Source organism: Akebia trifoliata, chromosome 9 (genome assembly GCF_017979445.1).
Source record: "Akebia trifoliata isolate Shusen 1 chromosome 9, ASM1797944v1, whole genome shotgun sequence".
Taxonomy (NCBI): domain Eukaryota; kingdom Viridiplantae; phylum Streptophyta; class Magnoliopsida; order Ranunculales; family Lardizabalaceae; genus Akebia; species Akebia trifoliata.
Genome location: NC_141383.1, coordinates 9,729,939 through 9,802,027, shown reverse-complemented (window position 1 = coordinate 9,802,027; position 72,089 = coordinate 9,729,939). Strand labels below are relative to the sequence as shown.

Genomic DNA, 72,089 nt, shown 5'->3' with positions numbered 1-72,089 from the left:
AATTAACAATTAAATGATACATTCATTTCACTTGGTCTTTTAGTTTTAAGTGTGACAAATTGAGTCGTGAAATTTTTTTCTTTATTGAACTATGAAAGCTTCAATCACTCTGGTTATCTCACAGATTCCGTCTTCTTGGTGGCCAGTCTTGGAGGATCCTTCAACCCCGCAGATTTTTTTTGATTACTATGCAATCACCAAGCCCCCTCTTTCAAAGGAGGTTAGATTATAGTAGTCTTAACTCTCAGTCTGTTTTTTGTGCTTATTCTTCTTTCAAACTTCTTTTCTCATCTATCTCAGTCTATTAAATGTCTTAACTCTCAATGTGTTTTATTTCTAGTTTTGATTAGTTTTGGTACTTGCTTAGGAGCTAGTACAGTTAATTGATGCACTATTTTGTTTATATTTCTTGCTTAGTAGGTTCTATGTGAATTGAATTACACATACTTTACAATAACTAAGTACTTTTTTTTTTGTGCAGATTTATGGTGGGGTGTTCGTGAACAATATTCTTGGTTTATCTATTCTTCTGTCACTGATTTATGTTCAAGGCTTGCAATGGGATTTCTCAACCGAAGTGTTGATTGTTCTTAATATTTGTGCTATAATGGGTCTTCTTACTTGCCTCCGCTCCAGATTCCCACTTTGAACATGTTTCATAGCCTACCTTTTGTACCCATTATCTTTGGTGTTGATTTATGTTCTCAACTATGTTTTCAACTGGTCTTAGGAGTTACAGAAGGTGAACATTTGATGGAAGAGACAATGGCTAAGCGATGGATAATGGGCCAGCCTTCTTTTTCTTTTTCGTTTTTTTCTTGAATATGTAAATTAAGGAGCATTCCCTTTTGCATTTGTATTTTTAATGAACACATCCAAAGTCTGCACTTGAGTCTCAAGCAATCCACTATGGGAAAAGATGATGCAAAGAGAAAACAATCATTGTAGATAAATTTCTGAGCTTTTGACTTTAATGTCTTGTAAAGGAACACAGTTGATATTCCTCTTGAAGCTTGATGCATTTTCTAAATATCCAATGTCATTGAGAAACTCAAATGAATGCAGTTTTAACCACTTTCACGCTTACAAATCACCTTTACACCTCAAGATGTCAACATATGAGGGTAACTAAAGCAAAGTTTGGACTTTAAGAGGAAGAGATTAAAAAGAAATGTATATTCACAAAATATTTTTTCTTGATTTACAAATTACTAGTTTAGCCTGAGAAACCACACCAGGAATTGGTAACTACTGTTTTACAAAACATACACCTGGTATGATATAAACATACATTGTAAGCCAATGACGAGCTACAACACATAAACTTTCAAGACAATTTAGAAATGGGATTAAGACTATCGGTGCACATCAAAGCAAGTGCCCGGGCATTCTTGCTCATAACATTCAATACTTCCTATAATTTCAATTTTCTCTATATGAATTATTTTTTCTATTCAAACTTCCAATCAATTCAACCAATGGTTGACCTTCATGTAGCTTCACAAGGTGCCTTCTATAGGGTATAAGTATATTCCTGAGACCTGTGATCCACATTAACAAAATCATTCAAGTATACAATAAAAAAACAGATCAATCGAATAAAAAAAATCACTCAAAAGGTTGGGCAAACAGCATTTTTCTAAAGTCTATATCAAAAAAGAGTGCCTTGGTGCTATTAGTACCTGTAATGCACATCGTTCTATAAAGATGACCAATGTGAGCATTTCCCTTTGTACTCATCCGAGGTCGCTCCAAGCACTCAAGAAATGCTAGATCTGCCTTTAAAAGCTTAGCCTGATCATGAGAGTCATAACCAATATCGTGGCAATAACAGCAAAAATCCAACCAGTCAATCGGTCGCATGTCCCAAAGAAGAGAACCATCATCTTTCCCACTCACCAATTGGGTCCACAATAATGCCCATATCGCGGGAATAACTGCAAAAGGAAGCCTCTTGGACCTTTATGCCAAGGGACCTTAACAACATACGGTCTAAAAAGCGAGACAGAACAACCAACACTAGGTTCTAGAGTTTTACGGGATTCCCTTTGGTGTTGTTGCAATCTTGTGTTCATAGTAGAGGGTATTCGAAATTTATCTCTGGCATAAAGAACCCATGGAACGAAGGATAAGAGGGACCAACCCCAAAGCTTGATATCGAAAAAAAGCTGTTGTTTAGGAGTTTCTGTGATGGTGGCTATAGGGTTGGGTGAGCGTTTCAAATTCACATTTGAGAGGAACCCTATTAGAGGGAGATTGTTAAGGAAGTTGAAGTTCACGGCGAAAGCAACTGAGAGATAAAAAACAACCCTATATAAACAGTAGAAGTTGGATATTTTTCACATTAAAGAGAAGATAGGCTCATAAAACATATAGAAATACACACACAAAAAATCATATCGCGTCTTGTCCACTACTAGAGAGTGAGGTCTTCTACAAATTAAAACTTGAGATAGTTTCCTAAATCACAAAGCAAAAGCCATAGAATTCATGCCTGATGCACCATAAATAAGGTAAACAGAAAACAAGCTATAAAAGGTACGCATTCTTTTTCCATAATTGATCCAGTACATAGAAAAGTGGCATTCTTTTTCCATAATTGATTAGCTACCCAAATCAAATATCAGAATTTTTTTACATAAGTATCCAGATTTAAAACAAATGCATCACAATAAATAAAATCGAAAAAAAAACCCTTAAAAAAATAAAATCATAACATCATGATCAGATAGAAAATAAATAACCCAAAAAAATTAAATAAAAAAAAAACCCCTAAATAATTCCTGATTTATTGTCTTCAAAAAATCGGAAACTAAAATCACAATAAATAAAATCGAAAATCAAATCACAATAATTTTGGATTTTTTTGACTTCACGAATGAATGAATAAATTAGTCATGTTCATAGAATAATACCATACAGTGTCTGAGAAATTTCCAAAAAAGAAAAAATTGAAAAAAAAACTTACAGTTCTGTCAAATAGGGTGAGAGATTGGCAGCCGTTTGTGTTCATGAGATGGATTTGCAGGGAGGAATAGGGTCCCGTTCGTGTTCGTGTTCATATGAGAGAGAATGAGAGCGAAAGTCGTTCGTGCGAGGGTTTCAGCGATGAATAGGGCAAGAGAGAGAGAGAGAGAGTGAGAGAGGGAGGCAGCGAGAGTGAGAGAGAGAGCGAAAGAGGGAGGCAGTGAGTGAGCCGTTCGTGCGAGGGCTTCAACGAGGAGTAGGGCGAGAGAGAGAAAGTGTGTGTGAGAGAATGATCGTGTGAGAGCAGCGAGTTCGAAGAGAGAGCCAGAGAGAGTTCTCTTCGAAGAGAAAGAGAACTCTCTGTTCTGTTCGCTCTGGTTTAAAGAGGAGAGGGAGGAAGCACGAAATAACGATAAATTAAGGGACGGCGCAATAAATAACCTTTAACTTTATAACTTAAATAGTTCGTGTGAGATTAAATCTTGTCCGTTCGATATCGTAGATCCAACAAATCATTTCCGTTTGCCAATCCGTTAGCCAGCGATCGGGACCCTATATATATATATATACTGTTCACAAATATGTCTGAGTCTAATACAAAAATGTCTACATATGTTGCAAGGTACAATAAAATCAGACAGAGGGGGGAGCATCGTCCCGAACTCTCTGAGTCTCCGGAACTGCTCCAGAAGAGGATTCAACCACAGCACCAGAACCCGACACCCCGGAAGAAGGTAGACCATGCATCCACAGTCGTCCCTCCGAATACGTGAAGAAGAGCTCTGCATCCAGGGCAACATCTTGCTCTGTAATCCCCGCAAGATCAGGGCCAGGGACGGAGGGTCTAGTGGAGAAAAAGGCCTAAAAATAAAGAAACAGAGCAGATTAAAACACATGCAGTGATATATACAGCATATGTAAGGAAATAAACAACTGAAATGCATATACTTACCCTAGGAGGTGTCGGAGGACGCGCAGAGGTGCTCGCTCCATCTCGACGTCGATAATAATCCTGAGAAGGTCATGAGAAAATCTATCAGAACAGATAAAAAAAATACTATGGTCTACATAGGAATAATGAAAAAGAAACAAATGATGACATACCATATCAGCCTGGAAACGAGACTCCCGCAAGGCTGCCTCCAACTCTAGCTCCTAGATGCGAGCTGCCTGGGCCTCAAGTCGAGCCTCCTGCTCCTCAATACCGGTAGCCTGCTCCTCCACCTCCGCCCTATAGGCCCTCCATATGTTCTCCATCTCTACGGCTCTCGCCGCCTGAGCCTCGATCATATCGTAGCCCTCTCGAAGACGATGAAGATCATCGGCCTGAGAACAAAAACATCGATCAAGTGAGATAGGGATATAATGAAACGTAGAAAGTCATAAAGAAGAGAGACGGTGACAGAATACGTACCGTGACAGCATGCTTCTGAAGAAGGACCGCTTCGATCTCTGTAATCCCGGCTCTGGCAGTGACTGCAGGCATGATGCATCTAATGGACGTCTTTCGGAACCATGCTTGGTAGTCTCCACCCCTCACTACTCAAGCAGCATCAACACCCCTCGACTGGATGAGATACTCATCTACCGTCATAGCCTACGAGATGGGCTCAAGTGGAACGATGGGGATGCGAAGGCTCCCGTCGTGCTGGAAAAACAAGCGCTCCCCTAGATAAAATGTATATCTCTGCTCGTCAATGAAATAGGGGTAACGTTTTCGTCTAGTGTTATGTCTATAAGCGTTCCTCACCTCTTGCCTCCCGTTGACAGTGCGGGGAAGATCGCGCAGAGTGACAGAAAAGATCTGCAAAAGAGATAATCAGATAACAGGCACAGATAATTGCAATAATAGAATAACTGAACAAGGGCTAGAACACTCACGTCTCGAAGACAACATCGGTCAATGTGGGCCCGGGCACTCCTAGGGCTGCTCTGGATGGCCCGAAAGGCTCCCAAGGGATAACCCTCGTCAAGATGACGACGAGTGGGTAGATAGAATGGAAAGTATACATGGACAAAAATCTGAAGAAAGGAAAAAAGTGTTAGACGATGAATGAGATATAGAGAAAGATACAAGCTGAAGAATAAAGTCAAGATATAAACTGCCAAAAGAAGCGTGTGGAGATCCCAGCTCCACGGGGTGCAGTAATCCCTTCCACTACTCGATCCAAACCCGCCAAGATGGTGTTGTAGATCAAACTCCCCCAATCAAAATCTCCAATGTGATCGATATCGCGCATAACCGAAAGAAAGGTGGTAGAAATTGACGAATCATACTCCAAAAAGAAGCAGCTACTGATAAGGAGAAGGAAGCAAATGCGGAAGATAATATCAAAATCTCTGTCTCCAAATCTGGCCGACCTCTCTCTATAGGTATGAGGGGCCCCATCCTCTTCCTCTATCAACAGCAGGCCCATCAATACCTCTGTGCTGATACGCCCCTACTTCCCCACCATGGAGGCGAGGACTCTGGTGATGCCCAACAGCTCACCCACCTCCTAGACAGATAGCATGGCCAGAGGCAAGGCTCTCCATCCATGGCGATACTATTAATCGCCACAAAGTCAGAAGGCCTAATGCCTATCTCCACCTCCGGAATATGAAATGAATGAGTCACCGGGAACCATCTCTTCACCATAGCCAAAAATAGAGGGCGATCAGCTCTAAGCACAGGGATCTGAAGGAAGGCTCCGAAGCCAACAATAGAGAATTGGGTCTGAATACCATCCGAAAGTATCGCAGTAGTAGAAAGAAAGGCACTCCATCTCCCTCTGAAGTTGGCTGAAGGATAAGGGGTAGGAATGTCCAATCGAACAAGCATAGATACATGGCTCCCTAATCCTCGGAGAAAAGGAGTATCTGGAACCCTCTCATTCTCCTCCGTAGGGATCTCGACCCTAGGAGTCTCTCTGCCCACTCTGCCAGCACTTACGGCCCTATCTGCCCGGCCTCGACCACCACGTCGACCTCTACTACCACTGCTACCCGGTAAGTCCTCAGCTGGGCCACTCTGAGAAGTACTGGCCTCCTCTGCTCGACTACCCGAAGAAGAGCCGGCTACTGAAGTCGAATCAAGTTTTCGTGAAGGCTGCCTCGACTAGCCATACTCTGTCGCCACCCTAGACCCCAAAGCAAAGCGAGCCCAGGTCCGAGGCCTTGCCTCCTCCTCCTCATCAGAAGAGTGTACTACTTGGCTCGTCCTCTCTCTACCCATCTGCAAGGTAATAAAATGTTGAGTCGACAAAAGAAAGCGTCCTATTTGTCTATCTAAAGTCCACCTAACCAAACCAAGCCAAACCAGCTTAAACCCAGTCAACCAGGGTCCTACCTAGTCAACCTAATCCAACCTAGTGAAACCCATTCAACTCAGTCCAGCCCAATCACACCTAGCCCATCTAAGTCAAAACCCAACCTAATTCAATCAAACCCAATCCAGCTAAGTCAAACCCTAGTCAATATAAGCCAAACCCAGTCAACCCAATAGATACCAGTCAAACTCAGTCGACTCCAACTTAACTCAAGTCAACTCAGCTCAGCCCACCCACCAAGCCCAGTAAACTCAAAGCCAACTCAGTCAAATCTACCAAACCAAGTCAACCCAACCTAACCCAGTCAAACCCAGTCAATGCAAGTCAAACTTAGCCAACTCAAATCAAACCCAACCAACTCAGAGTCAAACCTACCCAACTCAATCAAACCCAATCAAATCTGAGTCAAACCAACCCAACTCAGTCAAACCTAGTTTAATCCAACTTAATTCAGTCCAGTCAACCCAATCAACTCAAGTCAAACTTAGCCAACTCAAATCAAACCCAACCAACTCAGAGTCAAACCTACCCAACTCAGTCAAACCCAATCAAATATGAGTCAAACCTACCCAACTTAGTCAAACCCAATTAAATCTAAGTCAAACCCAATCAAATCTGAGTCGAACCTACCCAACTCAGTCAAACCTATCCAATCTAAGTCAAACCTATCCAACCCCTTTAACCCAGTCAACTCGATCAAAACCCAGTCAGCTCAGTCAAAACCCAGTTAACCTAGCCAAAGCCCAGTTAACCCAATCAAACCCAGTTTGACTCATCTAGCCCGGCCAACCCAAGTCAATTCAACCAGCCTAGTCCACCCAAGCCAGACTTAGGCCAACCTAGGAAGACCTAGTTCAAACCTATGCAAACCCTCTCCTATCTAATCAAGCCTATGTCTGGGTCTAGCCAATCAATCATTACAATGTGATAAGGTGTTAAGTGTGGGTGTTCGATACCAGTCATAATGGTCAAGCGAAAATGAGCGAAAAGAAGTACGATAAGCATGAAAAAACAAATCGTTCTAAATCAAAAGCATGTTAAGATGGGCAAAAGAAAAGAAGGGAAAAATCGATTCGCCTAAACTCCCATCTCAATCTCATTAACAATCCAAATCCTCACCCAAACAATTCATAAACAAACCTCATCCAACCCCAAATTCCCAGCCAAAATAACCCATAAACCACCCTAAATTCTCGCTCGAAGAAATTCCCCACAACTCCACAAACCACTCCAAACAACACCCAAACGACCTTACTTTTTACCCAAAATCTTAACTTAATCCCATCCATAGCAGTCCAACCTCTCACTCCAAACCATCCCCAAAATAACCCTTAAATTCTTCTTTTGAAAAACAACCTCAAAACCACCTATCACCCTCTCACTGAACCATTCGCTTGCACCACCAACCACCAAATAATCATCCACTCCATCATCAATCAATCCACCCATTTTATCACCCGCAATCTTAACCTTGCAAATCAGTCCCCGTGCTACCAAAGTCCCAAACATCCTGGGGAATTCTCATTTGAAATAACCTACATCCCCACTCCAACCTCCCCAATTCAACCCATCTACACCAGCCACATCCACCAAGAATTCAAACCAAAAATGCCAACATTCATGTCCAATAAAAGGAGAAACATTGAGAAACGAAAAACAAAAAGAAAAAAAACAATAATAATAATAATGGGACAATGTGATAAATACTTAATCATTCTCGTGACCATAGTACGTGAAGGATAAAACATATGGCCATCATTCTAACATCAATAACGTAAGAGGGAAAGGTAAGGGCAAGTGTTATCACACGTTTTCAGGGCATCATTTCAAAGAATGAAGAGATTGAAAGAGGAAAAATAAAATGAAGACTCACCTCAAACACGAGAAATCGCCCCTGCTAGAAACGCCTCAAAGCCTTAGGTCGCTTTCGCTAGAGTTCAAATGCCCGCAAATGAATCCAAACCAAGGCCGAACTCAAAGATCCAAGTCAATAGAAGGCGAGCAAATCAAAGAGAAAAGGAGAAAGATCGCCAAAAGTCGCCAGAGAGAAAGAAAAACCGAAAGAAAGTGAAGAAGAAGGAGAAAATAGAGAGGTGCGAAGGCTTTATCGTTTGAAATTCATATTGGTCTGTGCTACCAGTACGGGCAAAACGAACTTTAGCCTATCCGTATCACAAACACGGATGAAGAAAATTTGGTATGAACTGTGCTTCAAACATGGATGAAAGAAGCAAAATGCTATCCGTGTTCTAAACACGGGTAAAATCGAGCCTAGTGCTATCCGTGCTTTAGGCACGAATCAGTCAATAAATAAAATCAAAATCAAAATCAAATCAAAAAAATCAAGAATCAAGTAAAAATAAAAAATATATATATATATATAAATATATAAATAATAAAAATATAAAAATATAAAATAAAATAAAAAAATTTCAAAAAATCCTTTCGAGTTACACTCAATTTCGATTTGTTAAAACACGACCGAGAAGTACCCAAATTTTAAAAAATCATCAAATCTTCATCAAATACGAGCTCCACGCCATCGAGATCAAGGAATCAATAAGGTAACTCTGTCAGATCCCGTGCTTGAGTAACCACTTTTTACAAAAGTCATCAATTCAGCCGGCAATTCGAAGTTGTGTTTTACAAAATTTCGTCGGGCCCGTACAAATAGGGGTTTAGTCTATTCTTTACAGTTCTTTGCACGCAATTCCTACAAAGAAGGGCAGCTGTAGACACCTCAATTTGAATGGGCCCTCACTCGAAAGGGCCTAAAAATAGTAATTTTTTAATAAATTTGGCCAACGGGCCTCGATGGCCCGGATCATCGAAATATGGCATTTTCGTCAAAATCAAAGCCTCTAACACCTCTCAATGGGTTAGTAAGCCCACTAAAAGATTCGACAAGCTCCCTTCTACCCCGCTCCACTAACATCGATTTTTCGACAAAATAGGCCAACGGGCCTCAAAAGCCCAAAATGCTAAAAAATAGCAACTTGATTGAACCGAGGCCCCTAAGACCACCCAATGGTCCAAGGGACCCACCAAAGGGACCGTACTCATCGTATGATGTCCCAACCTTCACCTCTCCAAGCTTGCATCCAAGCGCTCGATGAAATTATCCAACAGGCCTAAAAAGCCCGATTTGCCAACATGTGGCATTTTAATCAATGTAATAATTTCTAAAAGTCATAAAAAAGATTTAAACAATGGAAAAATGTGAGACTTGGGACGCTTATCCTTCATCTACCCTCCACCGCTCCGCCTCGAAATTCGCAAACACCTTAAATACTTCAAAGCCCATAAACCCTTAATCTTTTTGTAATTAATTTCCCACTTTACACCCTAACCTAAAATGAACTCCATGTCACCTAAACCCTAAAACCTACCTACCCTCAAAATCCAATCCAAAACTAGCCCTACCAATCCAAAATAACCTACAAACCCAAAGCCCAACACCAAAAGCTCACAAGACATCACCATATCCATATCCAATTATCCAACCCACAACCCGAATCCATCAACTACAACCCACATCAACCAATCACAATCTTCACACCAAAATATGACACATGTCATCACCACCCTTCACCTCCCTCATCTAATCACCTACCCCCATCATCATTCTCTAAACAATTCATCTAACCCACATCACCTCTCTCTAAAATCACATCAACCCATACCCTACCCTAACCTAACCTATCTCCATTCTCTAACATCATCAACCACCCACACTTCAACCCATACCCTAATCCATCACCATTCTCTAACATCATCAACCACCCACATCACTTACATATTAACCCATCACTTTCCTTTAAAACACTCCAACAAAATCACTTCAATCCATACTTCCCTCATCATCAACCAACTAACCTACACCCTTCTCTCTAATCAAACAACCCCCATCAACCAATCTCATCACCTCACCCTCTCATCATGATTGCCACATGGCATCATCTCCTTTCTCCTCTCAAAAACCAATATACCCACCTCTTACACAATCTATTCTCCTAAATCTAAACACCTCACCTCTTCAACCAACCTAACACTCATTCTCTAAACAACCCTCTTACACCTCCACTCCCCCCATCAACCATTACTGATCTCACTTATCAAACCCTCTATGCAAATGGATTTGGGTAGGATCCAAACCATTTGGGTTAAAACACTACCCATTTCCCTCATTTCACAAATACCCTCACTTACATTCAAAATTTCATACCCTCCACTTCAAATACCCATGCCATTCTCTATTCTCTCAACTCTTCACCCCATTATACCCTTCAAACCATCTTCTAAACACTATAAATACCCCTCCCCTCCTTCCAAAAATGGTTACCAAGTGTTACCAAGTCTTGCTAAAAAAAATAACAAGAAATCTATCTTCTCTCCTCATCTATTCTCTAATCTCATACTAATCCTCTACAAAAAAATATATATATTCTCTCATACTCCACTAGGACTCAAGAAGACTCAAAGAAGAAGAAGAAAAGAATATTGAAGATACAAAGTGGGTGTAACAAAAAATAACCCCCCCTCTCTATCGTCTCCGTCTCCTTCTTCTTCTCTTTGATTTTTTTTTTACTTTAAATAAGTAGCCACTAAGGCAAATAATTCATTAGGATCATCTCTTTCAATGAGATGATCCTATGATCGAGCCGAAAGTGAATCCCTATCTAGGGTACAAACGCACTCACGTGGCACTTTTTTTTATTACTATTTTAAAACAAAATGACCGAGTTGCGTAAGGTTACCGCCACTTGGCTAGGAGAAAAGGGTGCCTAACACCTTCCCTTTTCTCCAATCGAGCTGCTTACCCGAATTTCAAAGTTTGATCACCCCTTTATCCATCGTGAGTCACTAAAATGCTAAAAATGTCATTTTTGGAAAATGTACATCGGATGACCATTCATACCCACTTATAATATGAATGGTGACGACTCCAAATCATCGTAGATGTGATCGTTGTAATGACAAAATCGACGTATCTACACACACCAATGTATGAAATGATGTCAGTTTCAATGTTACTCGAGCACCACTCTTGTCAGTATCCTAGGTTTTGCATAATATGTAAAAAGACTTTGGAGGTCTTCTTTTTTGTTTTCTTTAGAATTTTCTTTTTAAATGAGACTTGGATCGTAAAAACCATGTTTAACCTTCTTTTTTTTTCTCTCTTCAAGTGGTCAACGTACTTATACCCATTTTTTTTTGCGGGGTAAGAAAGAAAGCTTTTGTTTAAATAATAAAATAAGTCTGGGAGGTGAATTTAATGCATCTCAATGTGAGGCCTTAGGGCACACATTAACAAGACCCATAAATTAACAAAGAGAGAGAGAGAGAGAGAGAAAGAGAAAGAGAAAGCTTTAAAGATGAGCTCATATCATAAGGGAATTCATGGTACTTAAGTTGATCACATTTCATAGATTGACTGTATAGAGAGCTGAAAATGCACTAGCAATCCAAATAGGTGAAAGTCAATTGAGATTGTTTGAAAACACAATAAAAAAGATTGGAAGGAACATACAAGAAGTTGAATGCGCTAAAAGAGGGAAAGGAAATCTCTAACATAAAAGAAATGAATAAATTTGAATTCACAAAGATACAACAACTTACCATAGAAGAAGGTAATAACACCAATTACAAGGAACATGTGCGTTGATTTGTTATGAAAGAGAGGAAGCCTTAAGTGTTGTTTGTTAAACTGAAAAAAATAAGTGCTGAATAACATTAAGCACTGAAACTTATAAGTGTTGAATTTAAGTGCTGAAAAAGTCGTTTGTTTAGATACTGAACCATGTTTGTTACACATTGTTGAAGCTGGTAAATTGTCTTTGTTACCCTTACAATTATACATTGTTTGCATGTTTCAAATGCCTATTTCTTATCAAACATAATAAAATATATTATTTTTTATAAAATTAAAATACAATTCATTTCTTAATAATAAATAATACTCAAATCTTCAATTTATAAATAATAATTTCTATTTATAAAAACTCACAAAATTTTAAATTAAAAATAATAATGTCATACAAGTCACCAAAATTTAAAATCAACATTAAAAGAACTTAATTTTGGATCAATAATTTTCGATGGAAATGAAGGATGTGTCATTATAAAAGCACCCTATAAATTAATAAGGGCAACCCACACTATAGCCAATTTTTTTGTTTTATATAGGTTAAAGTTTTTGGAATAAGTAAATTTTTAGTGAGAAGTGTCCATATGGTCTAGAAATCATCCTCACAAAAAATCAATCCATTTAAAACTTCTAACTCGTCAAAAATAGCTATAAAAAAAAAGGGGGACGATTTATAGTTCTTAAACTTGTTTTGGTAGGGTTAAAGTTTCATGATAGGTTGATTTTTGGTGAGGATGATCTCCTCATTGTATAGATCATCCTCATCAAAAATCAACTTATTCCAAAACCTTTAATCTATATAAGACAAAATAATTTAGCCATGATGTAGGTTTATTAATTTGTGGGGTGCTTATACATACTAATAAGGAGATCATCCTCACCAAAAATCAACTCATTCCAAAACTTTTAACCAATATAAGATAAAATAATTTAGCCATGGTGTGGGTTTATTAATTTGTAAGGGTACTTATATACTTATCCATGTGATATAAGAAGTAATATCCTTTTTAAGAATAAAGGCATACTTGTCCGTACTCAAAAAAATGAAAAGCATACTTATTCGTGTTGAAAAAAACAAAATGCTTACCGCTTCAGCACTTTTTTTCAGCATCAAAATAATGCTAAATTTTTTTTACTTATTTTCAGCAATAAGTGCTAAAAATATAGAGTAACAAACGCGTTATTTTAACAAAAAGTGCTGAATTTAATTTTTTTCAACAATAAGCACTGAAAAATAGTGCAAACAAACACTACCTTAGTGAGATCAAATATGATTGAACTAACAAACTTACAGCTCTACAACAGGACAAAAATTAGGAGTGTGTAAATTGATTGTTTTAGAAGAGCATGAGAAAGACCAAAATGGACAAGGATTAGTAGTGAATTAATGACTTCAAACATAATTGATGTTTCAATGAAGTCAGTCATTTGCCAACCAAACCATCCCAACATCCAAATCAGATTAATGCATTTATATCTAATCGATAATTGATAATATATACAAGCGATTGATGATTGTCATCTCATGCAGATAATTTCTGGATCAATGTGATCCCCTCTGCTCTCAAAATGGATATAAAATCTTTCAATTACTTCCCACTTTTGGTGTCTCTATTATCATTAATGTTTCGTCGTCACCCTGGGCCCCACCTGTGAAGAGTAATCTCTAATAGCCCATGCCGCTCATCCAGAAAATTTTACAGGTTGGTAAATGGAAGGATGGTATTGATCACATCATAACACCTCCAAAAACTGACATTGAGTTCGAGGTGAAAAATGAGGATAGAATAATAGTTCTACCAAAGATTCATTATGCCCTTCGGAGGTGTTGTTTCTTCCTGCTCTGCTTCAGCAACATCGACATATGGTCAATGTCTTGAGGGGCAGCTTGCATTGCACCCAACAGCCACTGCAGAGCCTCAGCTGCTGCATCTTTCTCAGCAAGTTTCTTGTTGGGGCAAGGCTGCCCAACGAATTGCATTCCATTGAACTCCACCGTGCCTTGGAATTGGTTGTTGTTCTTCAGTTGCTTTGTCTTGTAAATTGGGGCCTCATGTCCTGCCCTTGTTACCAAAGTTTGTAGTTGGCTCTTGGAATTATCGCCCCCGGGCCCAGTCCCATTCCTTGAAATCATACCTGGAGGTAGTGGTGGTGGAGGTGCTGCAACTGTTTTCGAGGATTTTAAGACCTGTCGGCCGAAAACAAACCTACCATCACATTTGTCCTCTGAGATCAGCAACAACACAGCTGATAGGAGCTCTTGGTGAGCGTGGATATCCATCTTTGGATTCAAAAGCTGCCCATCCAAAAGGTGAATGTAAAATTAAATCAGTTAAATGGTTAAACATCAATATCATCTTTGAGGTTTAGGGAGTGAGGAAAATCAATATAGGTTGTTTTTGGAAAAAGGGGTAGCAGAGAAAAGACAACAGAGTTAAGGTTACTCTTGGGAAGGGGAAGAAAAGAACAGACAATGGAGGAGAGACAACCGTCCTCGACATTGTTTATGGGGTATAACTCTTAAGACAAAGCAAGAGATCAACCAGGACCAAGTCATCTGCTATATGTTATATGCCATGTCAGCAAGACACACCACTTTTAGGAATTTCACCTTGTCAGAGACATTGACATAGTCATGCATCCTGACATGTAAACAAGTAGAACCAAAGTTCTGACGATTCTCTATAACATGGCTGGGGTAATCCATCCAGAATACACTGATTTAAAGGAAGATTGCTTGAAAACATAAATCTACTTTTATTAAGTTGAGCTATCTTTTATTTTTCACATATTCTCTCTATTTGATTAGAGTTAGTAAACCCGCCTAAAATAACATTATTGTAACACTCTATGGACAAGTCAGCATTTCAACCTTCTCAAAAGCAGTTAGAGCTTGCATGTGTCTTTACAAAGCTTATATGGAGGATAAACAAACAGAAAGAGGGGTTAATTGCGGAATGGCTTCACCATAGATAGAACTAATCTGGGTTTAGAGAGATTTTATGTTTGCTTGTAGGGGTTACATATGCATATCCATCAAACAGTGCAGGTTTATGCATTTTCCTGCCTTTTAAGTGATCAGATGTAAACACGTTAATCTTATTCTCACATGAAAAGGAAGTAAACCAAACACCTTGAAAAGATAAACAGTTTGCTTTCATAACTTGGCCGCAACATTTTAGGAACACAGATATGCTGAGAACTTCATTTAATTTTGTTTGGTATGGGAACTGAAACACTTACTTTGTTTTGAATTAGCTCCTCAAGCTCTCTCTTTAGGTTTAGATAAGTTTCTGCCAAGGCCGGATTCATGAAGAACTCCAAGTACCCTCCCATCATTTTCAGATGTCCATCCTGTCAAAAATGGGAAATAATCCTACTAAGAGTCCGATATAAGAAAACTGAAGAAAATAAAAGCATGCTTTGATATTTTTGGGGAGTGCAAGAAGAGATGATCCTTAATGAAGTTGGCATAAAAGGAGCATGAAAAACGCACATGTCCTTTGGAAATGTTTCCCCCAAATAGAATAAGCACAGAATCCGATATTGCTGTTGAATCCCGCAGAAATACCGAGTTTACTTTTACTTTCTCATTGAAAACTAGCCATGGATACAAAATATTTGATTCCCGACCATTGACTGAGTTCTATAGAGACAACAAAAAAAAAAACAAAGGAACACAAAATCAGAAACACAAGGAAAGAGAGGACCAGTTTTTTTGGTTTTTTAGTAACATGGCTAAACAGAACAACACCAGCAAGATAAACTTACCGAATAAAGAATGACGTGACCATCCTCCATTGTCTTCAATGTAAATGATTTTTCCTTGTTCTGTAAAAAATATTTAGATCAGTACTAAATAGTAAATAGATTGTGCTCACCTAAAAAGGACAAATGATCCAGAAAAGTCATCAATAGTAATAAAGGAAGAACATGTGTAGGGGAAAGTTGGGCCTTGCCAAGTCTTCCACTTGTCCACAAACTGACATGATGCTTTGATTGTTTCACAGAAGGGATTCAACTCCAATCAGGCCATTCCAAAGACACAAAGCTAATGCATTAACAGCCCTAACCAAAAACTGATTTAAACACAGCAATCTGCAAACATCGGCAAAGCATCCTTTTGGATGTTTGCCATTGTTCCAACCAAAAATCTTCAAGGAGGATGATTCATCTAATCAATTGATTAAAATTGGGATGGACAGATCAGGTCCTAACACTCATATGCAAAACACATGGGACCTGTCAGATGTGTCGATACTGGCAAGTCACCACAAGGACAATGACCAGGATGAAGTTCCAAGTAACATAATTATGGCCAAGCTCATGTAAATAACATGGACTCATTTTAGGAAGTAAGTATTGAAGAAAGTAGTAAAAAACATTTTCTAAGGAGGAAAAGGGTACTCACAACAACTGAGCATATTCCAGGGTACAGACCGGCACAGATGAGTGCTCGGATGAGGTGCTCATCATGGCTCCACCTATTACAAACGGATGGGTCATCATCAACTAGGCCAGTAGTATCCTTGAGTAGAGAAAAGAATTGCACCCGAAGGGAATCTATTGCCTTGAGTGTTTGTGCAGAAAGAAAATTCTTCCAACAGTAGTTATATCCAGATTGTTCTCTTTCAGCATCTTTCCATCCTTCATAAGCTCGGATCAGCGCAAGATGGTCACTGTAATCCTTCGCAGCAAACTGAGATTTTGCTGACTCTGCAAGCTGTGCATTAAAGGAACTGGAATTTAATTCTATTTCTCTTGCTCATGTATTAAAGGTGAGAGAATCTACAAGTTTACGTTTATGTTACTAAATAGCATAACATGGATTTGAAGGATTTAATCTCAATAAATTTATCTAAACAGAATCGTACCAAGTCCATTTTGTAAGCTGTTATATAATTAAACACGATTCTATTTACCTTGATCAACTAAAAGATGACTACATGAAAAGTAATTATTACATGATTCTTGATAATTTAGATGTTTATTACACTGCTCGATACCAAAAAACTCTGGTTACACCCCACAAATGGGGGCTTCTGCTAACTTAAGATCAATGAAAAACACTTTCCTTAGTAAGATTTTAACTCTGACTAAACGTCCTTGAGCTCAAATGGATTACCACATTGGCAATCCAACACCACAGCCCTCTAGATTTCAAGATCAAAAAAAAAACAGGGAAAACAAATGTTTTTGGGCTTGATCCAAGCTTTTGAAAATAGACAGCTACTGAACCTCCATACAACTCCCAAATTTAAAATTAAGAATTCAATGGTGAAGAATAACATTTTTAAATTTTTTTTTTTTTTTCAAAGTTCAAAGAATTCTATTCTCTGCAATCCTCTGGTTGGACTCAAGATCAATTAGGTCAGGCAAACTTCGAGGTACATTGCAATGCAAGGACATGGGATCTGCTATGGGGTTTGTAATATGGGTAATTTTCTTCCTTTTCCCTAAAATTCCTTCTTTAAAAAATAAAGAAATAGAAGAGAGAGGAACCCTTGATTCCTCTTCTCTCAATTTCTAATTTTTTATTTTTTATCGATAATCAATTTCTAATTTCCAATGTCCACATTTGCATTCCTTCATTGTGGGCACACCTATGCAAATTTTCATTCTATATTGAAAAAGACAAGACTGGTTTTGCCATTGTCAGTGCTATATTTCTAACCAACACTCTTCTCAATCAACCTTTTTTTTTGCTGATTTTTTATTTATCAACCTAGAAAAAATTATTTTATTTGAACTTGTTTAGTTCAATGGGCATTTTTGTAATCATTGGGTCAAGCCTAGGGGCCTCAGTCACAAGACCATCTAATGCCAAATCAGATACATGCTCAAATCAAGACCTGCTAATCTACGTTGAACCGGGCCCAAGAACTTCTGACAAAAATCAGAACCGAAAATCTGACTTGGAAACATAGCCCAATTCATATAATGTTACCTTTATTGGGCCATATCTCAAATTTGTCTGTCAAATCCAATAAAGAACCCCTTCTTTGTTGGGCCATGCCTTATGGGAGCCTGAACCTCGTTCCAACCAATGTCCTAGATCAATTGATGCCTCAGGCCTGGCCCACACTTGCAACTGCGCCATTACCTCCTTGCACTCACACCATTACCACACCATTTACCACACTTGACAGATGCTTCTGAATTAATGCATAACCAAATTTTGGACAATTACACTGTTCAAACATCAAAAACTACAGTGGTGACTTGATAGTGTTGATAGCTATATCATTCTCGAAAACTTTTTGTTATTTAGATTATTTTACTCAATTTATGAGGTTTAAAAGAATATGGTCTTTGAGGAGGAAATTTTTTAGACAAACCATGCAATGCAACACATCTTTAGTCTTTCCTATCAACTTTTTGAACCCAAAAGATTCCATTGGTTACATACTTGTCCATCAACTCAAATTGGAGCATTGGCCTGAAAGCAGGCCCAATACCCCGAGGACCAAATCATGTGGGCAGCCCCATATCCTAAGGTTCAAACTCACATCCAAAATATTGACCACCCTGACCTAGATCAATTGTGCACATCGACATTCAGATTGTGGACCACGATTCTCTAATCAAACCCCAAGCCTGAACAAGCCCTACAATCCTACTTTTTCTTTTTCTTTTTGAACTAGCACCTTGAACCCAACACCTGAAATCAATGTTGAAAAGAACGCTTGAAGTTGAAACCAAACCAAGCAGAAAAGAACCCCAAACATTTATGAACTCACAGTCTAATCCTTCCTAATAAGTAGTAGAATTTGAGGCTGGCATGTTTAAACCAATCTCATCCGCGCCAAAGCCTACAACGGACTTGAGAAATTTCTCTAACACGCCCCAATGAAGTTAATAGTCATAATCAGTGGCAAAGACACCATGTACACTGAAAAAAAATGGTTTATCATGACTCTTGACCCAACTGATGCATCTCATGTGGCTAGGTCAGATTTGTCCAGCTAAGTAGGATAGCAAATACACCCAAAACCACTTTTCCTAGGGTCATTGACCCCTATTACATACATAGGACTATTGCTCTGTCAAAAACAAGTCTCCTTGAAGTTCAATCATTCACTTTCAAGGTGTTAGACTATCCTTTTCTTGGGGTAACCTGTGGTTATGCCTATGACTAGTCCACAGCCCCTGTTTCTCTCACTTTTTTTTTATATATAAAAAAAAATATTAATTCAAGCTTCAACTCACATGGGGGCATAAGCAACAGATGTGAAAAAACCATGCATTTGAAGATTAGACCACCACGTGACAATTGAAGCCAAAATCCGATCCAACTTATGACGGAAACATCCAGTGCACTTTGACAAAAAAAATGGTTCATCACCTTCATGACATTTGACCCAACTCATGCATCCCATATGTGCGGCTAGGTCACATTTTTCCAGTTGAGTAGGACAACAAATACACCCAAAATCACTTTTACTAGGGTTTGGGAATAATTCGACAAGAGAAAGCTTCAGAAAAAGTGGATAAAGTCAAAAAATCATTGGATAAATTAATATAATTATTTCAAATTTTAAAAAATAAAAATTACCTATTTCATCAATTAAATGATAAAATACACTTTAAAAAAATCACCATGTATTTCGAACACCCATTGAAACAGTGACAAGGATGACTGCATCTCACAATTGCGAGATTCAAGTGGAATTGAAAGGTTTATCCCTCAGATCAAGCTGGCTGAAAAACCTTAAGGGTAAAAGAATCTAGTAGGAAAGGAATTTCTCTTTTGGTTCAGCCGAAAATGAAAGGTTTATGGCTGAGTAAGGTCTTAGCGATTGTTGGTTCTTCCGACAAAGCTCTGTAGGATAAATTTTCTACAGAGGGAAGGACCTTGGTAGCTTCAGAGAATAAAAACTTGAAAGGAAAGTTTCTTAAGGTCCAACTATTCAGGGATAGGTTCAAAACCTAGGCCTTCGTTTGAAGGTGTTCTTCGTATCAGATGAGAAAATGAAAGAATTTTTGTTGTGTGGAGCTCCTTTAGTCAGATTTGACTTGTGGGTGGATGTGATCCGTAAAAAGAAGGTTGTACAAGATACGGTTTCGTCGATTTCGAAAGCTGATTTTTTACAGGTTCCTTCGACTTCAAAGGTTTCAGACTCCTTGAAGATGGAGGATATTTTTGGTGTTTGGAAGAGTGCGGTTGCATGTAAATCTTTCAGCGACTCGATTGACTGGTCTCTTCTGAAAGAGAAACTTACTCAAGTTCTAAACATCGAAGTTAAAGGGGTGGATTTCCAATCTTTAATATTTTTCTTGGGGCAATTTTGATAGAGTGATTTTGGCCGAGAATAAGTATATCATAGATACCATTATCCGCCTAGAGTTAGTAACAGTAAGTGGGGTGGAAGTGAAATTGTTCCAGTGGTTTGCTGTCAAAATGAGTTGGAAACTCCGTGGAAGGCAAATGGTTCTTGAGTGAAGATTCAGGGTTTACCTTTTAATCTGTGTGGTCTTCAAGCCTTTAATTATTTAAGAGAAAATTTTGGAGGCTTACTTGAGGTGGATCCAAATACGCTGAAGACTTGTCCTTTGCAAGACTTAATCATTTCAACCCTTAGAGGCTTCCAGGTGGCCTGAAGGTTCTCGACAAATGGTTCAATTTCAATGTGTTTGGACGAGAACCAATCAGTGAAGAGCGTAGAAGTTGTAGAAATGGCAGATCTAAAAGGTAAAACAAAGTTGGGGGATGGGTTTTATTCGGATCAAGCCTCTTCATCTAGTCTTTTGGCCTCTTCGTCTATTCTTTTGGCCTTTTCGTCTTCAAAGTTTGTAGAATTTGGTCCTCCAGTGGAAGAGACCAGAGTTTGTCAGCAAGTAGAAGGTCGATCGGAGAAGATCTTAGAGTTGTAATAAGCAAGTGGTAGAGCATAATCAATGCTGAATCTTTTTTTCAAATTAAAGGCAATTAATAAAAGGGGGAATATTACGTTGCAAATGAGTGTGGCCTGATCAAAGAATCATGTAGGCTCACAAAGTTGTTTAATGGAAAAAAAAATTTTAATTTGATGAGAATTTCGAGGCTCAAGTGGTAAACCTTCATAAGGTAAGAATAAAGCCACGCGTTAGAAGCTTTTGAAAAGTTAAATCGGGGCAGGACACGCGGGCGGTTGCTTCCTGTGAGGTGTCAAATCCAACAAGGTACTCTGGGGCCTTATGTTCTTTGGAAAGAGATGATCTTGTCGGGCCAACGACTGGGGGAGATGTAAGGGTTCCTAGGCCTATAGAAGCCCTCAGGCCTGTTTTAATTATGGGTTTTTCTGAAGCACAACCCAAGTCCCAAATTTCAGTTTCAGGTTTGAAAGTAGTCTTGGACCAGCTTGTTGGGTCCATGGAGGCTATTGGGCCTTTAGTTGATGTTACTTCGTCTTTAGTTCCTCAGTTTCAAGAAGGGGTTCAAGATCTGGTTATCTTGATAGACTCTTCCCGAGGGATGACAGTGTCGTTATCTCTTCGAGGTGTTTAAAAGGACCATCAACTTCCTTTAATTGGACGACTGAGGACTGCCTCAAACGAGTTTTTTTTATGGTTCCCCTGGTTTAGAAGTTCCTTCGTCACTAGGCCCTCAAAGCTTTCTCCTCTCACCTACGCTTGGTGTAGGGATTTTCTCAGTAGGTTCTTCCTTCAATTGTCCCTTGCTAGAAAAGGTTGGAATTTCAATTTTAATTCGCCTTCAACATGGGTAGCTTTGCAATCTCTTCGCTTGGACATTTGTGAACCCTTGGTTGATTTTGGTCCAATGAGGGGGGAACAGCTGTCAATCATAAAAAATTATGATGTCTAGAATTCAGAAAATGTTTTCATTATGAAGAACTCCATAGGAATTATCAAGTTTGGTCTGTCTCTGGAAGTGGAAGTTTTGAGGTTGGTGGCAGAATCAACGGATAATTTGGTAGAAGATTTATTGGAGGTCTATAGTCAAAGATCCCCAAAAGTTTTGGCTTTCCTGGAAGAAGATTAAGAATGCTCTCCTCCTTTCAGTTTGGCTGTAGAGGACCCTGAAAGTTTGGGGGAGTTGGGGGTTGATATAGATGCTGTAAGGAATTTAAAGTTAAGTATTTCTAGAAATATTCTTGAATTGGAAAGGCATAATTCAAAGTATTAGCTGAAGTCATCCCTTGGCAAGGGAAGAAGGAGAAGAAAATTAGTTTTTAATGACACTTAATATCTTATTTTGGAATGTTCGTGATTTGAATGAGAGAAAGAGATTGGTCATTAAATCAATGATTCAAAGTATGAAGCCTCAGTTAGGCAAAATCTAAACTTGAATTGGTTGATAAAAAGTTAGTGCATGAACTTTGGGGGTGTAAGGAGTTGGACTGATGTTTTGTTCCATCCATTGATACTTTAGGGGGAATCATAGTAATGTGGGACAAAGTTAGAATTGTAGTAGAAGATTCTTTAATTGGAGGTTTCTCAACCTCCATCCTTTGTGGTTTAGTAGATAGTGATTTTAAGTGGGTGTTTTTGAGGATCTATGATCCTAATAAAGACTAGGAAAGATCTCAATTCAGAGAGTAGCTAAGGGATGTTAATGTTTATTGGCACAAACCATGGTGTTTGAGAGGGGATTTTAGTGTTAATAGATTTTCTTTCGAAAAGTTTCAAGCTTCAAGAGTTTCTAATGAGATGAGGAGATTCGGGGAGTTTGTACAAGCTAATGATTTATTGGATTTACTGTTGTGTGGGAGGAAATTTACTTGGTCTAATAATCAGAATTCCCCAGTTCTGAATAAGCTAGACATATTCTTGGTTTCCGACCTGGGAGGAACATTTTTTAGATATTAGACAAGAATCGGTGCTAAATCCAACCACAGATCATTGTCCTTTCTTTTTGCAAGTCGGTCCTGTCGTCCATCGCCTTTCTCCTTTCAGATTCAAGAATATGTGGTTTTGCATGGCAACTTCAAAAAGTTAATTAAAAGTTGGTGGCCGAGACAATCTTTGGAAGGTAGACCGAGTGTCGTTTTCAAATTGAAGTTAAAATTTATCAAGGACAAATTGAAGGAGTAAAACAAGGAAGTTTTTGGAAGAGTGGAATTAAGAATGAAAGAGCTTTTGTTGGAGTTAGGAGAGTAGGATAGGAGGGAGGAAAAGGGATTGTTATCCCTAGGGAGTAGGACGAGAAGGCATTCTATTCATGAAGAGTTTAAACAAAGGGTTAATATGAAGGAGATTTGTTGGAGACTATAGAAGGCCAGATTAGGGTTTAGAAAAGAAAATAACAGAGAAAGTGGGAGGAGTCGAACTTGACTCGCTCACTATGAACGGTGGTATATATAAAACTAGAAAACAAATGAAATTACAAAGATGCCTTATGGCACATATATAAAATACTGATATATCTAACACTCCCCCTCAAGTTGAAGAGTATATATCATATAATCAGCAAAGTGATCTTCAAACTTGACACACATTGTGGCAATTTCACCACTCAAAAGCATCACTCGAACAAATTGCCAGTCCACCACAATATGCTTCATTTGCTCGTGAAACACTGGATTGAAAGTTATGTGCATGGCTGCTTGGTTATCACATAAAAGACTCATAGGTGGCTCTACTGTGAAACCAATCTCCTAGAGAAAATGTCTCAAACAAAGAAGTTCACAAGAAGTATGAGACATGCCTTTATATTCAACTTCTGCACTTGACCTGGCCACCATTGTTTGTTGCTTACTTTTAAATGATACAAGATTACCTCCTATGAAGGTACAATAACCTGTGATAGACCTCATGTCTGAGGGAGAACAGCCTAATTTGCATCTGTAAATCCCTCAATACGAGTATGATCATTAGGCCTGTACAACAAACCATGCCCTAGAGATCCTTTCAGGTATCTAGTATGGTGAGGTAATTCAACTTTCTAACTAACCTCTTGTATCTGCTAGGATTATCAAACATATCTCCATATTCAATTGTAAGTTTCAACTTCTGATCCGCGGGGGTACTCACTGGTTTGGACCCAAGTAACTCTATCTCTTCTAACAAATCTAGCACATATTTCTTCAAAGAGAGACTAATACCACGACCTGAACTAGCTACCTCAATACCAAGGAAATAATTCAATTTTCCCAAGTCCTTGGTATGAAATTGTTGTTGAAGATAAGATTTCAACTTTTGTATCTCATCAACATCACTACCAGTCAATACAATGCCATCAGCATAGACTATCAATAACACATACCCTATTTCCAATTTTTTGATGGAAAACTGAATGATCTATCTAACACCGCATCATCCCAAATGCAAGAACAACATCATTAAACTTATCAAAGCATGCCTGTGGAGATTGCTTCAAACTATAAAATACTTTCCGATGCTTACACACTTTCCCAGTCTCCCCCCTAAACAACGAACCCAAGTGATTGCTCCATATACACTTCCTAAGATTAAGGTTTAGAGAAAAAGAAAAGAATAGTGAAAGTGGGAGGAATCGAAAACAAATGAAATTACAAAAATGCCCTTACGACACATAAATACTGATATATCTAACAGAGAAAAAATCAAGTGGTTAAAAGAAGGGGATTGTAACACAAAAACTTCCATCGTACAACTAATGCCCACAAAGGATTCAATTTCATTTCCAAGATAAGATTGGTGGAAGATGGGTAGAAGGGTTGGAGGAGGTGAGAGATTTTTACACAGATGCGTACATAGAGAGACCAAGTTAGGCCAAAGCTCGACAAGTTCCATTTCAATTGCATTTCCGACTAGTAAAAGATTTGGTTTGAAAGACCGTTTGAAGAGGAGGAAGTTTTGGCATCCTTATCTAGTTTATGCTTGGATAAGGCGCCCGGCTCGGAAGAATTCATTATGGATTTTTTTAAGTTCTGTTGGGATACAATCAAATTGGATTTGATGACGGTGATGAAAGATTTCTATAATCATGGCATCATGGATCAAGGTTCGAATTGTACTTTTGTTGCTTTGGTTCCAAAGAAATCAGGGGTGGAAGACAAACCGATCTAATTCTATAAATACCAAAGAGGGTACCTAGATCACTTTCTCTCAAAAGATAGAAGCTCTCCTTCTAAAGAAGAAGAAGAAGCTCCCAAGTCCTCCTCCAAAGATAAAGCAAAATTCTTCAAGAGATTCAGACTCCGATTAAATAAAAGATCAAGCCTAAAACCCTTCTCCAGGAGCCAAGAAATCATTCTTAGCCGATCAAGTGCGAAGCATGGAATGAGGAAATCCACACAAACTCTACAGAAGATCAAAGACAACAAAGTCACCGTCAAAGCAACCTTCTTAGTCGATCACGCGTGAAACCCGAAGAGAAGAAAGCTACACACCATCTTTAGTTTTGTTCTTGATTGTTAATCAAAGAAAAACACTGAGATTTGTACTCTCATTTGTATTAAAATCAATATAAATCATTTGCGGTTTTGTTTCATGAATCTCGATGTAGATTTGTGAAATATGTTGTCGACATGGGTCATAACAATTTATTAGCCTCCGAACCCCGTCCTCTTTGTACCCTGCCTCCTACATTGAATGTGATTTTCCCAACTCACTTGTGACCAGTCCACGTGGACTTGACTCGATCGGCACCATCAACAAGATGCACCTAATTATCGTGAATATATTAGATACAATACTCTGACTATGAAATGGCTTTGGAACAATATAGATCCCTCTATTAGTTCAAATATGATATTTATTGATTCCTCCCAAGCCATATGGGAGACATTTCATGATATAAATTCTTTTGAAAGGAATAGCTCCCATTTCTTCAGTTGTTTTGAGAATATATCCTCTCTTAGGAAGAGGAGAAGACTTTAGGAGTGTATTATTCTAAGACAGTTGTTATGTGGGGGAGCTGAATATTCATATATCGCTTACTAAAACATTGAGAAGAAATGACAATGACGTGAAGAGTGGAAGGTGGACAAGTTGTTATTTGGTCTTTTCTCTAAATATGAGCAAGTTCGAGCACAAATTCGAAGTAACCACACTATTCCCGTAGCTATTGAAATTTATGCCTACCTCCAATGAGTTTTACTGCTGGCAATACCAACATCAACAAAATTGGTTGATATGCAATTTCTACTTCAATTGGCGATGGTGGTGGTAGTCATGATTTAAGGGGAGGTATGCTCTTTTAGAACTTAATTTCTCACTTCAAAGTTAGAACAAACTTGTATTTATATTGTTTATCTCTCCTTTAGCAGAGTGATTTCTACCTGACCCAGCTTATTAGCTGTGCAATCTAATTTCCTTGTTGGAGAACCAACCTAGTTGTTAGTAACCAACCTATCACCTACTTGGTATATATATATAAACTACTCAAACAAATGCATCATCTATTGACTACATCATACCACTTTCTTCCTTTTTTATATCTCCTTGTAATATAGAGTTTTATATCTCTTTTAGCCAAGTGATTTCTACATAACCCAGTTTACTAGGCATGTAATCTAATTTCCATGCTGGAGGAGCAACTTACTTTTTAGTACATACCTATCACCAACTTGTTACATAAATTAGTCAAAATAATTGCATCACCTATTGACTAAATCATACCAACTTTTTCTTTTTTACTGTTTTTTTTTTTTTTCAATAAACTCATTCAACTTATATCTACATAACTCAACTCCATAGCTATGTAGTCTATTTTCGTGCTTGAGAAGAAACCCACTTGTTAGTTACCAACCTGTCACCTGCTTGTTATATAAACCACTGAAAACATCCTTCTCTGTTTTGGGTCACAGGAGTTCCATTCTAAGAAGTTTTGATCTTTGTAATACATTTAAATGTTAGACTACTGCTAAGATGCATGAACGTGTGGAAAATTTGGTATGTGCTACAAATCTGTACATCCTAGCTTGTCTGTGTACATGGGAAACTCCTAGCTTCCATCTTTCTCTTTATAAATGATTTTTCTCAACAACTTGTTCTATAAATTACTCAAACAATTGCATCACCTATAGGCTAAATCATACCACCTTTTTCTTTTTCTTTTTCTTTTTCTTTTTTTTTTCCAATAAACTTATACAATTTATATCTAGCTAAGTAAACTCGCTAGCTATGTAGTCTATTTTCGTGCTTGACTAACTCACTTGTTAGTTACCAACCTGTCACCTGCTTGTTATATAGACCACTCAAAACAATTGCATCACCTACTAACTACAAGCCACCTTCTCTCTGTTTTGGGTCACGGGAGTTCTATTCTAAGAAGTTTTGGTCTTTGTACTATATATAAATGTTAGACTACTACTAAGATGCATGAATGTCTGGACATTTGGTATGTGCCACACATCTGTACATCCTACCTTGCCAGTGTACATGAGAAACTCCTAGCTTTCATCTTTCTCTTTATAAATGATTTATCTCACCTGTTATTTATTTAAAGCAATGAAACAAGGCCCAACCACAAGTGGTTTCATTATTATAAACATCCTAACATTAACTCCTGTTTAGTGTTCATCTACACTAAATTGCCAGTCCCAATTCTGGATAAAGCAGTGGGGTCACATCGGGTTGGCAACCAGTGTCGCCATCTTCTAATATAAATCTTGCTTTTACATTTTATTTTTTTTTTAAATTTCACGCTAGGGACAATAAACATCGCCCAACAACTCATGAATGCTACCTATACAAAATATTATGTAAATTGACTGATATTACCTGCATGAGCAGCACCATGAGAAAAATGTGACTTAAGCTTGGAACAACTCTAATGCAATATCATCCCCCCTAGAAAGTCTTCCGCCACATGCAAATGAATGCGTAAAAGTACTACAGTGTCATGAATGTATCATAGGTTTAGGGAACCCACCTGGGGACAGCCAAAGTACCAACAGTCCATGTACATATTAGTGTTCTTGTATGTGCCCCAAATCATTGTACCTTTCAGGTGTTGATTTTGTGTTCGTAATTATTATTATTATTTCATTTTTTATTTTGTTCTATGATTACTAGCAGGTTGCTGCACGGTTTTTCATCACAAAGAGCATGACCGTGACAACATGCCACCTACTGGCTAATTGTATACAATAAAGCATAATATGATTATTTATTGAGAGTTTATGGGCGTAGAAGCATCGAAATAAAAAGATAGATGATTTAGGACAGAAATACAAGTAACTACTACTAAGAAGTTTAACATGGAATTTCACTTACATCCTTCTTGTCATATGGCATTAAGAATGGATCCCTAACACTTAAACCAGCAACAACAGTTAATATAGGGTCCAAGCAGTTGAATATAGCCCCTAATACAAGCATCTTCCCAAGTTTTGGTTCCACTGGAAGCATTGACAAGTGACGTCCTGCCAAGTGAGTAACATAACATGAGGTACATTCTTTTCTGAATAAAATAAATGATACTGCCTTAAAGGATGTGATATTAAAACACCAACTATACCCCAAACTTCTAAGATGACTATACACCATTATAAAATCACACCATACGAGAAATTGTTATTGTTAAAGGTTGTAACCACACCACTTCAGTAATTTTGAAGAACCCCTCCAGATTTTGATGGAACTTAGAGATACACTCTTGTTTTCAAACTGGCATACCCTTTGACTTCAGTGTTCCATTAGAGATTGATGTAAAATGACTGAAATTCCCTTCGCCTTCAACCTTTGGTAAAAGCCCTTGATTTTCGTCCAAAAATCCATCATCCTCAACTTCTAAGGTAAATTGTTTTTACCCGTCTTGAACCTAAAGATTTTGTTTTCTTCAACCATCAAACCAAAAGAACAAAATATGGTTTTAGGGGAGGTTGGAAACGATATTTTTTTGGGAAGAAAAATCAAGGGTTTCTCCCAATAGATTGAACATATAGCTCAAAGACTAGCTTGAAGAGGTTCGATAGGTCTTCAAGAAAGAAAAAATTCATAGAGGTTGAAAATTGTGGATTTTTTTAAGTAAAAAAATTGTATTGACAAAGGGAGGTCAAGGTGACCATCCCGAAACAAAACAAAGATTAACAAGACGTCCTACAACACAGCAAATGTTGTCAAATGCAATCACATATGCGATTGTGCGATCGCATGTGCGAAATCCAAATAAAAAATTGCATATACCACCCTCGCATATAATGAATATGCTGCCCAGGAAAGTTTGCGATGGCATAATTTCCAACTGTTAGAAATATGACCGTTGAACCCAGAATTTTTTCTTGTTTTTTGCTTTAAACCACCCCTTTTCCTATCAATGCCCCCTCTTACCCCACATACTTCATCTACAACATACTCTCTACTCTCTACCACCTTCTTTCTGCCCAAATCTCTTTCTTTCTGCATTGCTTCATAAATCTCTCACTCACTAATCACTATCATTCACTCTCAAGTCTCAAGTCTCAAGTTCAACTCACTTACTCATTACTATCATCACTCACTCCCTCAAGACTTGAAGACAAGAATCAAGAATCAAGTTCAAGTGAAGTTATCTCATCATTCATTCAAGTTCAAGAATCAAGTGTGCAACTTTAAGCTTCAACCTTCAACTTCAAAAATCAAGAAAATTCAAGTCAAGAACTCAACTCAAGAATCAAGATTGATCAAGGGTCAAGGCATCAAGCATTCAAGAATCACTCAAATTTATCTATCATTTTAAATTCTAATTTCTATCAACCTTCAAGGCTTCAACTCACTCAAGACAAGACTTAAGAATCAAATCAACCTTCAACTATCAATCTATCATCATTCATCGTCTTCCTTCTCTTATACTAATACTACTCAAGTTGAGGTTGAGGTATTTATAATTTATATACGTTTTTACTTTAATAGTTATTAATTGTAGTTGTTTTTTATTTTACATTTTTACTTGTTAAAACTTAGAAACTTAGAAATTAGTATGTTGTCCTCGGCGGCCAACTCTTCCCTAATGCCTAAATCTAATGATCCAGGTTGGAAATACGGTCATTACCGTAGTCCAAATGAAAAAAATTTAGTAGTATGTAAGTTGTGTGAGTACAATAGTAAAGGTGGCATTGCATGCCACAAACAACATTTAGTACACATGCCGGGATCAAATGTTAGGGCATGTGAAAAAGTTACTCCAAAAATCCGAAAGGAACTAATGGAGTATATGAACAAGATTTCAAAAAAGAAACAAGATCAGGCCATAAATCTAGAAACTTATATGGAAGGTGGTGGCCGAGAGGATGCGATGATGATATCATTGCTTACGATACCCCTCCTACGTTGACGGGGCATAGTAGACCATCGGTTCCACCACCACTATCTTGAAGAGCTTCTAAAAGAACTTGAGCCCATAGTCCAAGTTGTAACAAACAATAAAGCTGCATATGTGACTGCAAATCGCCTTTCAATGGATAAACTTCCTCGTTTGTATTGGTCACCATGTGCAGCACATTGCATAGACCTAATTTTGGAGGACATGGGTAAATTGCATATCAACACCATTGCTATAGTCAGGAAGATTATTGTTTTTATGTACAAGCATGCATTGTTACTACAACAAATGAGAGCACATATAGGTGGAAACCTAATTAGGCATGCAATCATTCGATTTGCAACACCCTTCTTGACACTCCAAAGCTTACATGGGAAAAAAGACTAAACTTAGAACCTTTGCAGTGTCGGCCAAATGGAACAATGAACCTTGATCAAAAAAGAGCAGAGGAAAATTAGTTGCCCAAACTATCCTATCCCAAACTTCTTGGATAGGTGTCTTAAAGGCCCTAAATAATGTCATGCCATTAGTTTCTGTTATTCGATTAGTAGATGGTGATGAGAAGCCCCTTATGGGCTACATTTATGATGCAATGGAAAAAGCTATTGAAAAGCTTAAGTACACCAATATCGTGAAAGAAATTATAAAAGTGTTATTGATATTATTTATAAGAGATGGGGCAGCCAAATGAAATCTCCATTATATTCGGTTGCTTACATCCTTAATCCAGTCATATATTTCCAATCCGCCAATCAAGATGAGACGGATTGGATGCATATGGTTGGATATCGTGACATGTTGAAAATAATGGTCCCTAATCAGGTATAACAAGATGCAATATCGACACAATTGGATCATTACAAGAATACCGAAGGGATCTTTGAAAAAGATATGGTCACAAGGCATAGAACAAAGAAAATTCCAAGTAACAAATTTAATATTTAGATTTAGACTTTAGTAAATTTAACTTATTTAATTATTTTTCATCGTACTATCACTATTCTAATTATATTGTATACTATAGTTGATTGGTAGTCGACACATGGAGTTGATCATGTTACAAAGGATCAATGTTTGAAGAGGTTGACCATATGGATTCTTGGCCTAAAATGTTTTGTATCGTGCTACAAACACAATTGGAGCACCTTTGAACACAATTAGAGCACCTTTGCGATGGTAAAAACTAACTAACTAAGAACTAAACTAAGTAAAACATTAATATTTTGTTTCATACTTTCAATGATATAAATAAGTATCTAATATTTATAAATTGTTTTGCATTGAACATATCCACACTAACAAGAGAAACAAAATAGAACAAAAGAAGTTGAATAACTTGTTGTTCGTGCAATACAACCAAAAATTGCACGAGCGATTCAAGTTGAGGAAAGAGAATACCAGTTTCTATGATCTCATCTCTATTGATGATCTTAGCATAGATCATCCGTGGAGCACAGATGCATAGGACGAGCCTATGTTCGAAGTAGAGGATCAAACTTGGGCCCAAGTTGAGCAAGAGAAAGCTCAAGATAAAAAAGAAGAGGCACTGGTCAACGCTCGAGTCAACTAGAAGACAAAGTCGGAGATGAGGTACAAAAAGAAAATGACAATGAAGATGAAGTAGTACAAGGTCAAGGAGATGAAGAATTGATGAGATCTAAAAATGAGGAGACTGAGGACAATGTAACTCTAATGACGACGGGAATGGAAGCGATGACAATCCTACTAGAGATGTCCCACATTGGATTGTGATGCTTGTGTGTAGACTAGAGTATCAAACTAACTATTAGAGTTAGTTACTTAGACATATCTATGACTATTTCATGTATTTTATGACTATTTGGCTATTTGACTTATTGTTTTTTTGATAATTGACTATTTCTAGTCTTTTACTTGCATGTTTTGGTATATGAATTATAATATATGAATGAAAATATGGAATTTGTGCATTGCTTAATTACTAGGTATTTTTCTAAATTTTATTTTATTTTTTCCGGATCTTTTAGCATTTTTTTATTTTCTTTCTATACTTTTTCTCTTTTTTTTTTTTTTTTTTCTGAATATGTAATGGCATATGCGATATCCGAAGAGCACACATTGTTCGTTGGTCGCATATGCCATTTGGCAACATTCAACACAACCCACCCGTAGACATTTTAACATGTTACAAGAAAAATCTTTGAAAGAAAAAAACTCCCTTAAAAACATTAAACAACTTGCACCAAAAAAAATAATGCCAAATGGGAATGATTATCTCCAAAAAGTTCTCCTTTTCTTTAAAAAAAATGCAGCCATTTCTTTCCTTCCAAAGTCCCCAACAAATGGCGAAAGGCGTGTCACCATGGGAATAGACTCACCCAAAGGGTGGGATACCAATGATACGAAAAAAAAAAAAAAAAAAATGGCAAAAGGCGTAATTGATGAGAACATCAGAGATCATAGACCTTTTCCATTGAGTCATTAGTTAGATTTTATGTTTTATTTAGTTTTATGATTAGGAGGGTCTTCTTTAATGATAAGGGTTAGTATTTAGGTTTAATTTATTTTTTCTTATTCCATGGTCATAATATAGATGTTTGGAGGCAATTTGATAATATTATCATGTCTTTCTACTGAGTTTTCATAACCTGAAAAATTCAAGGGAAATAAAGTTATGGGACTAGGACATAGATGGTATTTTCTTTTTTGTTTTCTTACATTTAAATTTTATTCATGGCCATTAGATTATTTTATATTAATTGGATAGATTAGGGTTTTGAGTCTTATATAAATGGTTGTAAAAACATTATGCTAGAATATTATTATTATTATTATTATTATTATTATTATTAATGAGATATTGACTAGAACTTATGGGTTTTCCAGAGATTCGATGTGTGGTGCGAAGCCATGGCACTTCTTGGTGTGATTCCAATGTAGGATTACTTTTCTTGGTGATGTGATTCCAAGGTAACAATATTTTATCTTCGTCTTCTCCCTTTACTTGATCTTCTTTTCTATTCTTTCTTCTTCTTCTTTTTCTTTTTACTTTTTTTCAATTTAACTTGCTGCCCAAAAATTTACAGCGACCACTCTCTTGGTCAAACCCCTTTTTAAACCCTAATTTCATCATCAAGGGACCCCTACCCACCGTCTTACCTTCCAACCCCACCAAATATAATCACATATCGACTCTTTAACCATAGAAAACATATACGTAATTGCAAAACTTTGCACTTAAACTTTTTTAACATATAGCCATTGAGATTGTGGAAACCTCCATAATAACCAATAAAACCCTTTGTGCCTAAAAGATTTTCTTGAATTTATGAATTGTATTGGTCTTGGTAATTATTATTGATCTCAAAAACATCTTAGGTTAAGTTTGCATCGTCCTACATTAGCAAAAGTCCAAAGGGTATGCTTGGCCATATAGAAGGAGAAACCCCAACCAACCAAGACTCGAATATAAACCGCACAGAGCGTGAAAAACAGCCCGCCTAGCCGAACAAAAAAAGAAAGTGAATCCAAATCTATTGGGAAATGAACAAGTCTACCAATTCTTCGTCTCCCATCCACATGCAACAAAAGTTGGGCGCTTGGAGACCTCTCATAATGATCTGATCCAAAGTACCTAACCTTCCCAAAGTTGCAGCGCAAATGAACGCCAACACCTTGGAAGGCACCTTCATCCACAAATAATTGAAGCTTAGGAAAAAGAAAATCAAAGATTTTTTTCAAAATGTTGAAAATGAGGGAATTATGGTAATTTTATGTTGGTCTCTCATGAAACACTGAAATCAAGGGTAGGTAATTTGAAAACACAAGGAGGTATTCCTAATTTTCACCAACTTTAAATGGTACCACAAAATTATCCATTAAATTTTGGATCGTTATACCAACTGTGTATTTTAGTTTTGGTTTCCCATCTTAAAAACTTTAAAAGATAAAAAATAAAAAGGAGCTTTAATAGGTGTTCAAATCATTCATTTGAAGAAATTGAAACCCTTCTTATTGGATGATCATGATGCTTCCAAAAAATCGAAATTCTTGACAATGGAAGAGCATTATCTCCATTTTTGGTAAAAGTTATGTCTTGGTCCGAGTGGGGATATCATTTTTTCTTCTACATATCCATGGAGTTTCAAAAAATCCATACATCTCGGAGATAGATATAGGGGTAGGAATTTATCGAACAAACCGCATTCCTTCACATACATCAGTATTCTATTGATAAAAAAGGGTCAGAGAAAGTTTGAACACAATTTCTACCGTGATGAATAGAAGCACAATTAAAATTCCTAGGGAGTTACAAATACAACATTTTTGTTACCAAAAAGACTAACCCAATTCATAATTATGTACCAGATGATAAAACATTTTTGCTAGTTAACCAACCATCAATAGAAGCAAATACAACAGGTACAATCAATAAGATTAATGAGAAGAATTATCTAGTCTCTTTCAGAGAGCTTGGCAAGTATTCATATTAATAAAAGAGTGAATAGACAAAAATGTACTTGCACATAAGAAAAATACAAAACTATTACTAAAAACAACTAGGCCTGAAATAACTAGATTATTTCCAATACTCCCTCTCAAGCTGGGGCAAATATATCAACTAAACCTAGCTTAACAAAATGAGAAATAATGATAGAAGGACCAACAGACTAGTAAGCATATCGACAAGCTGTTCTGAAGAAGGTACAAAGACTGTCTGAAGATCACCAGATTGAACTTTCTCCTTGAGAAAGTGAACATCAACCTCTATATGCATAGTTCTTTTGTGAAGAACTGAATCAAAAGCAAGCATGGTAGCAAACTTCTTATCACAAAACAGAGTTGACGGTCCAGAGACTAGAAGACCTAGCTCCACCAACAAAGATCTAAGCCAAATAAACTCACAAGTAAAGAAACTAGAGGTAGATCTCCTATTTATAAGAGAAATAACGTAATCAGCACCAGTAAAGCAAGACAAATGTGATTGGGCAATAGAAGAGTAGAAAAGTCCAAGCCCAGGACAAAACTTCAACTAACGAAAGATATAATAAACATCATCAAGATGAGAGGTGCACGGGACATACATAACTGACTGATCACACTAACCGCAAAGGTCAAATCCGATCTCGTATTAATCAGACAAATCAGATGGCCTACGAGTCTCCGATAAAAAGGGTCAGTTAATAGATCACTAGCTTCTACATGAAGACGATGATTATGATCCATAGGAGAAGTAGGGCGAAAACCAAGCATAACAATGCCCTGAAGAAGATCCAATGTGTATTGGCACTACGATAGCGAAATACCACGGCAAGAGCGGGCCAATTCTATCCCCAAGAAGTATTTGAGTGGACCCAAGTCCTTAACCTCAAAAGCACGACTCAAAAGCATCTTAGCATTGTCAATCCATTGTACATCATCTCTAATCATTATAATATCATCCACATAAATCAAAACAATGGTGCAACGACCATCCACTCCTCGACGAACAAAGCAAGTATGATCTGAGTGGCATTTAGAAAACTCTATAAATAAAATGGCCTTAGAAAATCGTTGAAACCAGGCTCAAGGATACTGCTTCAGACTATACAAAGATTTGAGAAAACGACACACTTTCCCAAAATACTAGCCCTGAAGACAACCCGAGAGGGGGGGCCCTTATATATAACCTCAGTCAGATCACCATTCAAAAAGGCATTATTCACATCAAATTAGTGAAGAGACCATGAATGATATGCAACTAAAGAGATAAAGAGGTGGACAGTAGAAATTTTAGCTACCGGAGCAAATGTAACACCAAAATCCTTGCCTGGAGTCTACGGAGCCATCCGCAAGATATTTGACAGTAAACACCCATTTACAACCAGCAATCCGCTTTCCAGTAGGAAGAGGAACAATCTCACAAGTGTGATTCTTCTGCAAAGCATCCATCTCAACAGTCATGGTTCCAATCCACTTAGATCTCACAAAGCCTCTAATACAAACCGACGAACTCAAATAAAATCAATAGCAGCAAGGTAAGCTTGATAAGAAGAGTATTCCTAATAAGAAACAAACTGGGCAATAAAATGATCAGTCACACACCCCCGCTTTACCCTTGCGAAGTGCAATTGGTAAGTGAGAGTCAAAATTAGATGGAATAGGAAGTGTAGAAGGGGGTTATACCCGAATCCAATGAGGAAGTTGGCAAGGTTGGAGAGAGGCATGGGTGACGAGAGTAAACCTTCAGAGGCGGCAAAGATGAAGATGGATCCGGCAAAGTTGAACATGGATCCTGCAAAGGAAAAGAATTGTGCAAAACAGATGAAGATGGAGAAAAAACAGAAAGGTTAACATTGTAGAAGAGGACTCCTCAAAAGATGAAGAAGGATCCAATGAAGGAGAAGAGTCCTATAAAGAAAATGTAACGCGAAAAAAAGGTACATTTTCAAAAAAAAGTGACATCCAAAAAATGAATTACACAATGGGAAAAGGAATTTGCCTTTGACATAGAAGAATAACCCAAAAAAGTAATAGCGATATGCCTTTGACATAGAAGAATAACCCAAAAAAAAACACAATGAATGACTTTGTCATCTAATTTCGTGCGATGAGGAATTCTATCCTAAACAAAAGAAGTACACCGAAAGACTAGGTGTAATGGAGAAGAGAGTACTATCAGGTCGAAGAACTTAAAAAGGTATTTGTCCCCCTAAAGTGCAACTCGGAATGCAATTAAGAAGAAAAGCCTTAGTGAGGACAAGTTATATTCTAATATAACTTGGGAACATGCATCCCTCGAAAAAGACAACGTACAATATTCATAAGGTGGTGATTAGTACGTTCTACCACCCCGTTCTGCTCAGGGGTGTATGGACAAGTCAACTGGTGAAGCATACCTTGCTCATAAAGGTGAGATCGAATCCTATCAGAAATACACTCCCCTCCATTATCAGACCTAAGAGATTTAACAATGACGTTGTATTAGGTCTGAATCATTTTCAAAAAATTAACAAAAATAAGGAACACCTTAGAATGAGAACGCATCAAATAAACCCAAGTACACCAAGAGTAGTCATCAGTAAATGTAATATAATATTTATGACCATTAAAAATAGTAAAAGGGGAGGGTCCCCACACATCAGAATGAACTAAATCAAATATTGTATTAAATCGATGCATGTGAGGAATATAAGAACTACATGTTCGTTTAGAAAGCTCAGATAGAGCATTGAAACTTATGTCCACTACAAGAAGTTATTAAAGAAGAAAATAAAAAATATAAGTACTAACAATTAGCATGTCCTAAGCGAGCATGCCATAAATCTGAAGTCTAAGAGGAAAACGTATGGCTCCAAGAAATAGGAAGCACAGAAACCGAAACAGCAATAAGTTGAGGTCCAAACTAGTACAGTGCTTCCTCTTTCTTGCATAGTAGGTACAATGGAAGTGAAACGGCTAAACTCACCAGTCATATGAATAAATGCACCAGAATCACTCACCCAAGTCAACAAAGCAGAGTCAGAATGAGAGACATGAAATGCAGTAGATGTACCCGGAGGTGTGGTAAACGAGACCATAGTGGAAGATGAGTGAGTATGAGCCTGGATCTGATCTCGTATAATAGTGACAATTTGGGTCTGGAGTTGTTGTAGATTAATAGTGCCAAGAGAAGCAGAGGGATCAATAGGAGGCACTGGACATGACTCCACAATAGCAGCACAAGGAACAAAATGCCCTAAAGATGAAGTGGAAGAATATCTCAACACATGAGGATAGGCTAAAAACAGAGAGTCTTTTCATGGCCAATCTTTCCACAATGGCTGCAAGTAAGGCCATTTCCTTTACCACAACCACGGCCTCCTTAACCACGACTTCCTAAAGACGAGAATCCAAATAACGCGAATTTGCTACTAGAGTCATCTGATTTGTAGCCGGAAAAGAGAGAATAACAAGGGGCCTGAGAAGGGACAACACGGCGAAGGCACTCATCACTATCAATGGTCACAAATGTCTCGAGCAGATAGGGCAAAGGGTGAGTTAAGAATGTAAGCCCGAAGTGCCTCAAACTCAAGATGTAAAACCATAAGAAACTGATATATCTGATGTCGAGAAATCCTCTTAACCAAATACCCAACTGCCTCTGCAAACAACTCTTCATAAACTGATAATGAGAGAGTTCCTCTCACCGAAACTAAAGAAAACCATAGTAATCAGCTACATTATGAGTCCCTTGGGTAGCCTAGGCTATGTCTTTATAAAGCTCATAAATCCTTGAGTCATTCCTGGCATGCGCATAAGTTTGAGTAAGTGCTGACTACAAGGATGAAACATACTCATGATACATAAACATGGTGTAGATGTGTTGCTCTATGGAATTAAATAACCACCCAAGAATAATACAATTGACGATTTCCCATTGTTCAAATTTGGGATCAATGAGAGTTAGTTTAATACTGATTCTCAAAAGCCATCCGATTTTCCCTCTACTACCCAAATAAAGACGCACAGACCGAGACCAGGATTGAAATTTTCGACCATCTAATAGGGCAGTGGTGATACACTGCGCCAAAAAAATTTGCCCCAAGAGTCATATTAGAATCCTTAGACTCTGGATTTATCATCATGGTTCGCTAGGAAAGAAGAAACTTTAAACTTTGGTTTGAAGGGAGATCTACCCCTAGTATCAACCCACAGTGGAAGAAGTTACAAATAGAAAAAAGGGGGGGCAACAGCACTATTGCAGGTTTCTAAGTAGTCCAAACAACAATCCTACTCTGTCGCAAATCTCCAGGAGGTCCAACAAAGTTATCCCAACACACAGACAACAGTCCTACTGCTGTTGGCAACCCACACAATAGTTAGAAGCAGCCCAGATAACAGGTAAACAACCCTACTAGTGTTGTACTCCTCCACAGGGTCCAATAGACCATCGCAACCCTTCACAAGCAGTAATACTTCTGTCTTGATTCTCTACAAGGTCCAAACTGCAGTCGCACTCCTTCACAAGGTCTAACAAACTATCGCAACCTTTCACAGGCAGTTCTACTGCTGTCGTGATTCTCCACAAAGTCCAACAGACTGTTAAACTCTTCAAAAAAATAGCCCTACTACTGTCGTAACACTCTCAACAACCTGCTACTACAGTCGCAAGACTTCAAACAGCCCACAATTGCTATTGCGAATCACCTAGCAGCCTGATGCTGTTGTCGCACTGCTTCAAGCAGTCTACTATTGCTATCATAAGTCTTCAAACAACGGCTATGTTGTTGCAACTCTTTACACAGCTGCTACTATTGTCGCAAGTGTCCCCAGCCTACAGAAAATTATCGCAAACAGCATGTACAAACCCTAATCCAGGTAAAAATCAACTCGATCAACCTAGGAAAGATAGAAACCCTATCATAGGGTAGAAGCACAGTGCAAAAGATGTTTCCGCAGCATGTTAAAATTTGATAGAATCCGTATCACAACATGCGATTGAGGAAAAATGAGAAAAAGAAGAAAAGAAAAAAAAAGCCCCAAAGGGGAGACCAAACGAAGTTCCTGCTAGGTTATTAGGTCTTAAAAATCTAGATGGAGGGAGAAAGAAGAAGAGAAAAGGTCTAAAAAAGACTTCAAGATCCCACGAACTAGAGAGAGGAACCCAAAAGGGGGGTCGATGGATCTTCAAGGCTCTAATACCAAGAAAAACTGAGAAGGATTTTCTAGTCTCTTTCAGAGAGCTTGGCAAGTATTTATATTAATTAAAGAGTGAATAGACAAAAATGTCCTTACACATAAGAAATAGAAAAATAAAAAACTATTACTAAAACCTACTAGGCCTGAAATAACTAGAATATTTCCAATATAATGAAGTAGCAATTAATGCAAAAATAGCCAATTGGAAAGCTATGTCATGCTTCTAATCCCCCAAACCACCAACAAATGAATTATACCATTTGATCCCTATCTTAGCCAAAAAATTGTTATAAAATGAGTCATGGAGGGTTTGACAATGAACCCATTGATCCTATAGGACTTATTACCACTTGATTTTATTCATACATGGAGTCAATTTTGATTTACCACACAAAACAGATGGTATTTGAAGTCGTGTATAGTTATATTAAAATGGAGTGGACAAGTGGTAATATAATTGCCCTACCATAAACAATTTTAATATTATGCAAGTAAATGAAGCATCTAACTATAAATAGGACAATGAATTCGATACCAAGAACAGTTAGGTTCTCCTTTTCATCCAAAGCTCCAATTATTTTTAAGTATTCAATAGCATTTTGAACCTGCAAGATGACAAAAAACTGTTATAAAAAGGGAAGATGCAAAGATATAATATTTATGAAGAAAAGTACCAAATAGAAGCGTAAGTAACAGGAAAATTATATTATCTAATTTGGATACACAAATCACGAAAATGTCGTAATATCACTAGAGTAGTTTGAGGATAATGTTTTGGGAGAAAAAGAACCAAAGTAACATTTTAGGCTTACAGATAATAGTTCTGGCGACTGTAATGCTCTTGAAAGGAACTCTGAAATGCTTCCAAGCTTTAAACTTTTAATTTGCAAACAAAGAGATTGTAAAGGTGTCCTTAAAAGTTCTGGCAATTGGTTATCCTCAAATGCATCATAAACACATTTGGGATAAAGATGGTAACACTCTCCAGGTTGAACGCGGCCAGCTCTTCCTCTTCTCTATATAAAAATCACACAAAAAAAAATCACTAATTCATGTGATAAATATCAAGATGAGTCAAACAAATAGGTAAAGGAACACTTTACATATCACAGATTCCTTATTTTATATTATGAAAAAACAAATAAACACATTATAGTAGGAGACTTGAATGGTAAGTATATAGAAGAAACAAGATGAAAAGACAATTATACTAGAAAAGCATTTGGTCAAGAATGCTTAGCTGGTTTTTTTACTTTCCTTTCAGTGTGTATATCATTGTGTCGTTTGGTGATCTAAGGAGGACAAGGTGTCCTCTCAAAGGAGTAAAACAGAAAAACTAATCTCTCTTATCACAAAAAAGGTCCCACCAAACCTCCTACAAAGAACCTCTAAACTCCCTATTTTGTCTACACTAATAGAAAGTAAAAACAACCAACACACAAAGGATGATCTCTGTTGAGTGTATATTTTCCTCCACTCTCGGGTGTATCATATCCCAGTCAAGCCCCGTGATCCTCTTATATTCATTGTTCTCCCCTTCTCCAACAGATCGGTCATTTGGAGTAATTGGTTGGTTAATATGGTATCAAAGCGCTAGGTTCATATAGGTCACGGTTTCAAATCTTTCCACCCTTATGGGTGAGGGGGAGTGTTGAGTGTATATTTTCCTCCACTCTCGGGTGTATCATACCCCAGTCAAGCCCCGTGATCCTCTTATATTCATTGTTCTCCCCTTCTCCAACAGATCGGTCTTTTGGAGTAATTGGTTGGTTAATAATCTCCTGGAATGATTGATCCTTCTCATCGAAGATTTTCCCATTCCTTAACCTTAGAATCTTCCCCCTTATTCCTGCATTTGACTTGTTTTCTAAGCACCAGCGGCGCATGGGTTATGCCGTGAAGACTTCGTTATGCAGGGCATCGCCCATGGAGCCTACCATTGCGATGATGCTGACAGTAGAGCTGATACATCCCCATGCCAATGACTCAGGATACGACCCTATTGGTGTCCGTACATCCCAGTTGAAATCCTTGAGACAAATAATCAAAAATGCCTATCAACACTATGTAATCTTCAAAACCACCCATTATTTAATATTTTAAATTACAAATAAGCCCTTTAGATACATGCGTTTGCACAGGCCACCTTCTAGTCAAGTTTAATGGAAGTTTAAGGAAGACTATCCATAAGCATTGGGATGCATTGGCGCAGAAATTAACTAATGATATAGGGTTATTCATAATTTAAAAAGTTTTCCCGCAATAATTTTAATCTCCAAAATGGCAAACAAAAGCATTGCATGAATAAATGAGTCATTAACATTTAAATTAAAGGTTATAGAAAATACAAAAAACAAAAGATGTGCTGTCTAGTACTATTTTCTTAAAGTAGGTATCAACAGTTTGATCTGTTTAACTTCCATTTTAGCTCCACCTATAAAATATGGATAGTTACAACTAACTAAAACAGTGGAAATTAGTTAAAATTCCAACTAGCAAATAAGACAGAAAAAGCACCCATGGAATGCAGAGCACAATTTCTTTAACTGACTACAAAGTAATTTCATTCAAATATAAATATAAATAATCATCAATGAAGGCTCATATTTCGGATAACTATTGAGAAAGTTTCACAGATTAATCAAATTTTTGGGATTCCCAGTTACTACTAGATCACCTATTAAAAGACCAGTCATTTAAAACAGAACATAACCTTACCTGTCGAGCAGCAGCCTTTGAGATCCATGAAGGAAGCAAACAAGGCGTGTTATTTAATGCATCATATGATGTCTCTTTTGCCTTACCACAATCAACTACAAAAACCACATCATTAATGGTAATACTTGTCTCTGCCATGTTGGTAGCAAGCACTATTTTCCGCACACCATCTGCAGGGTTATCGAATATTAACCTCTGCACGCAAATCAAAATAAATTTATCAGGAATATAACAAAGAAATTCAAGCATTAGATCAGAACCCAAGTCTAGACGGTGAAGAGAAATAATCTATAACGCATAACTGCATGTTCAACAATAAAACGAATTACTAAATGTATACACTCGTTACTTCTTTTTAAGGATGGATGACGAATTTTTGGAACTAAAACAGATTACATGGAGGAACAAGATTCATGTGTGGGACACAATTAGTTGGAATAAGTCACAGTGAAAATGATGATTATGATAGTCACAAATTATAAAGTATATCAATGACTAGACAACGATATTACCTGCTCTGTGCTGGCCATTGAACCATGACATGGAAGTAATAAAACTCTGCTTGGATCTCCTAAAAGAGGATTGGCTTGAAGCTGATCCTTCAGAGCATTTATGTCATCCCACCCAGTCATAAATACCAAAACAGCACCAGGATTTTCACTTTTACATATATGGCATAGAACATTTTCTATGAGGTTAAAACCTAGAGAATCTGGATTCCAACAGGACAACGAATCCCGGGTCCGTGGGCTGTACTCCTTAAAATTGGCAGCTTCAAGTGCATCCTGTTATTAAGTTTAAAATATAAAGTTGAAGATGGAAAGAAAGAAGAAGGAAGAAACATTGGAATATGTAACAACCTGAAAATTTTGCATAAATCCTGAGGAAGTATCATTGTGCATATTTTTTAATTTTTAAAATATTAGCATTTTCGGAAATCCATCATTACCAATAGATTGAGAAGCATTGAAACATCTAGTTTGGACTACAAGCAAGGTCACATCTGAGTTTGATCAGAGAAGATCAAAAAACGCATTGAGTACACCATCACATAATTAGCATACCTCGACAACAAAAGCAATTTGACTCTTCCTCTTTCTGAGAGCTTGCTTTTGCATCTTCCACATCTTGTCTTGACCATAATCATCAATTTGATTATATTGTGTCAACCTATATCCAGTCATTTCGAGAACATCTTCCAGAAAATGAGTTTGAACTGGGTACGTAAAACCCTGAAAAATGAATCAGAAAGTAACTTAGAATCTTATTCCATGGAATCATCATTATGTCGATGTCTACAAATTTTCCGCACAGAAAACATAAAAGACATTAACATGAACTCATCACATACCATTTACAACAAAAAAAATTTAACCAACACATTCCACTTGATAGTTTGTGCACCATATTTATTTAAATAAATTACTTAAGTTGAAATGTTTCCATGTCCAGGTTGATCAAAATCAAGATTTAATACATTGTTGCTAAACTGGAAAATAATGAATTAATTAAGACATTCGACCAAACATGGTACAGACCCCTTTTTTTTTTTTTTTTGATAACCAAAAACAGAAAAAAAAAACAAAAAAACAATCAAACCTACACACCACTACCTAATCAAAACAAACACATTACTACCTAATTAAAAAAGTAGCTTGGATAAATATAACTTTCGTGTATAACAGCAGTAATATCAAACACTTCAATAATTACAAGCAAGTGAAAAATTGAATAACATAAAGATTGGTTGATGCTGCAGAACATAGTGATACTGCACACTGTCATCTCAAACTTACATGTATGTGTATCATTGGAGCCCCACCAAAGTATGATGAGAAAAGCTCTGCATTTAACGTTGCACTCATCAAAATCAGCCTCAGTTCTGGTCGACGAGGAAGGAGGTCTTTTAGGACAATAAGCAGGAAATCTGTATCGAAGGAAACATGGTAAGAATTTGCATTTCAATAACCCTAGAATAAAACCTGAAATAGATCTAGTTTTACCTTCATTCATCCCACGTTCATGAATCTCATCCACTACAACATGGGTAACACCTTTCAAATTTCTGTCAACTAGTAATCTTCTCAACAAAATGCCAGTGGTGCAAAAAAGAAGGCGAGTATCCTTTCCTTTAAACCCTTCTAGACGAACTTTGTAACCAACCTTTGATCAGGGAAAACAAATACAGTATCAATTTGATTTGTCTGAACGATGATTTACAAAAAACAACTCTTTGAGACGAGTGAAACTCACAGATTCACCCAGTTTCTCGCCTCTCTCCCAAGCAACTCTTTCAGAAACAGACATAGCAGAAATTCGTCTAGGTTGGGTACAAATGATACTGCAGACAGCTCCACGAGTGGATTCTATCTCAGATTCCAAAATGTACTGAGGAATCTGTGTGGTCTTACCACAACCAGTTTCACCTGAGATGACCACCACCTGCAATCATCAAAAATATTCTACCCATAATCATTTTTTATAGATAAAAGAATTAAAAAGATGAGAAAAAAGGAGGCCAAGACAGCTGCCCAATAATACGACCCAAAAAAAAAAAAAAAATTGGGAGGTAGGTGTGTGCGAGATGCCCTGAAAATTCATTACGAATCTCAAGGAATAAATTTAAAGAAATTGGTTGTTTATTCATCAAAGTTGTAAGAGGAAAATGTTTTGAGTCAATCAAACCTTCTCACTAGGTTTAAGATAGCCGAGAAACTGATTTGATGGTTTAAGTTAGTTGGCCCAAATAGATATTTCAAAGTAATGGATTATTTCAAAATTTATGTTCAACGTATGTATTTTGCAAAAATTCATGCATGTTATATTAGAATTTTGATATCAATGTTCTATTTAAGTTATACCAAATTTTGGTCGATGGCACCAACAACATCCAATGAAGTATTTTAATTTTAAAAGTTTTCTCTTTAAAATTGATTTTGAATAAAAACAATGTTTCTTATTCTTAAACTACTGCTGAAAATTACAGTTGCTTTTTTTATTTTATTTTTATAGACAAAATATTTAATCATGTTAACGAAACTTTCAAGGATGTGCTAAGTGAGTAGAGGACGATGGTGTTAGTTCAAGTAGATCTCAAATTGTTTGAGTTGAAGACGATTAGGGTCAAAAATAGGAAAGTTATCGAAATTGTAGAAAGAGCAAAACAATGGTTTTTGATAGTGGTGTTGGGAAAAGAGGAGGCCTGTGATTTTGCAAGGCTCTGGAGATAACTTGTCAATCTTCGAAATCCAAACCTCTATGGTCTAAATAAATAGTTGAAGGAAGGATTATCCTAGTGTTGGGTGATGACATGAATCTGGGAGATATGTGAGAATCCATAAGTGCTCAACAAAAGGATGAGAGAAGTCTTAATTGATCTCGAAAGGGGGTGTAAGCGCTCGATGGAAGCTGGAAGATGAACAACGAGCTCTTGTCAAAAATTTCACTTTCGCAACGGGTGGGAATACAAAATACATCTCCTTTATCAAACACCTCAAACCCTAAAATCAAGAGAGAAGTTGGGAGTTCCTTTGGTTGCTAGAAATGGGCAGTGGTATGCGAATTAAATAAACCTATTCTTGCTAAGGGTGATTGGCGAAAGATCCTGGAAAATGAGTTTAAGGGCAATATCAGATAGCCAGCTACTAGCGAGGTTTGAAAAGGTGTGTGATCTTGACAAAGAAGGCAAGTTTCGCAAAGACAATCTGCAACTTAAGTTTTAAGCACTAATTTGCTAGTGTAAATCATGTGCCTCTAGGTTAGAGAAGAGGGGATGTGGGTAGAAATTTGGAGTTTGACATTCCATATGTGGTCCCCGCATGTGTTCAGTGTAATTGGGGGACAAATGGGTGGGTTGTTGGAAGTGAATGATGTTATTAGGAAGTTGAAAAACCTAGAGAGAACTAGATTAAAAGTTCACAAAAGTCTAAAGGTTTCAGGGGATGGACTCCATTTTTTGGTCGTCATAGTGAAGAGAGATCGAAGTTGAGGAAAGGGAGACGACTAGAGTCTGAGTGGGGAGTCATGTCTAAATGGTTAGTGTTTGGACTAGGTTTTACAGCGAAAAGCCTCCATGGTACGTAGAATAAGGGAAAAAAAAGGTAGGAGAAGATGATCTATGTGATAGCAGATTTGGTCTGGAGATATCAAAATTGGCATTTGAATCTCAAATTTTGAACTCTGCTAAACATGGAGACGAGTTCGCATCAGACCAAGTGGAGGTGGAAAAGTTTCAATCGAAACGTGCGGCTCATAAGAGATGTGCGACTAAGGAGATTCGCATGTGGCCATCGACACATAAGCGAGAGGAAGACGAAGTTTTCAAGAGAGGAATATTCCCTAAAAATTTGGTATTAGACCGAACGGCTATTAGATCTAGATTGCTCCCACGTTTTGGATTCCCTAAAGTATTTTTTCCGGTAGGTTGCAGCTTAACTTACAAGGTAGGGGAATCTTGTGGAGGAATTTTTTTTTTTTTTTCCGTGATTGATGGACTGGACTTGATGGGGACATCAAATCTTAAAGAGTAGATTTTAGTTTTTATTTAGTTTTCTATTTTAAGGCTTTAATTTTATGTTTTTTGGGCTTATTTTAATATTTTATTGGCCCATGGTTTTATTATAATATTTAGGAAAAGTTTAGTAACTTTAATTTGTCTTATATTTAAGTTTATTAGGGTTTGAAAATTAGAGAAAAAGTCATTAAAATAAGATTATTTATTTCGTATTTTACTTTGAATAGGATTCTTGATTTTTTTTCTTTATATAGATTGTATTAAGGTTTTTTTTTTAAGTAAGAATATGATGAATAAAAAGAAAGTTTGAGCTTGATCGTCCCAATAATAAGCGTGGTGCAAGGCCATTTTGGAGTGAGTCCAATATAACATTCTTTTCTTCCAATCTTTATTTTTCTTTTTTATTCCTTTGTTTTTCTTGATTTTTCTTTAGTTCCTTGTTCTTAGTTTTCTAGAATTCTTGATTCTTGAAACACCTACAAACCTCAACCATCAATCATTCCCCATATTCTTTACCCCTTATTTCATTAATCTTTTTTCCAAATCTTAACCCTTGATGTTTTTCTTACCATATGAACCTTAACATTTTAACTCTTTTCATTTATTCTACATCTATCCTATCATAATTGGAAAAAAAATATTTTACTTTTGGGTTTACCATATCCTAAGCCAATCCCCAATTAGAATTCTCTAAACCCCCTTATTTTCTTTTCGCCCCTCACCGTTCTGCATCAAGGCCTTACTAAGCTTCGTGGGCTTTCTCATATTGGGTTATGTTGTGGGCTTGTTCAACTTCTCAATTTTGATTGCCCAGATTGTGGGCTTTGTTCCGAGAAGGCCTTTCTAAACTCTTCTTCTTTTGAGGGGTTTTCGAGTCATTTTACAGCCTTTTCAATGTAAACTCTACGCCTGGGGTTGACATGGTTTCAGTGGCAGATTCTTAGTTGTGAGGATTCAAGGATCCAATGAACGCAAGGCAGGACTACCAAATGGGGTAGTCGATTTTTTCGTCAAAAGGAGTGGATCTTTTAACTTGAAGTTCGTAACTCTAGGGACGTTTCTTCCCCAAACTGTTTTGTGAGTACAAAGTTGGGATGCAGGTCCTTTTGGTTTGATTTTCAAACGTGAAAAGGAGGTCAAGGGGTACACTATGATAGGGAGTCATCAGTGGAAAGGAATGTAATCTCTGAAGACAAACCGATCTGCGATGCCCTAGATGAGTTTGGCAATCCTTTAGGGATGTTTCTTCCCCTGACTATTTTGTGTGTACAGAGTTGGGATGCAAGTCCTCCTTGTGGTTTGATTTTAAAGGTGAAAAGGAGGTCACGGGGTACACTATGATGGGGAGTCGTCAGTGGATAAGAATGTAGTCTCTGAAGGCAAATTTTTTTGCGATGCCCCAGACGAGTTCAACAATCCCCTTTTTTCCCTATGGAAGTTTCTACTAAGGGAGCCAAGAATTTTTTGAAGGTTTTGGCTGACCAATATGTTGGAAACGGGCATACAGGTTGGTTTTTCTTTTTTTTTTTTGATGGGTAAGTTGGACTTAAACCCACAACCTCAAAGTTGTTTTGCAATGTGTTAAACCAATTGAGCTATGGGTCTTAGCCCAAAACTTGTAGAACCAAATTGTCACATAAGGGTAGGTTTGTCCATTGAAAAGAGGGGGAATTGAATCTCTAATAATTCTGAATGTTGCATTTAGTGTCAACAATGAAACAAGCTGTTGAATACAGAAAATGGTGGATATGTGGCCAACTACAAAAGTGAGAAACTTTCGACAAGAAGAGGTAGCCCTTTCCCCTCAAGCAAGTTTCAAACAGACGAACTCTCATTAAGGGTAATGAGACCACTTTCAGATCCAAATGTAGACACGTAATGTAAAAAAGTCGAAGCCTACATTGTTTAAAGAATTTCAGGATTTAAAGAAATTTGTGGCTAAGTTTCTAAAGAAGTGCTCCACTAAGATGAGAGTTGGGTGTAGAGCGGAGGCTGTTAATGTCTTTTAAATTAATCTCTTGGAATGTTTGTGGCCTAAATGATATATCAAAGAGAGCGGTGATTTTGTTAATGTCTTTTAAATTATTCTCTTGGAATGTTTGCGGCTTAAATGATATATCAAAGAGAGTGGTGATTAAAGCGCTACTTCAACAGTATAACCCTCATTTGGTAGCCTTACAAGAGTCTAAGCTAAACCAGGTTCCTTCTAATGGTTCTTTAGGTGAAATCATTCTTTTGTGGAATAAGAGGCTCATCGAGGAGCAAGAAGACCTAGTTTACAAGAAAATAAGGGATAATTGTTGTTCACCGGTGTGTTTGGCCCTACTTGAATCAACAAGAACATTCAATTTTGAGAGGAATTAGATCATGTGAATGTGTTTTGGGGAAAGCCTTGGTGTCAAGGGGGGAATTTCAATGTCATAAGATTCTCCCATGAGAAATTGGGAGGGTCAAGGGTGACTTCAAAGATGAGAAAGTTTGGGGATTTCGTTAATAGACATGATTTGGTTGATCTTCTTTTATCGAGGGATAGCTTCACGTGATCCAATCATCAAGTGAATCTGGTTCTAAACAAGCTAAACCGATACTTGATATCCCAAAAGTGGGAAAGAGCATTTTGGAAGAGTTCTTCGGAAGACTATTCCAAATCCTACTTCGGATCATTGGGGGCGGATGTGCACAGGCAAAAACCGATCCCTTTTCGTTTTGAGAATGAGGTTGCCACAGCCTAACTTCAAAGAAATGATCCATGGTTGGTGGAATGAGCTAACCTTTATTGACAGACTGTGGTGGTGTTTAGGAAAAAGTTGAAGACAATTAAAAAATAAATTGTTGATTGAGATTAAAGGTTTGGACAAGGAAGAGGAGAGGGGTTTTCTTGATGAGGATGATAGGGCAAGGAGGGTGGGCAAATCTTAGAGTGAAGTTCCAGAAGGTGATAGCTATGGAGGAGATAAGCTAGAGGTAGAAGTCAAGGGTTAAATGGTTTAAGGAAGGTGACAATAACATGAGATTCTTCCATCGCATGGCCACTTGTCGTAATCAAGTGAACATCAATTATAAGCTAAAAATAAATGGGGTGTGGAAGAACAAGGAAGAGGAGATTGTTTAGGGAGTGGTTTTTTTTTTTTTTTTTTTTTATCAATAAAGATAATTTTATTACGAAAGAGAATAAGGGGGTCGAGATGACCAACCCAAAACAAAGGAACCAACAAGAAAAACAACACAATAAAAGGAAAAGACAACAAAGCGCAAACTACAAGTTAGACCCTTGGCAGCAAACAAATCCTCTCCCACCGCCCAACAAAATCTTCAAAGAAAACCCCCTTGAACTCTTTATAAAGTTTGCTCCAAGAGTACAAAAACTCCAAAATAGAAAAAACTAATCCTTCAAACATAGATACTATCCCTTCAAAGATGCAACGATTGCACTTTTTCTATATACCCCAACAAATCGCAAAAGGGACCAAGAACCAAAGAATTCGTTTAGAAAACAAGAAAGACCCTCCCCACATTATCCAAGAATCCAGGACTACCTTAACTGAGAGAGGAAAACAACCCACAATACCGAACAGAGATAAGAAGTGCGACCATATGTGCCGAGCCACCCGACAATGAATGAATAAATGATCCACCGTTTCTTCCTGGGATTTGCACATACAACATTGATTTTGAGAAATGAAACCTCTTCTTATAAGTTGGTCCACCGTTGTAAGTCTCCCTAAAGTCACCAACCAAAGGAAAACCAAAATCTTAGGTGGAATTTTACCCCTCAAACGAGTGATTTAGGGAAAACTACATTGCTCCTGGGGACAAGACCAACATACATAGATTTGACCGTGAACTTCCCGTCCCTAGTGCCTCCCCATGCCCTCTTATCTTCCGCTGGGTTTTGCACAAAACTATTTTCCACCATACAAATGAACCTTCCAATCGCCTCCACCTCCAATCATTGAAAGTTCTTCGAAACCCAAAGTCCCAATTTAGCGTATCATTAACACTACTCTTAGAAGCAGATATAACTTGGTTTTTTTTCAAAAACACTTCGTAAAAATTTGGGAATAAGTCCTTGAGAGGTCCGTCTCCGCACCACCAATCCTCCCAAAATCTCACCTTGGTTCTACTCCCAACCTTACATTTCACTGTACTCTTAAATAACGGAAGTCTCTTGATAATGCCCTTCCACACCCCACAACCCGATGCACTACGCGCCGGACCACTCTCCCATCCATTCCTACTGACCCCATATTTATCCACAATCACTCTTCTCCAAAGACTCTCCCCCTCCTCCCCAAACCTCCAAAGCCACTTCCCCAAAAAAGCCGAATTCATGGACCAAATCTACGGATACCCAAGCCCCCACTTTTCTTGGGCAAGCATAGCTTGCTCCAGCTCACCAAATGATATTTCCTCAAGTCGTCTTTGCCATGCCACAAAAAATCACGACAGATTCTTTTTATTTGCACTTCCACATGCCTTGGCAGGGAGAACAAGGGAAGAGTGTAGACAAGGATGCTTGCCAGAACGCTCTTGATAAGGGTAATCTTCCCTCCTTTCGATAATAGCTTTGCTTTTCAAGTGTTGAGTCTCTTTATCATCCTTTCAATCACCAGCCAGCTCCCAAATGTCGTTACTAGTATAACTCATCCCCAACGAGAGCCCCAAGTATGTAGATGGAGGACCCCTATCTAAAATCCGATCGATGCCGCCGCTACCTCCAAACCTTCGACCTCCCCTACCGCATACAATTTACTCTTGCGGAAATTAACTGGAATGCCCAAGATTGCCTCAAAACACCCAAGAATACCACTTAGAAAGCTCAACTATCTCGGAGAATAGTCTAGAAAAATCAAGGTTCATCCGCAAACTATAGATGGGACACCACATGTCCCCCCACCCTAGTAGAGTAACTAGACATCTCCCTTACATCCACCGCTTTAGATAACATCCTGCCCAAGGCCTCCATGACTATCACGAACAGAAAAGGCGACAACGGATCTCCTTGACGAAGCCCCCTCGAACTTCTAAAATACCCCTTTGAAGATCCATTCACCAAGAGATTGTATTCTAATGACTTTTTAGTTAGACCTACTCTAGACCATCTTCATTTCAATTCTATTTCAACGAAAGGCCAGGCTTGGTTGAAGAGACCCTTTGAGGAAGATGAAGTTTTTTGAGCTATTTGTGGGATGGCAGTAGATAAGGCTTCGAGGTCGTGGACGGTTTTACAATGACTTTTTTTAAGGCTTGCTAGGAAACAATCAAAGCCGACCTCCTAGCATTGTTAGATGATTTATTTAATGATGGGTTTTTAGATTTAGGTTCTGAAGCTACCTCTCAAGATTTCGGGTGGGGAAGATATTTCCGACCTTAGACCAATTGTTTGGTGTGTTCTGTGTATAAGATAATTGATAAGTTGTTGGCAGCTACAATGAAATCAGTTATACAGACGATTATTGGGCTGGTCCATCCAACGAGCTTTTGTCAAGGGAAGATAAATTTGGAAAGGGTTCTCATTGCTAATGAGTGCATAGACTCAACAAAGAAGCTAAACTGTTGGGGATGATTTGTAAGATTGACCTTCCAAAATCATGTGATCATGTTAGTTGAAGCTTCTTCAAGTATTTTTTGGGCTGCATGGGGTTTGGTAATAAGTGTGTCCTTTGGGTGGTGAAGTGCATCTCTTCCCCATCATTTTCTACTTCGATAAATGAGACTCCGGAAGGGTTTTCCAAAAGCTCAAGAGGGTTGATGCAAGGTGATCCCTTATCTCTGTTCTTATTCATCATGGTAGTTGAAGCTTTAGTAGAATGCTCTCTAGAGCTGTGGATATTAGGGAGTTATCAGGTTTGGACAACTAGGCTTCTCAATTGAGGTTCTTGAGTGGGATGTTGTGTTGTGTTGAAGCCATCTCCCTTATCTCCCAATTGCAATTCACGGATGATACTTTGGTGTTTTTGGACAACTAGGCTTCTCAATTGAGGTTCTTGAGTGGGATGTTGTGTTGTGTTGTATCTCAAGAATTCCACTTGCTCCCGTTTGAATTCTTGCAACACCACCAAATGAGGTTTCTATGGAAAAGTAAGCATTGAAAAAGCTTTTTATGCACAACTTTACATTTGAAAAGTAAGCATTCCTTGCAGGTTATGAGAGTTTTCTTTTTTTCATTAATAGGTAAAGGGTTAGTGCTTAGCAAGATGGAGTTGAGTTCAAGAGGGTTTGTACCTAGACAAGGCAACTACAATCCACACTTCTTACTAACTTGGCTAAGTTAGCTAGTTTATAAGTGTTGCACATACACCATCTACTATATAATGCATTCAGAATTTCTCTCAAGTCATACTCAAATGTTTACGCATGTCTAAGATCAATAGAATCAAAATCACCGCGAATGAAGAAATACCAAAAAAAGTGTGACCGACCTGATTTTGTGAAATGGCTGTTAATAACGTATTCCTTTCTTTGAAAGAAGGAAGACTTCTGCGAAGTTCTTGCATTCTTTGACCTTCCTCAGATTCCTATAGAAAAGTAAGCAATTGTTACAACTTAATTGCAGCAATCCAAAAACTAGAACCACAATCAAATACATAATATAAACTGCATTAGATAATCCAAAAGGATGAAATTCATAGTTTCTAGTTTCCACCAAGGTTTAAAATTCCATTTCGAGGCAATGTTTCAGTCATGAGAAAAACCGATACGGTCTCAGCCAAAATTTCTACAGCATTCAATGATCCATTCCAGTGTCGGCCAGAATCAGAATGTTCAGCCAAACATTCCAAAACATCACTAAATGTCAAACCATAGTTGCTACTGCATTGGTAATTTTTGTAGGGAAAAAGGTCTTTAGGGTTCCATGAGAAGGAAGAGTTTTCTTGCACGAGGAGAGCTAACATGCAAAAAATTCCAGGGAAAATGTTTGCTACGCAACCTGTTTTGCTATTTCCACATGTCACTATCTCATTGGTTTGAAGCTGTTTAGTCCTTTTTTTCTAACTTCAAACGATGTTTGAGTTTCTCAACCAGACATACGGTTGGATGCCTGGATGGGGAAAAAATCAAAGACTTCCTACGTATCAGTATAGATTTCCTAGGATATCCCGTTTTTGGGAATCTCTAGAAATATTCACCCATTTCAGCTGGTCGCTTGATGGAGGTTTCTCCAATTTTCCAAGTCTCCTAGTAGGAAGCAATCATGGGCCCAACATAGTCAAATCAAAAGTTGGTCAAAAATCCATGCTTAGTTTTAGAAGCCATACAAGCCATTTTATAAATTATCAGATCTTGCAAGCAAGATAAGCCAAACTTTTGCCTATCCGGCTTCTAAGGCTGAATCTGCTGCAGATTCTCTCACATTTTGACAGACCTTCCCCTCGGCTTGTTTTATAATTGCATTAAAAACCATGCTTGAAGAGGGCAAAAACCCCAATGTATCCCTGAGAATCAGGAGAATCCCAGGGGAGTCCCATATTAATGAAGAAGAAGATAACAAGAAACAGTGGCCAAGGCAAACACCAAACAAGAATTACAACAAGACCAATAAAAAAAGGGTAAAAACATGACCCTCAAGCATTATAAATGAGATCCCACTTGAAGATGAAATCTCCAAAGAGAACTCTAAATTCTTGAAATAACTTACTCCAAGAAGACAATAACCCCATAATGGACAAAAGCACCACACAGAGAGTGTGATCTTTCCCTTCAGAGATTCTACTATCGTGCTCCAACCAAATTCCCCAACAAACAGCAAACAGGGTTAAGGAGCAAAGATTTTTTTTTTTTTTTTCTTGAGGGGAATGCTTTTTATCACCCAACTTTGGAATAGAGTTAAAATGCTTCTACCATTTTGGACACTGATACACAAGTTTATGCCCTTGTTAGATAGTTAAAAGTGAAATATCAAGCTAAGCAAGCAAAATTAAGCATAAGTTGAATATAAAGATGATAAGCAAACTACATTGTGCAAAATACCTATTGAGCATCACAAAATAGCATATAGCAATCAAAAGAAATGAAGGCAAATGCGTAGAAAGGTAGAACAATTAAGACACGAGAGGGTTCCCTTTAAAATATATTAAGGTAAAATGAACCTGCCAGGCTTGTTGCTGATTACGCAACTGCAAACTTCTCCGCCTAAGGATTTTCTCCAAAGGTAGATAGGTAGAACAAGTTTGAGACTCTTGTTGCTCAAAAATTCCTTCATCAGTAGCCATACTGCCACTGCTACTCGATCTTGAAAAGGCCGTATCTGGAAAACTTCCTCCACCAAGATGCTTTCGAGTGAGGTATTCACTTAGTAGATTATCCACTCTTCTTTGCAAACCAAATTGTATAATCACCTGTCAATTCTTGAGAACATCAATGAAATGCACTAGGAGCAAAAGGAAAAAGGAGAAGTAAATTACCAAAAAAAAAAAAAAAACAGTTGATAATTTAATTAATTATAAAAATAATAATAATTTTTTAAAACTTACAAAAAACAATGATTTAACACATTGGACTGTTCAACGTGTTTTGAAATCACCGGATGGTCCAGCGTTTTAGTTCTCTCATATTTTAAAATTCTTTTCAATGAAAAACACTTTCCATACCAAATAAGGAAAGTTTCTTGAACGCCCATGAAGGAAGTAGAGGGCATAATTCTAAGAACTTTGAAAACATAAATTTAAAAAAACTTTATTTTTCACCTTTGAATTTTAATTTTAAATTTAGGTATTCGGCGACCATCCATTTTCACACTTCGGATCATATCAAAAAAAGATTTTCTGTTTTTATTTTTTATAATCTAAGTTTTTCGATGAAGATATATGCCTGTGGTGTTGGATTGCTAGTTTGGTAATTCCTGTGGACCCCAACAACCCTTAGTGATTTGAAATCTAACTGGGTTAGTCAGGCTAGCCTTACTTGATATCTTATCCCAACATAACAAAAACATCGGATTCTTTGGCGGTTTAGGTATTGAAGGGCATTGTTGGTATCTGAAAAGATGCAACGGCATAAAACACTGGACTGTCCAGCGATTTCAATAAACAGTGGACAGTCCAACATCTTATATAGTTTTTTTGTAATTTTTTAAAAATTATTACTTTTTTGATAAATAGTTAGAAAATCAAACCTGTTTTGATAATTTTCCCTATAGTAAAAAAAGGCCACCTTGTCCCAAGTTACTTAAAGAAACATCAGAGAAAAATATAGGAGGTAGGGGAGATTTCTGTCATTATTAAGGGCAGTTGTCTTTAGAGTAATTCAAAGACGAAAGCCAATACTTTGCTCAAATATATCACAATGGCGCTACATGACTTGTGTTATTTAAAAGAAAATACCTCCCTTTGTGGACGCTTATCATCCAGATCAGATCTGTAATTCGGCAGCGGGACTTTACTGAAGACTACTACTCTTGCATATTGATGGCTGCCAAAGTTAACCTCGCTTCAAAATGCAGTCTCTAAATAATAGAAAATATAAGACAAATAACCGTGCTCAAGAAAATAAACATACCTATACAAACCCATTCTCGAGGCCAATGCTGCAAGTTGCTCAAAACCATGACTGTCCTTTCTCTCCCTTGATACTACCTCTTGTTCATTGTTGTTGCGAATGAGCATGGTTAACTTCCACTTCCACTCATCAATGTTATCAAGAGTGGAAGCATCCTGAAACCCATTGTTGGAACAATAAATAAACACCCGAGTTCATTGTAAGATTTCTAACAAACAGGTCTTTCATAGAAAACACTAATCAGCACAAATCAATGCATGTACTACTGAACAACAGCAAAAGAAATAAGTTGAAGAATTTTAGGGGAAGAAAAATATTCTACTTATGTTGAACAAATAACAAATTACAAAATAAATAGAGAGCTCTGCCTAGAAAGTCTCAACAACCTAACAAATTTGAGCAATAGAATATGAACCAACATAACAACCTATCCCTAAATATCCAATCACTAACTTAACCAACATAACAACTTATCCCTAAGTATCCAATCACTAACTTAACCAACATAACAACCTATCCCTAAATATCTGATCACTAACTTCATATTTTATTATCATAACAAACAAAACAAAAGACCTATTTTTTAGCACTTCCCCTCAAGTTGGAACATAGATGTCTATCATGCCCAACTTACTGATTAGATGCTCAAAATTAGGTCGAGGAAGTCCCTTAGTCAAAATATCAGCAGTTTGTTGAGTTGTAGGAACAAATGGCAAACAAATGATGCCAGCTTCAAGCTTCTCTTTTATGAAGTGTCGGTCAATCTCCACGTGCTTAGTTTGATCATGCTACACAGGATTATGGGCAATGCTAATTGTAGCCTTATTATCACAGTACAGTTTCATTGGATACTCTGCCTCTTTTTGTAGCTCCTCTAGGACTCACCTTAACCACAATAGTTCACATATTCCATGTGCCATTACTCTAAACTCAGCTTCAACACTGCTTCAAGCTACTACATTCTGCTTTTTGCTTCTCCAAGTCACTAAATTTCCTCATAGGAACGTGTAAATATCCAGAAGTTGATCTTCTAGTTGTGACAGATCCAGCCCAATCTGCATCTGTAAAAACTTCTATACTTCTTTGCTCACTTTTACCAAAGAAAAGTCCTTTCCCACGTGTATTCTTCAAGTACCTGAGAATTCTATAAACTACTTCAAGATGTTCCTCATAAGGGGCATGCCTAAACTGACATACCACACATGTATGAGATAAATAAATCAGTTTACCTACCAATTGTTCGTATTAAGTAGTATCCACTAGAATTCCTTCACCCTTTTCCCATAGTTTTACGTTTGGATCCCTGGGTGTGTCAGCAGGTCGGCAACTACTCATCCATGTCTCTTCCAAAAGGTCTAAAATGTACTTCCGTTGTGACACAACAATCCCCCTTTTTGAACGAGCCACCTCCATACCGAGGAAGTATCTAGTGAGCCCAAGTCTTTTATTTCAAATTCTGACGCCAAGCAAGTCTTCAATCTATTCATCTCTGTCAAGTCATCTCCTGTAAGAATGATATCATCGACGTACACTATCAATACTGCTATCTTCCCTTCGGCTGAAAACTTTATGAACATGGTATGATCAGTTTGACCCTGTAAGTATCCTTGCTTCTTCACAGAACAAGTGAACTTCTCAAACCAAGCTCTTGGAGACTGTTTGATCCTGTATAAGGACTTCTTCAATCTGCACACTTTCGAACCAAATTTATTTTCAAAACCCAGAGGAGAATTCATATATACTTCTTCTTCTTAGTCATCGTTGAGAAAAGCATTTTTAACGTCTAGCTATTGTAAAAGCCAATCTAGATTTGCAGCAATTGAAAGAAGTACTCTTACTGTATTTAGCTTTGCCACAAGTGCAAAGTTTCAAAGTAGTCTATGCCATAGGTCTGAGTGAAACCTTTGGCAACAAGTCAAGCTTTGTATCTCTGTAGCGAGCCATCAGAGTTGCACTTGACTGTAAACACCAATTTGCATCCAACAATTGTCTTCCCCTTTGGTAAGGTTATTACATCCCAGGTCTTGTTCTTCTCAAGTGTACTCATCTCCTCAAAAACAGCTTTCTTCTATTCAGGAACAATTAGAGCATCCTGCACATTTTTGAGAATTTCTACACTAAAGTTGTGAAGTGAATACAGCAAACGAAGGAGACAAACGCTCATATGACACAAAATTTGACAAAGGATATTTAGTACAAGACCTACTACCTTTCCTATTGGCAATTGGAACATTAAGATCATGGTATGACGCAGAAGGATCGAATTTGGAGGTATTTTTACCTGACTTACAAGTTCTCAGATGATCTGTCCTCAGGTTTAAGTCTTGACCTTGTGGCAAAGTTGAGTCATCCTTTCTTCGCATCCAAGTCTTCCTTGAATAAACTATCACCTCTTTACCTGTATTATTATCAGTGTTTATTTCTCTAGTGTTTTGATCATTTTTTGGCATATTAGTAGATTATCCCTCACTTTCAGATCCTAAAATACCTAGTTCCAGACTCGGTTGTACTGAACTTGGTTAAGGCTATCCAGTATTTCCTAGACTTGGAATATCACCCTCTAAGGCTGGCCGTGGGTCATTAGAGGTTTGCACCATCTTTTCTCCATCACTTGTGCCCTAATCCAAACCTACATTCTCCTGACTATCCATTCCCTGGTTTAACCTGTCATTGTCTAATTCCTCATCTTCTAACACCTCTACACTGTCCTTGCCTAATTGCTCTCCATCTAGCATCTCCAAAAAATTCATGGGATCCTAGTCTTCACATGGTTTCTCCCCCTGAAGATGAGCATTATGAAAAAAGGATTTTGTTTCAAAAAAGGTCACATCCATGGTAACATGCATTTTTTTTAAATGGTTCCAAGCACTTACATCCCTTTTGTGTAAGAGAATACCCAACAAAAACACACTTCCTAGACCTAGGATCAAATTTTCCACGGTTATGCTTATGAATATAGATAAATGCAGTGCAACCGAAAACTTTCAAATGTTAATTAGAGCAAATTCGTGATGTAGGAAATAATTTTTTGAAAACATCAAATGGAATTCGAAATTTTAGAACTTTTGTGGGCATCCTATTAATTAAGTTGCTGTCGAAATTGCCTCTCCCCACAAGTATTTAGAGACATTCGTTGAAAACAATAAAGATCTAACAACCTCTAAAAGATTTTTTTTCTTCCAGCTACTCTGTTCTCTTGTGGCGTATCATTGCAAGAGCTTTGATGCACAATACCATTTTCAAGAGAATATTTTCGTAGGACTAGACTAAAAAATTCTCTCCCATTATCACTCTTGAAAACCTTAATTTTTCCCTGAAATTGTGTTTGAATCATTTTGTGAAAATCTTTGAAAACCTGTCCTACTTCTGATTTGTCCTTTAACAAATATACCCAATAAATTCTTGTGTGATCCTCAATGAATGTAATAAACCATCTCATCCCAGAAATTGTACTAACCTTAGACAGCCCCCAAATGTCACTATGAATAATAGAAAAGGGTTCAGCGGGTTTATAGGGTTGCAATGGAAATGATACACGATGATGTTTTGATAATTCACAAATTTCACATTGAAATAAAGATGGGTCTTTATTCTTAAACAGACTTGGAAACAAGTATTTCAAATACTGAAAATTAGGATGACCTAATCTAAAATGTCATAGCATTATTTTATTGTCAAGAGAAATAGACACTGATTCAAAACAAGTACGTTGATGTTGGTTTCTCAATTATGTCCCATCTTCGAAGAAATAGAGTCCTCCGCTTTGCCTAGCATTGCCAATCGTCCTCCCTAATTTCAAATCCTAAAATTCACAATGAGATGGAATAAAGTAAGCACGACAATTTTGATCTTGTGTTATTTTATTGACAGACAAAAGATTGCACGATAAGTTAGGAACATGAAGAACATTGTGAAGGGTTAGTGAGGGAGAAATGACTATTGACCCTTTTCCTACTATAGTCAAAAGAGATTCATCAACTATTTTGATTTTTTGATTCCCTGCACAAGGACTATAGGACGAAAATAATTATGATGAACCTGTCATGTGATCTATTGCACCAGAATCTATGATCCATGGACAATTGGAATTGACACTAGCAAGTGCAGTGGAATAAGAAATACCTTTTTGAGCCGATGAACAAAGAAATTTCTTTTTGGGACTAGAGAAGTTGACACAGTTGTTCTATTTGTTCCTCAGTGAAAGGAAGTGTTTCTGAAGAGATTTTTGACCCTTGATCATTATTGTTCACCTGAAACGTGCATCCTTCATTGCTGGATTTTTTCTTTCAATTTTGTGGCTTGTCGTATATCTTCCAGCAGGTCTCCCTCGTGTGTCAGGGCCGCTTGCAATGATCACACCACGGTTTTTCTAACCATCTATTATTCCTCTTATCGTCATCATGTTCAAAGCCTTTAGAGGCCAGGGCAAAACCTTCAAGCTTGGTTGTGACCTTCAGATCAACATCTCTAAGCATCACCTTCAGTTGAGCTTCTTCTCACCTAACTTCTGAGAACGCTTCTCGAATATTTAGCAGAGGTTTTCTCCCAAGAATTCGCCCCCTGACTTCGTCCAATTCCTTGTTGAGCTCAGCAAGAAAGACATATACTCTATCATTCTCCTTTCTCTTCATGTGTCTTGCATTGTCATTAAGGCAGTCCCAATGGTCATCATAACACAAGTCCAATTCTTGCCAAAGCGTCATCATCCCATTGTAATACGCTGTCACATCTCGATCTCCTTGTTTTGATTGCCACAACTTGGTCTTCAATTCAAAAATCTAAGACGAATTTTCCAAATCCGAATATGTTTCTCGGATCGCATTCCAAACATCTTTGGCTGTTAGAAGGAACATAAATGGTTTTCCAAGGGCAAACTCCATAGAGTTGACTAACCAGGCTATAATCATGGAGTTTTTGGACCTCCATATCTTGAATTTGGGGTCTTGTTCTACTAGTTTTGTCGGTTCGCCAGTGAGATAGCCAAGTTTGCCTTTGCCATCAATCACCAGTTTCACCAATTGAGCCCACTCTAAATAATTCTTGCCATTGAATCTGCGAACAGTTATCAGAAGGGAGCTTGGATTTTCAAAATTGTTGAATGAGACAACAGGGCTAATTTGTTTTTCCTCCATCGTTTCCTTGGTAGAGTCACTGGACTTGGTGGCACCGGTCATCACCATTTTGACCATCAAGAAATCCTAGCTGAGAGTCAGCTCTGATACCATAAAGAATTTTAGGGGAAGAAAAATATTCTACTTATCTTGAGCAAATAGCAGATTACAAAATAAATAGAGAGCTCTGCCTAGAAAGTCTCAACAAATTAGAGCAACAAAATATGAACCAACATAACAACCTATCCCTAAATATCCGATAACTAACTTAACCAGCATAACAACTTATCCCTAAATATCCGATCACTAACTTAACCAACATAACAACCTGTCCCTAAATATCGGATCACTAACTTCAGATTTTATTATCGTAACAAACAAAACAGAAAGGCCTATTTTTCAGCATATATAAATAAAGAGAAACAAATCTAAATAAGTTGCATCTCCAAACGATTTTGGAGCACGAAGAGCATTGCAATCATGAAATAGAAAGCACAAGACATTAGTTTCTTTGTATGAAAAACTAAATAAGAAAATGAAAGTGTCAACACTTCTTTTCTTTTATTTAGGGCATAAAATGGGTCAGACTTGACCCAAAATCTTGTGATTTGAAAACCAAATTTAACAGGTTTGGATCCTTGGTGTAGATTCACATAAAAAAAATGGATCGAATATGGTTAGATGTCCTTTGACTAAACATTATCGACCCAACCTGACTAACCCAAATCTAGCAATGATTTCTCCAAATCAAGGGATGTTTCTAATGTGAAATGCAATTCAACCCGACCCAACTGAACGGGTTCGGATATGGTCTTAATTAGTATGATACAAATTGGATTCATATCCAGATCCGAATACAATTTTTTTATCTGGATTTGAATATGGATATATTTATATATGACCCACTTTGTGCCCTACTTTTATTGTTTCCTGAAAATGACAAGGATATGGTTTACAGCGCAACGCTCATTTAGTATTGCTTAGCAGTTAATGTAATGCCCTTAAAATTCATTGTATCTCGAGGAATGAATTTAATTTCCTTTAAAATTGCAATTCTCGAGGATGGGTTTTTGGGTGAATCAAGTCTTGTCATTATATTTAGAACAATTGAAAAAGCATAGTTTTTTGTAGGCCTGATTTGATGGTTTAAGTTGGAAAATATATATATATATATTTTAGAAGAATATATATTAGGGGTGCAACTTGGTCTGGTTCAAACCAAGAACCGAACCAAACCGATAACTTTGGGGTGGTTTGGTTCAGTTTGGAACAAGTTGAGGTTTGATTCTGGATTACGAAAATGGAGAACCGATCAATTTGGTTTGGTTCTTGGATCAAGCTTGTATAGAACCGAACCCTTATGAAATAAATAAATATATATGTATACAATAATTATTATGAATTATTTTAGGAGCTAGGACATAGATTAATGATCTTTTATTGATAAACTAATGACTTTTTATAGATAGATTAGTGATTTATTCTATGAAAATTTATGTTTATTATATATTTATTTTTTCATTAAAAATGTTACTTACAATTTATAGAATATTGGCAACCCATGAACCGAACCGAACCAAAACAAACCAACTTTAGTTCATTTTGGGTGGTTCGGTTCCAATTCATATTAAGTAAAACCGACCTATGTCGGTTCGGTTCCAATTTAACCTCAAACCGAACCAAGTTGCACCCTAATATATATGTATATAAAGAGCCCATTCATATTCATTTTTGTTACAACAACTAAGAGAAGTCGAATCTAAAAATTATTTGTTCATTAACATTAGATTTAGGTTTTGATCTTGTTAGAAAGTGAATAAAAAGTCAGGCTAGCTAAATAAAGATCCAGGATGTAGAATTCAAATGCTAAGAATTAAATCCAATGAGGTAGGAATTTCCAATTTGTTAATTGTAGTCACAGATTTGTTTTAAAAATGTATTTTGTTTCAAAGTAAATGAGTCATTTCGAAATTTATGTCCAATGTATGTATTTTGTCAAAAATTCATGCATATTGTTTAGAATTTTATTACTTCATTGCTATATTTATGTTATAGAAGATTTTGTTGCTAACGCCAAAACAATCCAATAAAATGTTTTAATTGAAAAAAGGTTTCTTTTAAAACTAGTTTTGAATAAAAACCAATAATATTTCTTATTATTAAACTAATTGGAATAATAGAGCATGATTTTAAGTTAATCAAACATAGTCTATGATTAATCAAAAACCTGTTTAAAATAATTGGAATAGTAGAGCATGATTTTGAGCTTATTGAACATAGTCTATGATTAATCATAAACCTGTTTTGATTAATCATTTAGTTTATAAGTAGAAATATTGTTATTAAAAAAATTGATTTTTGACAGAATTATAGAATGAAAATTTTAAAACCAGTTTTCTTTGATTTCAATTAATGGAGCAGGAGAATTATTTATAAAAATTGGACATGATGTTCGAGGATTTCATTATGATTTCAAAAATGATTTTATTCATTTTGTAAAGGAAAACTCAAGTTTTAGATTGAAAAAAAAAAATGATTTTCTAAAGAGATTATGGTTCTTTTATATTAAAGTCACACTGGAGATGTGATAACTTGTGATATTATTGAGAACATGATTTGCAATCAAGTATGTATGTGGAGTGAATACCCAGTAGTGAGATGCTTCGGCATACGTCGTTTAAGTCATAAAACAGAGATATGTGAGACATGCTTCAATCCGAGGATCGTGTAAGACACAAAAGAAGGAAAGAGAAAAAATGCTACGACTCATCATTGAGTAAGACACAAAAAGAAATTAAATGATCTGAAAATAACAAAAACAAGGTATATTCATGTTGAGAGTAGTCTGGGTATTCAACTCACATACTTGCTTGAATTTGTTTTAAATCCACCTCTAATCTCTCATCAATTGATTAATGAACATTATCAAACCGAGTAGTTATTTATTCAAGTGCACTATGTACTTCTCAGCGCTAAATATGTTCTTATGCGTCTCACTTCAAAAGATCGTGGCTCCTTATACCCATCAGCATGATGAAGAATAAAAGAGTATGGCACTGATACCAACTAATGTAAGGTAGAACACACAAACCTAAAGTTTATGCTAAAAATCTGATTCTAGGGTGAAATCCCAAGAACTACGAGTAATGAAGAATCTCTATATCGAGCAAAACAGACTAGAAACTTCAATTTAGAATTGAGATTGATAGAAATCAATCGCAAATACTAAAATTAAAAATCAACATCGGGCCCTTATGCTCAAAAGAAAATAAAGGGAAGAAAAGTCTCTTATTTTTTCTTTTATTAATCAATCTTCAAAAAACCTAACTCACTAAATTTGTTTATTAGAGAGCTCCTTATATAGATAACTCCATAACAACTTAGAAACCTTCTAAATACTAAAAATAGCTTCCTAATTTACCTATAACATATTACTAACCTTCTAATCCTATTAGAACTCAATTTGGACATCTAAAAGGACTTTTAATTATAACCTAAAGAATAAAAACGAATTTATACATAAAACAAATTAGAAAATAACTAGGAAAAGAAACTCTCTAAAATTGAATTAGAAACTAACTTGCACAACTTAAACAACTTAAAAAATAGAAACTCAATAGAAGAAAGAGTCTTAACAAAAGTTGGATTAGGTCTTGAGGACCGGTCAAAACTTGGGTCTTGACTTGGTCAATGCTGCTAATTTCTTTCTTTGATGCATCTTAACTTGATCATATGCATTGAGATAAGTGTTGACAAGCCTATCTACATCAGTTGGTGTTCAGTATAACGTACTATATCGAAAATCATGCATTGGATGGATGCTCGGGCAATGAGAAGGAAGGACTCTTTTAGAAGCGAAAGGCCATGAGGAGATCACCCTCACAAAAAATCAGCCCAATCTGAAACTTATAACCTCATCAAAAGTGGTTTAGATTTGTGGATCATCAATTCGATTTTTTACCGTTAATTTGTAAACCACTTTTGATGGGGTTAGAAGTCCCAGATTGGGCTGTTTTTTTCTAAGGATGATCTCATCACCATAGAAACCATCCTCACACAAACATCAACCCATTCTTAAACTTCTAACCCATATAGGACAAAGGCATTGGCTCCCTAACGTTGGATGCCGAATATGACCCATATATATATAATGTGTCGTGTCACTTCCGAAGCGACACGTTATTCTAGGATAATAGTTACGATATCTGATTTCTTATATAGTATGGGATGCATTAGAACTTAACATCCTAACAGGTATTTCAATGAATTTCAATATTGGAAATTTCATTCTATTTTTAATAATGAACAAGATGTAAAGATAGTTGTATAAATAATAGAGTTTATTGAGAATCGCATGCACGCCAGATTGGCATAGACGAAGATGACTAGCCAATGATCGTTAATAATCTATAGTAGTGAGGAAAGAATAACCCACTTAATTTTCACGTTTTTAGGGCCTACGTCAACTGCCAACCTGAGCCACGGAATATCAGTTACCCAAGTATGACAAAGACAAGCCATAGAATCATGAATTAACGGTGGGGTTCCACATCGATGAAATATTGGATCAATCGTATCTTGACTGAGAGGTCCACATCAGTCGTAACCCTCAACACTCTATTGTAGTACTCTGTCATTGTATGTTATATTATGGTTTGATGTTATATGTTTGATATTTCAGGTTGTGATAGTGTTTTATTTCATAGTTATTGAGATCTTTTAGACAGATTTATGTTTTAATGAACCTACATTGTTTACAAATGAATTTGTGTGATTAATCTACATATTATGACTATGATTTAGAAATATATGTTTCCTGTTGGGTAACTTCCCTATTACTCACTCTACTAATCATCTCAGCTTCAGGAAGTTCCAGTGATCAATGATCAACTTTAGGATTGTTGCAATTTCAAAATCAAAGATTTGGGTGTTATGAGAGTTAATAGATAGTATTTCTTTTTAGGTTGAGAGAGCAAGTTAGTATGTTCTTGGTTGTAGATAGAACTATTGTTTTTGTTTATGTATCGTATTTAATTATGCTTCCGCTATACTATATGATATCATTGTTAGAAATCATGGTATTTTATATGTTTATCATTTTTTCAACTCTTTCCAAAAAAATATTTGATTTTTTTCTTTCAAAAATCCATTATCTACAATCTCTGGAACATCTATTTTTACTCACATTATCAATCTTAATAAGTGTAATTGGGTAATTTTTTCCACAAGATCAGTTTTCGAAAACAGTGTCAGCCAAACAAGATTTTGGATTCTGGAAATCAATTCTTATAATCTAATTTTGACAATCTATAATCAGAATCGAGAACCAGGATCTATATCCGAACTAAATACCCCCTAGGTCTTTTATTTTATTAAAGCTTGGTGTTCCTTGAAGCAAGAGAGATTTTCTTTGAAGACTTCTTGGGGAGGTGAGATTGGGTGTAACCGTATGAGTTTCCCGTAACTGTGTTAGGCTTGCATTAGTTTTGCTTGCTTTGTTTGCTTTGTTATGTTCTTGGGGTTTAGGTCATCTCGACCACCTCCGTTAATAAATTATTATTACTCATAAAAAATAAACAGAAAAGAAAAGTATTTAGTTATTGTAATGACTTGAAAATCCTAAAATGTATCTCAAGGAAAGAATTTTAGATCTGTGCATTGATTTAAAAGTATAGATTCTTAATTTTTTATATTTGAGGAAAATTAACTTCACCAATAGATTTAGAAGGATCGAGAAACATACTTTAGCCTGTAAGCACACCTAAATCTGAAGTCGATTGAAAAAGTTATCAAATCCTCGAGTTTCGCATTAGATATTTTACAATAGGTAAATGACACCTTAGAGACGTAATTTGAGGAAACCGATCATACCATTAGATTCGTGTCAAAAAATCACCCGAAATAGAGTATAAGTTTGTCCAATTCGACATTCGGGAAAAACAATTCCCAAAATGACATGTATGTCCCAACTTAAGTTATATAAATATCTAAATTCTATTAGAAAAATCAGATTTTTCTTATTCTTCTCTCCAAACAAATCTCAACCCTTTTCCTTCAATATTTGAAACTCAGATCTACACTAAACGAGAACGATCCGAGCTTAGGCGCAAGAAGGAAAATTGTTCCTCTCGCCGAGGGTTACGCGTGGACGCAAAGAAATCCGATTTTCGCCGGAAGAAAAATTTGAAAATTGGCCGGAGGCGATTTTAAACTCCGTTCAACCGTTGAAAATAGCTTGAAGTAGGTTGTCTTCCCTTCTAAATTCTAGTTATGCGATAATTTCATAGAAAATCCATATGATTGTTGATAAATCGATTGTTTCATTAAGTTTATACATATTTGAACAATTTGAATCATGTTCGCATGCTTATTTATGATTGGTTTTAGTTCATTTGATGTAATATAATCATTTTATAGTTAATATGATATTTGGATCGATTTTGGTCAAGTTTCGACGAAAAATCAGCAATTCAGAAAAGTATCCGAATGTTGAGTTTGGTTCTAATTTTTTTTGTGTTGCTTCCATATAGTATGTATACCCATTTCCTACCTTTATTTTATTAAAAACAATTAAGTATTACTTTAAGTTCTTTAATAAATAAATAAATAGTTCGTTTTCAATTTCGACTTTGAAAAATCATTTTTTCAACACTTAGTTAAATTTTCATAGATTTCCAGCTTTTATGTCTTATGGTTTTATCTTTGTTTCCGAGTCTCTCGACTCAACCAAAACCATCGAATAGAATTGGTTGATGCTTTATGGATTTCGAATTACTTTAAAGGTAAAATTACTTTAATAGATATGTAGGAAATTAGATGATTGATTAATCGATTTAATTGATGAATGGATAGAGAGAACGTATGTTCTCGACTGATTGATGGGATAGTGCCTCCAGTTCTACGTAGCGGCCATGCCACATAAAACGTGATAGATAGATAGAGGGATGAGATGGTTGATGGATGGAAATGACAGATAACTGTCACTGGAAGGTACTACCAGACTTTGTTTGTATTTTCGATTAAAAATAAATGATATATTATATACAAAATAAATTATTTTGTTTACCAGTAAAGATTTGTAGAAAACCCATAAAGAGTGACGTGTTACTATGTATCCGGAAGCAGAGAGTCAATCTAGGGTAACACTAGATGTCATATGCTCTTCGGTGGTATGGGATACCTTAGAGCATATTACAGCTTATGAAATCCGGGAATTTCTCCTACTTATTTCCTGGGGAACGTTGTGTGTAAAGGCGGTCTCTGTATAGTGTAGAGCGAGACGGGGTTCACATGCATTACCTCTTGATAGGCTTCAACGCGAGGGGTCTCCTGGGCTAGTTAGTGATCACTATTAGTCTGTAGTCGTCAAACGGTCGACCTCACCGTTAGTTGAACTCAGTATTGATTCTTAGTCAACGGCCAATCTGAGCCGGATAAATGATCATCCAACCGTGGTATGCTAGACCGGCCAAAACATCAGATTATAACGATGGGATTCCACATCGGAGGTTAAGTTTGGAATATCGTATTGCCATAGCCGAGGCGGTTATATCGGCGTGTTCCTCTGCTCTCTTATCGATTACATCGCCGTGTTCTTATTATGTATCTTTTCTTATTTTGTGATGTTTGATAGATGTTTTTATTTGAAAGATGCATAGGTTACTTTAAATGATTGAAAATGATAGATTGAAAGTTATTATAACTGTTTACTGAGTATGCTTAGACATTTATCATATGTTACATTATGAAAACTTGCATTATTTAATTGTTCTAATGATTACTCGTGCATGTATGACTCGCTGTTAGAACGGCGTTCATCCTGCTGAGTAACATTCCCCTGTTACTCACCCTATCCTTCCCCTTTCAGATTATTCAGCTATTGAAGAGTCGTTCTTTGAGGAGTCTTTTGAGGAGGTCTTCGAGGAAGAACAAATTGATGTCTTACCACCACCGTGTCTTTGAGGATTAGTAGAGAATCCTAGTGGTTTTTGTTTGTAGATAAGAAATATGTTAGTTTAGAAATTTTTGTAACCTGATGAATTATGAGATTTAGGATCTTGACTTATATCAGTGTTTGTCGATTTCTTCCGCTTACTCTAGACTATCGTATAGATGTTAGTCAAATGTTATTCCGCTGCGTATATTTTCTTTTCATAAGTATTATTATTTATGAATGTTCTGTCAGATTGTGTGATTGATTACCTCATACCTCGAGATTTTAACCGATGAATCATAGGGATTCGTGTTGGGATTTCGGGGCGTGACAGTTATACCTTTACAATGAACATACTAAAATTATTCAAATTTAAACTAATAGTCTTGATGAAATATATAACATACTAAAATTTTATCACATTAAAGTAGAGGATTAAAACTTGGAATTAGATGTGGATTTAGAACTTAAAAGCAACCTTGTAGGGGGTTAAAAATTTATCTCATTAAAGTAGGGGATTAAATCTTGGAAGACGCAAATTCTGAAGCACCAAGAAATGTGCATAAGCGATAGGAAATAGGATCAAACCTCGGAAATAAAAGGGCAGTAATTAGCAAATGATTAACATACTTCTCACTTTCTTTGCAAAGAAAGTAGAAATCATGCACCTAATTTGAGATGACAATCCAAGGTTGCAAACCAAATGAAAAAGGTAACCTTTGAGGGGGGGCTTTGAATCCCAAACAAGTGAAGCAAGATCCAACGAAATAAATTAATAAAAATAAAATTAAGTAAGAACTAACCATCCTGACTAGAGACCTTAATGACAAATAGTAACTCATCACACCATGCATCTTGTAAAGTGGTTGAATGATAACGAAAATAAGACTAAAGAGACGATTGTGGCAGAATGCGAGTCAGAGATTGTTATGTTTTTAAAAATGTTTTAGGAACATAAGAGAGATCCATGTCATTATTAAATTTCTAATGATAGTGGCAGGTGCGAGTCAGAGAAATCCATGTGTCTGAACTAAAATTCATTATTAAATTTCTAATATGGAAAATCAGGCACACAATGCATCATCTGAACTAACAGAACAAAATTTCTAATCACAAAACAAAAAAAACCTAGAAAAGAGACCGATTGACTGACCTGCTGTGAAGACAATGAGTCCACGTCAAAATCAGACTCGTCATCCGAGTAATCATCATCAATAGCATGTCGACCGTTTTGATTAGAGTTTTGGTGCGGTTGTTGTTGTTGTTGTTTGTTGTCGCTGCTGTTGTTGTTGAAGTTGATTAAAAGGGGACGAAGAAGGAGGAGGAGGAGTGTTTCTAGGGCTCAAATGCAGACCTTGTTGATTCTCCCTCCAATCGAAGTCGAGAGAACGAGTGGAGGAGAGTCCTCCTCCTCTAGAACTAGGACAAGTGGACGATGGTGTTGAGGAAGAAACGATGATGGACCTTAAACGGTGTGGTGGAACATACACTGTGGAGGAGCCACTAACGGATTGATCTTTCATGGTGGTGGTGGATGATACGAGTGGGGTTTTATTAGGGTTTTTAGGATAATTGAAGGTTTTAGTAATAAGGATTTGAGGAGGGTAAGGAGAAATCGGGAATCGGTGCTGCAGAGTTATAATGGTTACTATTGGGCTCACAGACATGATCTGATCAGGACCAGTTGTCCTGAAAGTATCCCTCAAGCAGGTGGAGACGGGACATATATAATGCGGCGGTTTCAAAATGTTTTATGTTTATCATTAACCGTACGGTCCATCATCTTTGACATTTTAAGATATATAAATCTATAGAATAATGCCGAAGTGACCTCAAAATTGGACATCACATCACACAACCCTCACAATAGATGCATTTTCCCAAGATACAAGTGAAAAATGCCTATATGATTTATATCTACTTTCATGTCAAGATGTACGATATGAGATCCTATCTTAAAGTCACTCCAACACTATTCTTTAATTAAAATACATATAAGTGCATATATATTACACACATGAATAATATTTATTTTACATAAAATTATAATTTATAATTTAAAAAGTATTTTTGACATCTTAAACAAGATGTTTAATTCTCAACTCCTTTTTTCCCCTCTTATTTTACTTCATACTCCGTCTATTTAAAAGCAAGTAAAGTAAACAAATCCTTGCTAGATTAAAATGTCTAACATGATATTTAGATCCAAATAGAAACAAGTGAAAATTAAAAACATTTTTGTATGATCTGATCTAGATGTGATCAATATCATTTTTTCAAAAAGCATGAGACCTATATAGAGTTTTTTTTTCCTCCATGGAGAAGTGTGAGTAGCAAGCATCAAAATATTTAAAAGATTCATACAATTTATAAATAATAAAAAATTATATATAAACAAACAAATAAAATAACAATATAAGAAAGAAAGAAAGATCAAAGTTTAAACAACATTTGTATACACTAACTAATTATTGTGATTTCCATTAATCAAAAAAAAAAATCCTTATAACAAGTAGAGGACTTCCTCGCGTTGTAAACCCTAACGTGCTTGAAGGCGGGAAGTTTTAAATATTGATCCTGACTGAT

General features: G+C 36.9%; 1 protein-coding gene, 1 long non-coding RNA gene and 1 pseudogene across 4 annotated transcripts; all 3 read right to left on the bottom strand.

The window, feature by feature from the left end:
* Positions 1-1,148: 1,148 nt before the first annotated feature.
* LOC147394262 (uncharacterized) lies at positions 1,149-2,621 on the bottom strand (annotated as a pseudogene). The gene is made up of 2 exons (XR_015181548.1): positions 1,683-2,621; positions 1,149-1,541 (listed from the first exon to the last, which is right to left on the bottom strand). The product of XR_015181548.1 is annotated as an uncharacterized LOC147394262 (transcript).
* Positions 2,622-2,778: 157 nt separating this feature from the next.
* LOC147394261 (uncharacterized) lies at positions 2,779-8,591 on the bottom strand. The gene is made up of 5 exons (XR_015181457.1): positions 4,849-8,591; positions 4,382-4,771; positions 4,072-4,293; positions 3,920-3,979; positions 2,779-3,828 (listed from the first exon to the last, which is right to left on the bottom strand). It is a non-coding gene; the product is annotated as an uncharacterized LOC147394261 (long non-coding RNA).
* Positions 8,592-13,157: 4,566 nt separating this feature from the next.
* On the bottom strand, positions 13,158-71,247 carry LOC147394260 (DExH-box ATP-dependent RNA helicase DExH3-like). Of its 2 annotated transcripts, XM_086453355.1 has the most exons (19): positions 70,657-71,245; positions 56,460-56,614; positions 56,285-56,372; positions 55,052-55,300; positions 53,384-53,479; positions 44,702-44,890; positions 44,452-44,611; positions 44,245-44,375; positions 43,513-43,680; positions 42,961-43,233; positions 42,449-42,643; positions 40,543-40,746; positions 40,266-40,335; positions 28,066-28,214; positions 16,334-16,645; positions 15,694-15,753; positions 15,419-15,568; positions 15,166-15,276; positions 13,158-14,218 (listed from the first exon to the last, which is right to left on the bottom strand). In XM_086453355.1, exons 2-19 carry the CDS (start codon positions 56,564-56,566, stop codon positions 13,733-13,735), a joined length of 3,198 nt encoding a protein of 1,065 aa, XP_086309481.1. In that variant the 5' UTR covers positions 56,567-56,614; positions 70,657-71,245; the 3' UTR covers positions 13,158-13,732. The 2 variants fall into 2 exon arrangements, with proteins under 2 accessions (XP_086309481.1, XP_086309482.1); XM_086453356.1 differs by lacking the exon at positions 15,419-15,568 and having other exon boundaries at positions 70,657-71,247.
* Between the last annotated feature and the right edge of the window lie 842 nt (positions 71,248-72,089).

Excerpts from the sequence above, each read along its gene's own strand:
- LOC147394260 (XM_086453355.1), bottom strand. The coding sequence starts at position 56,566 with ATGCTCATTCGCAACAACAATGAACAAGAGGTAGTATCAAGGGAGAGA. Across the intron at positions 44,376-44,451 it reads TGAACGTGGGATGAATGAAG|ATTTCCTGCTTATTGTCCTA; the intron begins GTAAAACTAGAT and ends CCTTCGATACAG. Across the intron at positions 40,336-40,542 it reads AGTCGCCAGAACTATTATCT|GTTCAAAATGCTATTGAATA; the intron begins GTAAGCCTAAAA and ends GTCATCTTGCAG.